The sequence below is a fragment of the Schistocerca nitens genome, chromosome 1, assembly GCF_023898315.1.
Source record: "Schistocerca nitens isolate TAMUIC-IGC-003100 chromosome 1, iqSchNite1.1, whole genome shotgun sequence".
Classification (NCBI taxonomy): Eukaryota; Metazoa; Arthropoda; class Insecta; order Orthoptera; family Acrididae; genus Schistocerca; species Schistocerca nitens.
Window position 1 is genome coordinate 765611527 of NC_064614.1, and position 72089 is coordinate 765683615.

General features: G+C 43.1%; 1 protein-coding gene across 1 annotated transcript; it reads right to left on the minus strand.

Moving 5' to 3' along the window:
- Positions 1-21720: 21720 nt before the first annotated feature.
- Positions 21721-32330, minus strand: LOC126200039 (odorant receptor 2a-like). The gene is made up of 4 exons (XM_049936677.1): positions 32254-32330; positions 28880-28993; positions 24082-24237; positions 21721-21780 (listed from the first exon to the last, which is right to left on the minus strand). Exons 1-4 carry the CDS (start codon positions 32326-32328, stop codon positions 21721-21723), a joined length of 405 nt encoding a protein of 134 aa, XP_049792634.1. The 5' UTR covers positions 32329-32330.
- Between the last annotated feature and the right edge of the window lie 39759 nt (positions 32331-72089).

A 72089-nucleotide genomic window follows, 5' to 3' on the forward strand; every position in this document is an offset into this window, starting at 1 on the left:
TAATGAGAAGTAGTAGAAATGAGAACAGGGAGAAACTTAATATCAGGATTGATGGTCACGAAGTCAATGAAGTTAAGGAATTCTGCTACCTAGGCAGTAAAATAACCTATGACGGACGGAGCAAGGAGGACATCAAAAGCAGACTCGCTATGGCAAAAAAGGCATTTCTGGCCAAGAGAAGTCTACTAATATCAAATACCGGACTTAATTTGAGGAAGAAATTTCTGAGGATGTACGTCTGGAGTACAGCATTGTATGGTAGTGAAACATGGACTGTGGGAAAACCGGGACAGAAGATAATCGAAGCATTTGAGATGTAGTGCTATAGACGAATGTTGAAAATTAGGTCGACTGATAAGGTAAGGAATGAGGAGGTTCTACGAAGAATCGGAGAGGAAAGGAATATGTGGAAAACACTGATAAGGAGAAGGGACAGGATGATAGGACATCTGCTAAAACATGAGGGAATGACTTCCATGGTAGTAGAGGGAGCTGTAGAGGGCAACAACTGTAGAGGAAGACAGAGATTGGAATACGTCAAGCAAATAATTGAGGACGTAGGTTGCAAGTGATAATCTGAGTCTGAGATGAAGAGGTTGTCACAGGAGAGGAATTCGTGGTGGGCCGCATCAAACCAGTCAGAAGACTGATGACAAAGAGAGAAAAAAAAAAGGAATACTACCGAATACCGCTGTATCACTTTGCACTGCCCCTTGACGCTATTGAACTTGCTCCGCCTCCTGACGAGATACGGCATGGTGGGTCCCATCTTCAGCTCAGCCATCCTGAGTCCCAGGTTCGACCATCGACACCCAGCAACTGTGGTGTCAGAAGTTGTCACGGTTACAAGGCTGGTACCGGATATCCACTCCCACATCTTTTGTCGAGCAAGAAGCATTGAGGTGTACCTGTGTAGAGGAGTAATTGAGGTGTTTAGTTGCGTTTGTGATGGGTGGTTGTACTCTTCTTGTCATGTCTCGTCGTTTGGGAAGTGTTCGTCCATATCAGTACAGGGAGGAAAATGCAGTAATGTCACCTGCACTCGAGCACAATGGGGATGGGTGAGTGACGTTTGATATATTGCTTGTATGTCATTCTATTGTGTTTTAAGGGACCAAGTGACAATTAGGATAGACTTTTTGAAGGTGCCTTTTGTAAAGCCTGAAGAGCTTGTAAATTTATCTGAGTTCAGGGGAAATGGGAGACATGACGACATAGCGCCTGAGCTACGTAATTTTTATAACCTGTCAGGTCATGGATTACCATATACAAAGTGGGTGCCAAAGAGTTGTTTTATATGTAACAGATTTGGACATTCGGCGCGCAATTGTACAGAATGTAGATGGGCGATGCTTCGCTGCAAAAACTAAGTTTTAGGAGTTGCAGAGTGGAATTAATACTAGCAGTAGACCCATAAGCAAGAATGGTGGAATCACGGCAAGCAGAGGAGGCTGCGGCAGTGACTACAGCGGTAGCTGTAGCCGCTCTAAATGAGCAAATTAGGGTACTGTAGGAGACAAGGATAAGAGACAAAGAAAAATACTACGAATTAGCAGGGAGATTTCAGGAATGGAAAGTAGGGGAAGGGACGTTGGGTAAAAGTAAATTACAGGTCGGGGAGTGTCATAGACAGTTTTACCTGACAATCGCGGCATTGATGAATCCCTTTTCGGGTAAAACAATGGAGGATATGTCAGTATTACTTAATGACATTATCACAATGGCTGAGTCCAATGGGTGATCAGATGTAATGTTGAGAGTGGCGACGTTACCCCTGATAGGAGATGCCAAGCCGTACGTACTGTACCATGAAACGTTGAACAAGGTGGGGACTTTTGCAGAGCTTGAGGCTGGGTTGCACGAGAGGTACCAAAAACAGAATAATACCAGGATTTTTCGGGAAAAATTAAGTGCCTCTGTTATGAGGAGAAATGAGACTGTGGAGGCTTTCTCAGATAGGATTCGAAAGCTGAATGCACAAACGTTCTAACTGCCACCAAATGGGGAGACGAATAGATTGCTGTTACAGGAAGCGGAGAAGAGGGCGTTAGATGTGTATTTGCGGAGAGTACCGCCGGAGATGTCACGTCGGGTAGGAATGGAGAATCTCAGTGATCTAGCGGCGGCTGTAAGGATTGCGACATACTTAGAGGAGGTAAATTATGCGACGAAGCCAAGGGTGGAGCATGCGTTCTGGCACCGGAAATTAAGTGCTTTGGTTGTGGCCTGGCAGGGCAAGTTAGGAGCCAGTGTCAGTGTCAGCTGCGGTGTTACTCATGTGGGGAAATGGGTCCCCGGGCAGTGAGCTGCAGGAGTAAAAGTAGGGGGGAACCTCGGCGATAGCAGCAGTTAAACGAGAACGGAACTGCCTCGCACCATACATCACAATAACTTAAACCAAAGCTGCAGTTCCCTGCCTAGCTGTTGCTTCATTCCAAACAAATCGTACGTGCAACACGCCGCTACAGCTCCGCGCCATGTTTACCGTTTCCGTCCCACTGGCTGCCGATTATTACCACACACTGCCAGCGGCCCAAGACTTCATCGCCAACCCCGCCTTTACTGAACTTTTAACGAAATTCCCCTTTCCTACGACTAAGACCAATACTAGGGCAGCACATTTCCCTCCTTTCAACAAGATTCGTCCCAAATCGAAATATAACCGACGTGGCCTATAGCTGCGTAAACATACCTTGTTCACAAAACTTACATTCTACAGACTAAAACTAACGAGAATATCAAAACGTTAACTCTACATATACACACTGTTTGCTCTGGGTACCAATGCCGTAGGCAACTAATGTGTTGGCACCTCCTCTATTGGTGCACGTTTCCACACTCTCCACAAAGCTATACTCAAGAAAAACAGAAAAACGGCACACACTGTGGCTGAAATGCTCACTCTCATTATTCTGTGAGTACGATGCTGTTGTAATATTCGAACATGTTCCAATACTTTATTGACCGTGATAGATCCTTCCTGTGCATCAATAAAGGAATGCAATGTTTCCAAAAACTCTGGGTTTAACGTGGAGTTTAAATATGTCATATTCTGCATTGGTAATATCTCCAGAACCCCTTACCACTACAAGTCACTACAACATTGTACTGCATCCTTTAAAAATTCCCGACAGTACACTCTGCCCATATCGAACTCTCTGAAAATAGTCTCCCCCATACAATGACAAAACGAACACAACAAACAAGAAAACCGCAACTATTATCTAACCCAACAAAACACAAAAAAAACCCAAATTATCCCTTGATACAAAAACACAAAATGTAAACATGCAATACAATATTACACATATAATAATTTACTCTCTCCGTGACGGTAACGCATACGGAACCTTGTGTGTCCGCTGTTGTCCCTCCATCGCAACCTTGTTCTTCCGTTTGCTTTGCCTAGCTTCCGCAATTGGGTCACTTCCTTGTAATTGAGGTAATCCGTCCACCATTCCTTTAAAATTCTTTACTCTATTTACGTGGATAACTGATGTTTTTGTTGGCAGCTGCACTATAACATTTACAGGCGAAGTCATCTCCACGGCCTGGTATGGTGCGTGATACTTCGTCAAGAAATTTTTCGTCTTTCCCTTAGGTGTATATGGATTCGTGATCAGTACCCATTGACCTACCCTGTAATGTGGTAAAGGTCCAACCGCTTATTCTGTTCTTCCCGCCTTTCCAACGTCTTCGTATTGGCCTTCTAAACCCTCTTCCAGACTTCCATATTGTCTGTGCAAATTTCCTCACTGCGTCCCGTTTAGCTCCCAATTTCGGACACATAACGTCAAATCTTTCTTCCATACACCACCTCGAACGGTGACATTTCGACCCCCGAATGTATTTTGGTGTTATAACTCGATTACACGTACGGAAGATAAACGTCCCAGTTAACATGGTTTCCATTCACATAATAACTTAGCATTTTTGAAATTGTCTTATGTGCTCGCTCCGCTCTCCCATTCGCCTGCGGATGAAATGGACTGTTCGTTGTTACTTTTGTGGTAGGAGGTTTCAGGTCTTGACAGATCATGCAGCTTTGAGATGGTTAGTGCGACTCAAGTATCCTTCTACTTGGTTAACACGGTGGGCTCTAAAATTAAGTGAGCTTCACTTCGAAGTAATGCATAAGCCAGGGAAGAAACACGGGAATGCAGATGCATTAAGTCGCAAGCTAGACGCATTAGAAATAATGGGTAAGAGTGTCGCGGAATGGCAGAGGGCACAAGCAGAGTATGGGGAGTGCCAAGGTTTTAGAACTCAACCACATTTCATTGTGGAGGGAAATTTGTTGTGTAGGGTTACCAGGTGTGGACCACGGGTACTGGTACCAAACAGTTTGAGAGAGGAAGTCTTAAAGCAGGCCCATGATCATGTGCTTTCAGGCGATGGGGGTCGAAAAGCAACGGGAAGACGAGTAGCAGAAGGAATTTGGTGGCGCACTCGGAGAAGGGATGTGGAACAATACGTGGCAAAGGGTGTACCGCGTGCGCAGCGAGCGGATGTGACGCGCGCAAGAATTCCATTGTAATGGTTACCAGAAGCTTCTAAACCTTTCGAGTTCATCGGGCTAGATATCTGCGGGACATATAACAAAACACCAGCAGGGAATCGTTACGTTTTAACTATAATGGATCACTTTTCGCGGTTTCTAGCGATGGTCGCAATACCAGACCAACAGGCAAGTACGATAGCACAAGCTTTAGTCAGTAACTGGTTATTGACGTTTTAAGGGCCTGATACAAGATTTTAGCTTGTCGAAAGGGTTGTTATTGGCCACATTGAGGGTTTTTGATGAAGATGATCTCGACAAGGAGGATTGTGCCAGGTCAGTCGAGAATCAGGTCGGACCTGTGCTGGTCTACGCTTATAGGGGCCAGTCTGGCAGCGATTTTGTAAATATTCTATGTAAACCCGTATTTTATTTCTATTTTCTGGGCTGTATTCCGCCTTCGGGGACACAACACCGGGGTGGGACGGAACGGCAGTCGGGTACTTGGAGATTGCACAGTCTGCCTGAAGGAGGGCAGTGACACCGGCCTGCAGCGGGTTGCAACCTTCCAGTCTTCTCGTGTTCTACAGGCCTCCGTGAACCATTCTGACACACCCAGTGTGCTGCCGAAAAACTTTGTCCCACACGAGCAGCAATGTCCAGGATATATGTATTACATTCTCTTATACAATTAATGAGCCCTCTTCCAAAGTGACTGATCTAACGGTACGGTTCGCACATAAGTCTGCAGGTATTCTGCACGTCTGATCAAGGAACAATGATCCAGTGTCTTCGGATTATAGCGAAAAACATAGCGGCAGGCACATTTTTTCGGTAGGTGGTATTGCTCAGCGATACCAACCTTGACCTTCAACCCACGGACTGACATAGTTCAAATACTAACCATTTTTGCCCATGTGGTCTAGCACACAGTTTTCTTCCTGTGCTCCGGCACTGTGGACTTAGTTTTCATGGACACCAACCTTCGCCATACTTTACCATCTGGCTAACCCTCACCTCTCCTAGGACTGGCTATGTGACCCCTTTTTATCACGCTTTCAACAATAAATGGACTTTCTCTAAATATTATCCTGATGAATTAACCACACCCACCGCCTTCACTTCTACCCTTCCGGTACAACTGTTGTCAGAAGTGGGATCCGTTCCCGTAGCGACTTTGCCACTACATCAAATTCTTTCTGGCAAGATGCCGTGCACTTCGCGCATGGAATGCGCCAACCAGCCGCCACGTTTGCTCTACACAGGCTGTGGAGGCTGTGGCTGCGCCAGTAAACACGCACAGGGCGCGTGCTTCAGCGAGGCAGCCCACACTAGTCAGCCACATGAGCCGGACGCCACCGTGCTGCCCATCATTGCCCGAGTTCGAGGGGCCTGGGCTGTGCGACCGGCCGGGCTGCCATCATCTGTTGCTGCGCCAGCCGCCGCTGGCACGCCACCGCAAACGCCCACCATCGCCAGCTGCTGTCGCTGATGCGCCAGGGGCCTACCGACATCGCGAACTGTCTGAGCCAGCGCCGCCCGAGGGTCCGGATGCCATTGGCGCCCGCTGGCGCCCACTAGCCACCGCCCACCACCGCCTCTCCACCAGGGCATTGCTCCAACTCCAGTACTATGTAAGTCGCCGCAATGCTTCCAAGATCAGCTTCATCCATCGTCCACCACTGGATTATGAAACTTTGTGGCTGTCCTTTTTTGTAACAATTATTTTTTTGGTAACTAGCATCCCTTAAAGTTTGTAAACATGTCGATGGGAACACGAGCGATGGAACGTGATATTCCCGCAGAAGCACCAACCTTGCAAGACCCACGCAAAACCATTAATGCTCAGATGCAACAATTGTTCACACAGAATCAAGAGCTACTTGAACTGTAAGCAATTTTCCTGCGGCTGATTTCATTCCCACATTTTCTGGGAAGTCTCACGAAAATGTGGTTGTGTTCCTACAGAATATCCACGATGTGGGTCTCACTTGCACCTGGCCAACTGAGCTAATGGTCAATGTAGCCAGATTGAAGCTGATGGGGGAAGCCTGAATGCTTATAGAAACAGTGGACGAATTCCGTGATACGCATGACTTTGAAGTTTTGGCTCGCAGAGTAACTATGCTTTATTCTGATACCAGAGATACCGGATATTACAGTGATCAATTATCAAACCTTAAGCAGAAGCCTAATGAGGATTTTGATACCTTAGCAGATCGCCTACAAGCTGTATCTTGTCGTACCTACAAGCTAGGCGAAAATGCCAGTCAAAATAGGATTTTGCGCTCTGAAGCGGAAGCGCATGCAGTTGATGTGTTTGTTCGCAGTACTGACCTCCGCATCAGAGGAGAAGTTAAAGCGGCCTCCTCCACCTCACTGTTTGAAGCTGTTCGTTTGGCAATAGTATGCAAAGATATATTGCACTTCTGTGCTGCTGCACCGTGTCCGCAGGACCCAGTACCGTTTCGAGCAAAACATGTATTTTGTCAGCGATGTGGGAGACCCAACCACATGCCAATGTGCTGTCGCGCGCCGTATCGAACTATTTGCAATACCAATAATGTTTGCCCCACAAAGTCACTATTTTCTCACCAAATGTGCGGCCACCGCCGCTAGGTCCAGGATGGCATGGAAACAGGTGGAAAAGTCCTGCATGCAGCAAGAGAATTATTTGACAGAAAACACCTTCGTCACTATACATTTATTTAAGTTGTGCATGTTAGTTATAAGTAGACAAAAGAATTGGCAACCGTTGGTAATAGAATTTATGTTCTCACATATTAATGGAAGTGATTGAAGTCTTTGTAATCATTTTGTCTTGTGCCAATTAACGTCTCCAGTAATGTTGTAGCAGTCGAAAACTGAAAACACAAATACTTACTGGTAATGGAATTACGGGGAAAATTTTCCTTGCCTATAGAAAACACAGAGATAAGAATTAGTTACTCTTGTATATGTTAAATGGTTTCACGCTTCCTTGTTGATTTAGGGAACAGTGAACTGACACAGCTGATGAAACTTTACCATAAAAACATGATAGGAATACACTTTCGCAGCTGCCAGTAGAACTCTGACAACATGCTATCATGTACCTGCCATTTGAAATACGCCCCATTACATTTCTGGTAAATGATCACACAACGATAATAACAAGAATATGATCACGTAACGATAATAACAAGAATAAGTACGTCCAAGTAAACAACAAATATGTTACACTAAAAGTGAAAGAAATCTTCCTTATGAGCTATTTTAACATTTTATAAGATGACAATGGGGAGTTAGGAAGGTAAGTTTTTATAATAATACGTGACACTGCATGCTAAATTCCATGGAAGGAGCTGCGTAAATACCGCCACTGTTGTCTACAGCTGTTGACATGTGACGAGTTCAGCTGCCGACGCGACCACCTTCAGTTCCCCCCCGCCCACCTTTCCGTCCCCCCCCCCCCCCCCCCCAGCCAGCCAACCGAGTAAGCGGCCATTGCAGTTCCCCCTTCCCCAGCCCGCCGCCTTCGTCTCTGGCGCGGGCAGCACCTGCAACTCCCCCTTCCGTTTTCCGTTTGGTGACATAGTCCGTTCTAACCACTTTCATCTTTCAACCGTCAACAGAACAACACATGAAGAGCCATGCAACACCCGCGAGGGCACCTACCTTACGTGACGTGGCTGGCACCCGTGCACCACCTCAGCTGTCTAAAGACGATCCTTCACATTTCGGTTTCGCAGACTAGACCATCCTACCTACTTTCATCTGTCAACTTTCAACAGAAAAACGCTTTTTGGAGTCTATTATCTTGGCGTATTCCAAAACAAAACTATTCAGTTCATGTGGACTAACACAGTTAGACTTTAATTTTGATGTCAAAGAAGAATTCGCGAGAACAGTGTTCTGTGCTCTCTGACGATAGCTAATCAGGCACCATCAGTCGCGAACTGCGTCTAGCCCGTAGCTAAACCGCCAGTAAGCCGAAATCTCCATTCAAAATTTGAGCCTTCTTTGATAGTTGCAACCGCTTCGGCTTCACGTCTCAGCTTCCGCATACAGCTCTGAATCCACGCTGGCCTTGGAAGTTATCTGCCACCCGCCTTTCTAAAGTAGTGCGAGATTCAGCCTTGCAGCCAGCTGCCACTCTGACGTAGCCTCCGACCAGATCGTTAGCAAATGGTTCCTGTTGAAACACCACTTATAACCTATCACACCACTATGGCTTACTCAGTATTCGCGCCGCTTTACCTACGTTTTTTATACCTGAAAGCTCATTCGTGATTCCCTTGTCAATTCATTTGCCTGCTTTATCTAATAAATCAAATGATCACCTCCTAACGTCGATTGATGACCTTTTAAAACATGAGCAAGGACAAATTTCTTATGATAGCCTGTTAGCACACTTAACTGAATGGCAAACAGCCACTAAACTATACACAACCATTATAGTACCCAGTGCCACGGTAACCCCAGTCGCTGCTCTTCTTATTTTTGTACTGATGTGAACCTAAAAAATAGAGAAATCAAGAACCTATCAGGCATGTGCCCTCCCTTAGTATTAAAAGAGTTACTATGTTATCTACCAATGAGAAAACTTGTGCAGTACAATGAAGTGTTCCCTTAGCGTTAACTCCCTTTTTAAATGTGTTTTAAACGTGAGGCCCTCCCCTCATATCCCACTGCGCTGAGTTCCAGTGCAGGGGCTTGGCCATGGCCACGCCTCTTTCCCTCTGGCAGCTTGCACACTGCCCGCTAAGGACAACGCACCACGCCGCCTCATGACACTTGCCCTGCGTGTAACTCCAGTGGTGACATGAACGTATTTGTTTTTTTATTTAAACTTACTCTACGAGAAAATACAATCATCTTAATCACCTATTTCAAATGATTATCTCTAAATGTATTTTCTTCTCACTTGTCACAAATGTAAACTGTTTTGATTTTTTATAATATTTGTTTTTGTAAACAAATAATATTGTTTACATGCATAAGTCGTTTTGTGACCCCTAGGTGGTCTTTAGAGTCTCTACACCCACCCATAGTTTAAGCCCCTGCCGTCTTCTGTGGGAGTTCTTAATATGGAAGTAATGTTTACGTTGTTTTGCAACCTAAAATGATCTACATCTAAATAACTTACTTTTTAAGCGAATTCACTTACGTTCTCCACTCCCATGGAAGGGGGAGGAGAGCAAAGGATGAGCCAGTTGGTAGGAAAATTTTAATTTATTTTGTTAGCTCCCAGAGATAACTTCATTTTTCCATCATGGCAAAGCCACAGCTGGCAGTTGTAAATTCTTTCATCACATTGTCTAGATACAGGATGTCACCACTGAGGAATGGCATCTTGACCACGCGGCTCCCTCGTGTGCTGACGAGGGTACACAATGCGGAGGCGATGCTCTCGAAAGTTCCATTGCCGCCCCTACGGGTTTCTCGGTGCTGACCAGTCAAGGCAGAGGGTGCCACATGGTGCACTGAATGTACCCAGCCACCCGTCGCCAGGCCCGCGCTCTTGTTTTCTTGCACTCCTGTGAGTCGGAAGCGCGCCCTGTAGCACTGTGGATCTTCCCGCTTCTCCCGGTGCTGCGGCATTGTGGACTTAGTTTTCGTGGACACCAACCTTCACCATTCTTCTGGCTCACCCTCACCTCCATAGGCCTGGCTATGTGACCCCTTTTTATCATGCTTTCGCCAATAAATGGCCTTTGTCTAAATATTATCCTGATGAATTAATCACGCCCACCGCCTTCCCATCCACCCATCCTGTACAAATTTTTGTGTAAGGTTGTCTATGAACTTGAGTTGTTAATTTTAGCTTTAAACATGGATACTTCTTTTATTACATCCTTCCTTACACCATAATTAAAAATTTCATTCAGTACAGATTCTAAATCACCATTCCTATGAAATAGTTGGATTCGTTTTCTAATGGAAGCCAGCACACCGCGGAGAAATATGTTTTCCTTCTCCAGCAGAATTAAACTAATGTTCTTTTTAATACTACATGACGTTATTGTCACGTATCAATAACGGATAATGTTTCATATTGTTGCAATTATCTTGCGGTTCTTTTCCTGTGAGTACTGGGCATATTTTCTACAGAGGAAAGCTTGTATTTTTCTCACTGGGTATTTGAACTCCCGCCATGATCATAGGCTCCTGTTTGAGGCCAGAAATCAGTGAGCATATCACAGTAGGAGAGAACAGACTCCCTAAGGTGAGCCGGCCGCGGTGGTCTCGCGGTTCTAGGCGCGCAGTCCGGAACCGTGCGACTGCTACGGTCGCAGGTTCGAATCCCGCCTCGGGCATGGATGTGTGTGATGTCCTTAGGTTAGTTAGGTTTAAGTAGTTCTAAGCTCTAGGGGACTGATGACCACAGCAGTTGAGTCCCATAGTACTCAGAGCCATTTGAACCATTTTAACCCTAAGGTGATGGGCAGTTATTGCAGAAGCGGAGCTGTTAACACACATTGTGCTTTCATGGGCAAAGCCGACGTCTGTCCTCATTGCGGGTGGAGGAGACAGTGCTACCTTGCAGAGGTGTATGGAGAATGAAATTTTTGCATTTCTCATGAGCATCACAGGACGAGTCTCTGTGACGCTAGCCAGTAAGTGTGAGGAAATCAGCTGCAGTCGCTTGAAAAACTTTCGTCTATCCGATCCTACGTCTCGCCACTGCAACGAACATCTACATCTACATAACTACTATGCATCTCACAGTTAAGTACTTGGCAGAGCGTTCATTAAACCAGCTTGAAGCTATTTCTCTTTTCTCTATCGTTCCACTCTCCAACAGCAGGTGGGAAAGAAGAACACAAGTCTTTCCATGAAAGCTCTGATTTGTCTTAGTTTATTACAATGATCGTTTCTCCCAGTGTAGATCAGCGCCAAAAAATGTATTCGCATTCGGAGGAGAAGGTTGATGATTGACGTTCTGAAAATTTCCAGGCACAACGAGAAACGCTGTTATTTTAATTATTGCCACCTTACTCGCGTAGCACATCGATGACACTCTCTCCCATATTTCATGATTTCTTCGAACTTTTTCGGTGTCTTCTGTCATTCCTATCTGAAGGGACCCCACATTGTGCAACAGTTTTCCAGACGAGGACAGACAAGCATAGTGTAAGCAGCACTTTTAGTAAAAAAGTTGCATCTTCTAAGTGTTGTGTCAATAAATTTCAGGTCTTTGTTTCACTTTCTCAACAACATTATCTATGTAATCGCTCCAACTTAAGTTATTCATAATTGTAATCCCAAAATGTTTAGCTGAAGTCACAGCTTTTAGATTTGTTTCACTTATTGTCTTACCGAAATATAACAGATTCCTTAAAGTACTCGCGAGGGTGACTTCAAACTATTTATTATGTAGAATCAAATGCCACTTTTTGCACCATACAGATATCGAGTCTAAATCATTTGGCTATTTGTTTTGATCGTTTGACGGCTTCATGAGACGGTAAATTACAGTAGTGTAAGATGGGCATGTCCCCTGATTTTTGTGTGTTATCGATGTGCACGTCAGAGAGAAGAGAGAGAGAGAGAGAGAGAGAGAGAAGTTGTGTTACTATTAAACAATTTTTGGTCTTGTGCCACAATCTTTGCCTCTGCGCATTGTGGTACGTGATGGAGGTATTCAGTAGTGCTGTGTTGACTTACTATTGTACCTGTTAGTTGAAGTAAGAATTATTGTAAAGGACAGAAAGGGTGAATATGATGTATATCGAAATGCTCAGTCCTGCGGCATGTATTAACATATCAACTGATTAAGCTGTTTTGTTTTTATAGAAATTCTCCGTTAACGTTATACCCTTTTAAAATGAATGTTCACTTTGTCAAGCGTAGTATTTTTCAGACCAACGTTATGTGTGAAGATCGTGCGAAGTTTTACTCTTTGTTTTCAAATACATACTTCACTCTAAAATCGTTGTCTAGGAGTATCATTTCATAGGAATAGTTACTCTCCCCATTACACTCATTGAAGAGGGTTTATCAGTAACTACGCATTACCAAGAGCCACCATGTAATATGCAACAGTTTCAATATTATTTGGAAATTTTACTTAAAAATAGAAATCTAGATTAGCCGCTGTCTACTTGCTGTTTGCGCTTGTGTTTTGGAGAAATCGGCAACGATGTTTCAGTGCGCGAAGTAAGCGGAAATTCTGACTATGGCCAGATAATAGTTTAACTTCAGTTGATTTAATATAAAAATAAGCTGTGTTCAGATCAGTTACAGTTCGATTCAAATTAGATTCTGTTTAGCATACTAGCTGAAATTTGATAGCAGTTTGTGGGTTCATAGTTTCGGTAATACACAGACATTTTATAGAGTGGGAGGTAAGTTTGGGCTGAATTTCATACAGTAACATGTAGTGGGGAACTTTCAGCTCCATCAGCAAGCAATTTAAGAGGGCTGCTTATTTTTTCTCTTAAATCGTTTGTACAGATTAGGAACAGCTGAGTGCCTGTGACTATTCCTTGCCGAGCGCCAGATCTTACTTCTGTTTTACTGGATGACTTTCCACCAATTACTACGAACTGTAACCTTCCTGAAAGGAAGTCAGGACTCCAGTCGGAAAACCGAGACGATACTCTTCAGGCGCGAAATTTGATTACAAGCCCCTGGTGAGGAACGTTATCTAAAAATATGGAAATAATTTGCGATAACCTGTCGATGTCACTCCATGGTTCGTGTGAATAAAGAGCTAATTCTATTTCAGGAAAATGATATTTTCTGAATCTTTATGACTATCAATAAATCGTTTTCTTTGATGTAATTCATAATGTCTCAACACCGTATGTCTGTATTTCAGCAGATGAGTTCTGCCTGCTTTCTTGAGTTTTGGTGGGACCAGTGCACCTTCCAGTCTTTAAGTACGGAACTTCCATCGAGATAGCGGTTGTGTATGATTGCTAAGAATGGAGCTATTTTATCATCATACTCTGAAAAGAACCTGTTTGGTATCCAATTTTGATCGAAGTACTTCCCATCCTTAAGTGATTTAAGTTACTTCGTTATTTTCAGGACATGAAATCTTAAGTTAAATTTGTTGGCACCGGTTCTTGATTATAATTCAAGAGTATTTACTTTATCTTCTCCAGTGAAGAAATTTCGGAAAACTGTGTTTAGCACCTCCGCTTTATTGGTGCTATTGTCGGTAATATAAACATTGTTATCATGCAGTGAAGGTATTGGTTGCGTTCTCGTCAGATTTCTAAATAGTGTTTCATTGTGGGAGCTATTAAAAGCGTCTCACCTGGAAGGCAATGATAAATATAGTACTTCAGTGCAAAATTGCCAGTCTTAGAGATTGCCTTTTTAAAAAAGTTACGTCCTTTTTCTTTGTTTCCACAAAGTGTTCTGACCTGTTTCGTGTACCATGTAGGACGTTACAAACACTTATTAATCTGTTTGGTGTGTATTTCTCACCTGCCATCGATACGATTTCTTTAAAGCCAAGCAACATCTGCTTTACAATTATATAGTCAGTGTGGAAGGAGAGTCTCTCTCATGAAGGTGTGAAGCGAACCTATATCTTTTCTTCTTAAAAAATAGAAGTATTGTGCGTACATTACGTTGAATTCTTATGGTACGATGTTCAGTCTTGCTGCCACGACCTTGTGATCACTAATCTGTGTATCTCTCACTTGCTTTGGATTATTTATTGTGAACCTTCCACACTTCGATTGGGATCCTGAACTAACTGTTGAAAAGTAATTTTCGGAGAAAACTTTCAGTGAGTGAGCCGTGGCTGGCACGCGTTATTGCCGTTTCTTCTTCGGCATTTTTTCACAGTCGAGTGGCGTCTTATTCCTCCCTGAGTTACTACCATAACGAGTTGCTGACTTGCCTCCATCAGTGGCAGCAGCAGCGCTTATTGGTACCAGTAAATCTGTACCATCTTTGCTGTGACCGCTATATTTCCGTGTGCGGGTATATGCGAGGCAGTCGGTCGGTTGCGACAGAGCAGCGAGAAAGTCTCTGTGGCACAGGGTCAGGCTGGGGCTGCTGGCAGCGTGCATGCGCGGTCATGTGAGGCACTAGCTGCGAGAGCTGCAAAGTTCGTCGCCCACCGAATCTGGATACTGGAGTTGAGTAATCAGTTAATCTGTTATCAAGCCTCAACTGCTATGACATCTCTTCGTTCATTGCCGGTTGTTGCTTCCTGGGCCGTTCCCGCAAGCATCAACGTATGGTGTCCTGAAGTCAGCAAAATTTTGCAGCCGTCTTTTTTCATGGTGTTTAACTATTGAATTCATTGGAAATTATTACTAGAGTGCACCAACGGTATCTTCTGCCTTGTGGCTGTTAACGTTCTGGTTACCTGCCCTCATCGTTAGCGTAGTTTTCCGGCAGTGTGTTTTCTTCGCCGTGTCGATGCTGTCCGGCACGGCATGTCGTTCGATAGCCTTGGTGTGGTTCATTTTTCTTTAGTGGTTATTGTGCCTTGACTGTATTAAGACACCCATTGTCAAGACGTAGAGCTGCTGGTATCTTCATCCTCGCTGATATTTTCAGTTGTCGTGCCGATGGTCGGGTGGAAGGGAATTGATTAGGTTGTTGTTTGGTTCTTCAGCTGTCCCTAGGTCGTGTTCTCATCCGATTATTTAGTATTATGCTTGGCTGCCTGTCTCACCTAAACTTATGTTAGAGTTTCCTCCCCAGGCCGACCCTTGGAACACTTCTGAGCACCACTGTTATGTTGTTTTGGATTGCGATTTTCTTTTAGTCTCAAGTACTGTGTGAGGTCTTCAGCCACGTATTAATTTAGTTTGTTTTAATGTTCAGATATGGCCTTCAGCTGAACCTTATGTGAGATATTTTAAGACAAAGCCTTCAGCCATCTCAAGTTTAAATTTGAAAAATGATTTGAAAATTTTAATATTTTCCTCTCTACCTTAATCTGGTTATCGAGATCTTAAGCCCTGAGTTGTTCTATGTTCAGATATGCCCTTCAGCCGAACCTTACGTGAAATATTTTAAGATAATGCCTTCAGCCATGTTAAATTGCAATTTGAAAAATCATTTGAAACTGAAAATTTTCCTCTCTATCTTAATTTGTTATCCAGGCCTTAAGCCTTCAGTTGTTGTATGTGCAGTATATGGCCTTCATGTGAACTTTATGTGAAATATTTTAAGTTAAGGCAATCAGGAGTCTTAAATTCAAATTTGAAAGGTCATTTGTTTAAAATCTTTTAACACAACACAAAGGGTGGCCTTTGAATTTGGAGTGGTACCGTAACTGGGAAGATTAGCCTGCTGATGAATGGCGTCTCATTATGATTAAAGATGAACTGCAATCCTGCACTACACCAGAAGTCCATCGTGGGCAAGTATGACGTGAGATAGCGTTATCAGCACATGACAAAGTCTGAAAGACGGCTTATTCCAGGTCTACATTTGGGGAGAGGTTCCCATGTTGCAATGATTTGGAGAAACACAATGGTGATACTCTTGGCAGTATTGTGTGGGGAGCCATCGGATATGATTTAAGGCCATGGTTGATAGTGTTTGAGGGATCTCGGATGACACAGCGTTGCATCTGGGACATCTTGCATCCTGATGTGTTACAGCTTATTTGAGAACATAGTGGTTTTATCTTTCAAAAGAAAATGCTCGTCCAAGACGGTACGTGTGTCTATGATACCTGTGCATGATGCTGAGGCACTCCTGTGGCCATCAAGATACCCACGTTTGTCACCGATTTTAATATGTATGGGAGCAGATCGGACATCACCTCGTCCTGCACTAGTACTCAGTTTACTTCAGGGGAGGATACACCACCCTTACCAGCCGAATCTCTACATATACATCCAGGCCAAAGGTGGAGAACCTAGTATAGAAAAGTGGTCTGATATTTCCAACTTCTTTGCTAACTTGACTAGTTTTTCCAATCAGTGACATAATATCACGTACAGTCTCAAACTGTGAAGTTTCGTTTCGTTTCGTTTCCCGCTCCCCATGTGGGTGCTTCACTTTCCTCCCTGTCAGTGTATCTGTATTCCGACAGTACCCTATAATGATTGAATGTCTCTTACAAAAACATTACTTTGGCTTTAATATCTCTAAATACACAATTTATGTTCAATTTTTATCTCCCATACATGTGCTTAAACTCCTAAGACGGACACATATGTATTGATGGATATATTTAGCAGAGCCACGTTTGTTTGCCCATACCTTTACGAAAGTGTGTGTTCTAACATAAACACTACATATTCAGTTTATTGTAATACTCATGAAATACTTATGATTGGAAAAAGCATATATTGTGTGGCAACTATTGCAATTAGGTTGTTTAATTTCTGTAATTTACATCTAAAAGCACTTCAAACAGTTCATCGACATATCGCAGAGCAAATTTTTCACAAGAAAAAATTAAAAACAATTTAATGTGTTCATAAAAAAATAGCATTCCCACGGATAATGAAAGTACAGTGGCGTTGTCTGCTTTTTTGTTTATTTATTTTTAATTACTTAATTACTTTTTAATCTAAACTGTTTGAAGAATGTTTCAATAAACGTTAAACGTTCTAGGAGATTGTATTCAATGCAATAAACGATTTATTTGTTTGATAAAAGTGGTCCAATGATTAAAGGCAAAACTGTGCCTCAGGTCTGAGGTTCAATCTAAGGTCAGTTCCATTTGTCGTTGTTGTTGCACATACCATTAAAATGCCAAGCTGCGTCATGGTTTTCAGTTCACTTTAGACTCTATGTTCCCATATATCTGAATGGATGTGCACAGAGGTCTAAGGAAGACAAAGATATATTAAGTCAAAAAGGACTGTGCCCACTAAGTCATTGTGGTAGTCAAGCCTACATTCGGCTTGATGGCGGCTCAGCTTAAGTAGACAACACAATTGTTTACCACTGCCGTTCTCTGCTTCAGTAGTTTACTTAGCTTTCACTAACAATGGCTTTAAAGTCTGTGAAACTTTCATCCACACGAAAAACGCAGATTCCATGGCCAGCGATGGGTACCGTATTTGTATTCGTCATACTCAGTAAACGCCTGACTATCTGATGCGACGATATGGTCATCTGCAGTTTGAAAAGTTTATTTTGCTTAGTATCGTGATCATTGTAACAGCAAATCGTTAACATCAAATACTACATAACATACCTGTATGACTAATTTCGGTGGTAGAAGTGTGACAATTGATATAGTGGTATTACCAAGTATGAACTAAGCTGACTGAGATCAATACTAAACCCCGTTTACTTGGTCCAAGATTAATGTCATACAGTACAGCCAATTTTTTATCTGGATCTATTTTCTAAATGAAGATGAAGATTCTTCTCCAGAGATACAATAGGCCTTTAAGGTCTGTATACAGTCATCGTTAACACGCTTTTCCGGTACCGCTTGCGTGATGTGACAACCTTAGCATGAAGGTGCTATTCATAGCACTACCAGTGTTAAATGCTACACTAGTAAGATGTCACAATGGCAGGTATACTTTTTATTGAATAGGGTTTGGAGTATTATGTATTGTAGTGCGGGGTGTTGTCGTCACTGTTTAAATTGTTATAGAAACTGATACAGGATGATGTATGGATACTTATAGTTTCTGGAATCTATTTCTATCTTTATTACGACAGTTTACTCAAGTCCATAGAAAAAACATTCTACCTCTTTATTTTTCTTGAGTATCCAAGCTTCTGGGTACAATGCAGCCGGCAACGAGTAGTATGTGGTGAAGATCTGTTAGAGATAGCGATTCACTAAGGACGATCCATTGGTCGTCCGACGTAGCTCGTACAATGTATCAGGCTTAACTAGAATATACATTTCTATATTTCCGCCATCAGACATTTTGTTGTTGAAATATCAGAACTTATTTAATACTTTTAACCTCTGATTTCCTAATCTAATTTCCAAACCTTACGTGACATAACTACACTTGTTTTACTATTAGTGGCATTCATTCTGTAACCTTCCATAGAAAATAGTCTATGAGAGTTTCCATCTCCTTTTCTGTCTGCGACGGAAGCACAGTGTGATGTCACATCTTACATTTCTTATTTCTTCTCCATGAGCTTTCTCCCCTCTTCCAAATTTTTATGTTGGTTCCTTTATTACTTGATTTGTGTACAAGTGGATATGGTGGTGGATTCGTTGCAATCTTTCTAAATCTCTTCCTAAGTATTGCCTCGTTTTCATGTCCTACAAGACTTGCAATGACAAACTAATATCTGTACAAGTTTCAGACACGTTTTCGATACCAGTATTATATCCAGGATAACTTCAGAATCTCAAAAAAGTGTATGCCAAGGATCCTACTCAAAAACTTTTCCTAAAACTAAAATTACGAGTACGATAAATATGGACTTCCCTTTCTTCAATTTGTCTTCTGTGACTTGTCATAGGATTAATGTCGACTCGTATTTTCGTATATTTACCTGGAATCCAAACTGATTTCCTCTACGTTCTGCTTATTACTGGTATGTCCTTTCGTTCTGAATAAGGTCCGTATTTAGCAAGGAGGGGTTATTAAGCTCATGGATGGTGTAGGGATTATAACATTCTTCTTGAACGTAGCTCCAGTCTCCTATGTGTTTAATACCAGAAAGAAAAGTTTTTCTTTGGTTGGTTCTCCTGAAGTTCTTAACAGTTCCAGAGGAAATGTTGTCTACTCCAGTTTCCAGGTGCCTTTCCGACATTAAACCTCCATTTGAAAATAATAATTATTCGTTGTTACCAGTGGCATAAACTTTAATGAACAAACCTTGTGGTGACGACCTGAAGCAGATCGTGACTAGTAGATTACCAGTGAATTTTAGCATAGGAATTGGATTCGTTTGATGACAATAACTAGAACAGGCTAAGACAAAGAAGAAACGGGGACACACAGTATAATTGCTACTCAGAATTTCTAGGAGGTGGGATAAGATCTCAGCGGCAGCTTATGTTATTATGAAACTTTACTTGCTTGTTTTGTTGCCATCAAACAACAAATACTAACCTATCATTGTGCAACACCATCTTAATTACTTCGTGATATCATTGACAATAATGGATAACAAATACTCCACACATGTAAGTATCAATAGCTGCCAGATGAGTAGCCAATTTAGCCCTTGGACACAAAATGAGTACGGCTTATGTTGATAGAACATGAGGTGATAAAAAAGATTTATAGACATAATCTGCATATGATATGGACTTTATGAGTGACGATGGAGGTTTCAGCGCTGTGCAGTTTCACGGCGTGCATGCAGTGACATTACTTGGTCTGAGCTCAACTCTTTTGACTAATAAAATAAATAATGATATTGGGCAGAATTTCGCCGGTCTAGTAACAAACTGTGGTACACCGGCGCATTGTAGTCCGACTACATGCTGTTATAACCCCAACAACCCGCCAGGCATGTAAACCTCCATTACGTTCAATAAGATACTCAGTGCAGCTTGTGAACGTTAGTCCTCAAAATAAGTGTTGGCAAGGATAAAGCTTCGACAGAATCAGTCAGAAGCAGTACGCATGTTGTTAGAAAAGGTAGCACAGTTAACAGTCAATAATACAGAATTGCGTGGGTTAGTAGAATCGGAGTCATTACGGTGGAATAAAGATTTCCCAGTCACAAGTTTAATTGCTCCTTTTTCTGGTAAGGAAAATTAGGATGTGCAGTCCTTTGTGGGAGACCTTGGAAATCTGGCTGAGATTGAAGTGTCTGGTCCAATTGGAAAACTCAGACAAGAAGCGGAAGCTGAAACTTATATAGAGTGCCCAGAAGCTCTTAAGGGGCCTACAACATTCGAATAATGTAAAGAATTGTTAGTGCAGAGATATACGAAATGAAATAGTGCCAGAAACTGTTGTACTGGACAAGAAGCCTAGTAATGGAATATGTTTGAGTAAAGAAGCAGAGCAAGGGGTCCTATAAAAAGGTGCAAGATTGGGTGCTAGGGTTAATGAAACCAACTGTTAGCATAAGTCTCAAGAGGCGAAACAGGGCCTGGAGTGTCAGTCCTCAGGAACTGTAGCGTAAAGGATAACCTAGTTTGTTCGACGTGAGGGACCAGGTCTTGATAAAAAGGAGTGCAGTGTGGTTTGTCGACCAAATTAAGTCAAAAAGTACATCAGAGCAGAAGTGAGATGCAACAGAGCCAGCCACAGAAAGAAAAAGTGTTATGCTTTGTGAAGCAAAACACTACTACGAGTAACAAGCCTTGCGAAGCAGAGCCAGCTTGATGGAGTAAAGCAACAGCTGACGTTGCAGTGCGCTCAGGAAGGACGGAAGTTTTCCTCAATTGCCACCAAGGAAGTGCTTCGAGCACATGGCTTAAGCCCTAAACAAACATAGACAGGAGCATGTAAATGCTGAGCCATTTCTGTATTAAAATATTCTCGTCTCAAAATAACAGCCTGCAGCACGAGCCTCTGACACCCAGAGTGACATCCCGGAATGCAGAACGGGGTCTGCTGTTCGACCACAGGACGGGGCAGCTTGCCCTAAGACAAGAGAGAGCAGCTGCTGCTGGGGCACAGAGCCCTTCGCTCATTGGAGGGATGTGACGGCTGCCTCCATGGTATCAGCTGCGCTGCCGCACTGTCATCATGGTTACAGCTAGAGACTTTGCTGACTATGGCTTTCGGCTGACTCGTACTGTACTGCCACCATTGACAATACACAAATAGCTGCGGACCATTACTCAGTCGGTCTTCTGATATTTTAAAGAACCTTCCTGTACGATATCTGGCAGTCATCAATTTACAACGAAAGTCTACTATACGGGATTGAATGAATGGACAACTATTGGTGACTGATAAGATATGTAAAAGTCCATACTTTTATAGTTCAGTATTATTTCTCTCAATGAATGATAAAAATTGTTCTGCTACAGGAAGTCAACAAGATATTTTCATAATTCACTAGGTGTAATGTACCACTTATTTCGGTTCGTATAAACCCATACGAATTATCTAATACTTTTTCAGGTTCATGTTTAATTTCTCGGCAATCTATTTTAATGATTTATTCTAAAGGCGAAATATATATAGCGAAATATAAAATAGCAGTCTTCTGAGTTTTGGTGAAGTGTTTTCGTGAATCAAAAAGCCTTTTATCATCATGAAGTTACTTCATTATTCTAAAGTGTGTGCTAGATTTGGTTCAACACATCTATCATGGAAATGAAACGATTTTCTAATCAGCAAAAGTATTATATCAGTAAATAAACTCTGGTCTGTGTTTGCTTTTACATTATGCGAAGTAACAAGTTACTCAGTGCTTTGAAAATGATAGAGCAAATTCAGCAGTCCATATGATCCATTCAGCACCTGCAGACATAAAAATATTTTAAACCACTTACAGATATTTACCTTACAATTAGACTCAAAGCTATTATTGTATATTTTGTTTTTATATTGAAACTAGAATTAGAAAAAGTACGAATAGTACTCTGACATAAAATACTTTGTTTTTGAAAATAAATAATTGTGGATCTCCTCAATGAATACAAATTTGAGTAAATTTTACGGATATGATTTCACAGAAGAGACGAATATCTTCTAGGGCGATTTTTAAAGTGCACAGATAAAATCCATCCCACTTTGTGAGAGAAATCTTCGAACGTTTACTGCAGCTCACTGTCCAACATGTCTACAGACTCAGTGAAATGGTGAATGATAAGATTGATATGAACGTAGATGATTCCGTCCAAGAGACCAAAGCAACTGTTAAGTGTCCCCATATCATGGTCCAAGTTCATTGTATTGAGATGATTGAGATGATGACACATCTTGACACAATGTTCAAAGTGACAACATTGTAACATGCACGATAAAATATGTTAAGTGCCGACAACATCAAAATGGTAGTAATCTCGGTTCAGGGAATAAAATTGATTTCTGCATTTGTTGTGAAGCGAAGGAAGCTTGACAAGCAGGTACCCGTTCAGACGAATAAGCAATAAGTTTTGAGGAATAGTCCGTGTGATGATAGGATGCAATGTGAATTTTAAAGGAAAAGAAATTTATCACATCAATAACAATTAGATGTAGACTATTACTAAAGGGTGTAACTGCACGATACACAGACAATATACAGATAGTAACGTACTAAAAGAAATTGCGCTAGTAGAAATAACTGATTCAACGTCAGAGGTAATCAAACATTTCTCTGCAGAATAAGTCGTATTGCGTAGTGAAGAAGTCGGCCATAACGTTAGTGCTACAGTGTTTTCGATGCATGTACTAGTATTACACCAAAGAAATTGTTATGTAGGTGTGGCAGCAGGAGTTTACAGGGAAGGTAGAAGATGATGACTAAGATAACTCGCTCCAGTGAGAACTTTACGGCGCGGTATGAGAAGATCGAGGATATTTTGGAGGGTTTTTTAAAAACAGTAACTGTTCCACAATCATGATATGTAAGTCTGCAAGTTTGGCATTGAAAGTAGTCCTATAGATTGTTAGCCACATCATTGTCCTCTTCTATTCCTGCTTAAATTGTCGACATTTCGTCCCCTCAGGTTACTGTGGTATTCCCGAAAAGCTGGACAGTGTCAAATATGAACGTGGCAGTCATTTATAAAAATAAATGTGGCACATTGTCTTCGACAATTTTCAGCTAACTAGGAACACTAGAAGATCCATAAAAGAGTGATCGCTACACTGGTCTTTGACAGTGTACAGTTAATAGGGAACAAATGAAGATCCTGAAGATCATGCCAGAAGAGGAGTCGAAACTTCGATTGTGTGAGACGAAACTGAAGAGGAACACGACGCAGTCTAAGAACCTAGAAAATTTTACCTCAACATCGACAAAAAAGTTAAGAGTAGCTGAAATGTTCTTTTACATATAACATAGAGTAAACAATGCCTACATTTTTTGCAATTTAAAATATAAATCAGTAATACATTTATCTGTTTTAATGTATGTGGTTCCCTGTTAAACTCTTCATGTAGTTGACAGTTCTACAAATCTAAACGTTGTTGGTTTGCCTCAACTACTCTGACTTACAGCAATAATTAATACGTCTAGTAGCAAAGGAGGGCCACGTTATAACTGACTACCAGTTTGGAAACGGAAAAAGTAGGTACCACAGTGCGTACCTTTTCATGCGAAATTTACAGATTTACACCTCAAAAGGGAAATATTTTCTCTGGTAAGAAATAGATCAAAATAGTCTGTGCGAGATTCATGGATCATGACAGTAGTTTCCTTATAAAACCAGAGATGAAATACCAATATGAACTTTCAAGTCATGTCAAGCGTTTAACGCTGTTAGAAAGACATGTTGGTAGTGACGTTAGAAATGGGATTTTTTTATGTTGGTCAACTCTCGGTTTGTCATGTTGTGTATATAGTCTTCCATAAACTTCACACTGTATTTAATAACATTAAGATAACGACAGTAAGACATCTCCATAGCCGCGGTCTCTGAATACCGACTATATTACCAGAAGAAAATAATTCTCACTATTGGACAGGGGACGTGTTGAGAATTTATGGTGTATACTTGTTGATCTCCTTGCTGTGTACTCTGTCCTAGGATACATTGTGTCACACTCAGGGCTAACTCATTGAATGGAGGCTCCAACGCTATATTTGGTGAACTGAGAGTCTTGTCAACTGACCTGCACAAACATTTGCTTAGACAACTTGCTCATCTTGCCCACAGTGATTTCCAAAGGCTTGCTAGTGGATATGAGGAAAACCAGGAAATCACGCTTGAATCGCTCATTGCAGTCGACCCATCCACAGCTGATGGCAGAGTCGGACAGTTTTTCACTCTGAAACACAAATCAATAACTGTCTTAAAGGCAAGTCTGGAAATATTCGTACTGTTAGCTAGCATTTACAGTTTCTTCCCTTTAATATTGCTATATCGTACTCCAATAAAGTCCAAATCCGAAAGCAGGGTCGTTAATGAAGTACAAGGCACGTTTACTATCAACAGCAACGTACTGCCAGAAAGTAACTCAACTCTTGGAGAGGGAGAGTGCTGCTACTTATACGAACATCAGGTATTCTAAAATATACAAAGATTACAAACACCAAGAATTACGAGTACGAGAACTTACCAGAAATGGTAAATACTAAATAGCAAACAATTGCTGGTGGTGGAGTTTTAACAAGTAACCGGCAGCACGCTATCCACTGACGCAACCCGTTACTCCATACTGCATACAGTACACATCGCCGTAATATTTTATTAGTTCATAATTACTTCTACACTACAGTTGTACACCGAGTGCTTATAATTAGTGCAGCTCCTCATGGAGGTCCAATGTAGGCTGTATTTATTGTAGAGCAGGGAAACTTGGTATTTATCCTAATGCGCTACAGCGGGACTGATTTACACTGAAAAGAAATTACTTCCAATTTTGGCCACTAGATGTTGAATTGGCTCTGTGAATGCAAGAACGAGGTACAGAAATGTTTTTACATAACGAAGTGCGAAAGGGGCGTGGGCACAATAGGTCAAAGAAGTGAGGAAATCATAATGATTTTGTTATTAAACATCTCGCATGGAAACAGTGGTGGCCACACAGCTGCGCTCCTCCGAAGCAGGAATCACATGCTGTACAAGGAGTGGTCATTAACGTGCTGACCTTACTGTACACCTTACAGGCCATTGGCTGTATTCTCTTCAAAGACTTAGCGACCGAGAATAAAGGTGCTTCTGAATCCACAGCACACAGCCACAAACGGGAATTACTCTCCGCATACAACACAGTGCTCGACAGTACCCCGAATTCGGCAGTTCTTTGTATTCGCTGCACCCCATTCTGTAAAATGTGCCTTGTCAGTCCATAGAATAATGCACGGGCATGAGGTTTCAGCTGCTGTACCGTCGAGACCTTGTACGGGTACGGGTGTGAAATAGATAGCAAAATTTTCCGTACTGTTGGCTTTGGGATGGACAATTCTCGTGACACTGCATTTGCACCAGTGCTATCCTGGGGCACGTGGTGCATGGTCAGTTGCTGCAACAGCAACGTCGTCAACAACTTTCACGGGGATAAGACGCCTTCCTCTAGCAGGAACCATACCCAGCTCACTCGTGTTTCAGAGTTTCCTTATTGTCTTCTTTAAACCATTCAAAGACATCGGATCTCTCCTCAGACATTACAGTCGGCGATACTCTCTCAGTGCAGCTCTGAATTTCCTGGCATTCAAATAAAACTGTTTTACTAATAGCATGGTCTCTTGTCTCGATCGTCACGCTGCTCATTCGCGTCACGGTTGTCAAATGACAGGGTCGATGTTGTAGCGTCATACAAACAGAGTATGCAAATGGGTGAAATGGCACTGAGCACTTTGGGACTTAACATCTGAGGTCATCAGTTGCCTATAACAAAGAACTACTGAAGCCTAACTAACCTAAGGACATCACACACATCCATGCCCGAGGCAGGATTCGAACCTGCGACCGTAGCAGTGGCACGGTTCCGGAGTGAAGAGCCTAGAGCCGCTCGGCTACAACGGCCGGCCAAACAGAGTACATCGCCAGATATCCACCCGGTAATTTTTGCACCTGGTAATTTTTTCCAGCGGAAATCGGTTTCCCATTAACACATTAGCATATCTAACAAGTTTCGCTGCCATACGCTAATTCCAGCCCGAACAGGACCTCCGTAAGTATCTGCACTTTAATTAGAACCACTGAGTCCTTCTTTACTTGTGGGCTATCTATACAGAAAATATCTTTGTTCGAAAAATTTCTAGAAAGTTACGCAGCCTTTAATCAACTATTCACAGAACTACCAGATAAATAGTCGTTATTTATAGAAAAATTCATCTGCATCTATGTTTGTATTTATAGTTGCGCAAAGTACTCAAAAAGAGGACGGTCAAGAGTAGTGTAGGCAGTCTCTTTAGTAGAACTGTTTCATTTTCTGAGAGTTATGCCAGTAAAAAGCAGCCTTTGGTTTGCCTTCCCCCACTTTTTCCATGAGTTGATTAATATAAGGAAGTAGATGGAAACCCACATAGATGGATGTGGAATTTTTTAAAGAGGACGGTGAAGAGTAGTGTAGGCAGTCTCTTTAGTAGAACTGTTTCATTTTCTGAGTGTTATGCCAGTAAAATGCAGCCTTTGGTTTGCCTTCCCCCACTTTTTCCATGAGTTGATTAATATAAGGAAGTAGATGGAAACCCACATAGATGGATGTGGAATTTTTTAAAGAGGACGGTGAAGAGTAGTGTAGGCAGTCTCTTTGGTAGAACTGTTTCATTTTCTGAGTGTTATGCCAGTAAAATGCAGCCTTTGGTTTGCCTTCCCCTACTTTTTCCATGAGTTGATTAATATAAGGAAGTAGATGGAAACCCACGTAGATGGATATGGAATTTTTTAAATGTGAGATTGGTGAAAACTGCATTCTGATCCGAGCTTGGGATCACGAGATATGTGTTTCTGGATTGTGCATAATGATTAGAAATGATGGTACCTGGCATCAGCCATGAGATTCCGTTGTCGCGCAGTAGGGAGAAAGAGTGGAAAAAACGCGAGCCATCGTGGCGAGAGTTCCCGACTGCAGTGCCGGGGTGTCTGGAGAGTTCGCGCAAGAATAGCAGCTGGGGCATAATAATAGATATTACGTAGTGTGTAGGGGGGGATACCCTCCCAGTTACGACCATGTGGAACAGTCCAAGGCATTGAAGCATAGAAAAGAAGAATAATCCATCATAACATTATGTATTGCCGTAGTTAGTAGGTAGGGGAAATTATTTCACGTGGAATTCTGAGAGTGACTCCTCTGGTATAATTGAGTTAGGGCATTATATTATGAGAAGGACTGATATTCCTAAAGTGTAATGTATGACGTCACTGCAGCCAGGAAAGTTAATAGTAGCGATGACGAGCCACTGTTCAAAAAAATCGTGCCGGCTGCTATACCAGGTCGTACGTGCATCGAATCGCAGCACCACTTCAGTGGCAAAGTAAGTTTCGTTTCTTCATCTGTCGAGCTACCAACACCTAATCAAGTAGAGTCACCTGGGCAGTTGGTTTCAATAAAGTATATTTTGACTGTGACATTCTTCACGGACTTACAGAATGACAGACAACGAGCAAAGCTTACGTGGTGTACTATGTCGTCACTCCACCACACGCCAGCAAGTGGGGCGATATGGATTATCTAGTTGTTTACTATCTCAGTATTGTGACCTTGTTGTCACTGATGACCCTCTTGTTCACGACAGAGGGTTTAAATCTGTTCGTGTCATGGAGAATATCATATTACTTGTTGCCAATAGATTCAAAACTAGTATTTCGTTGCGGTTTTACGTCCCACGTGGCACAAAACATATTTCGCATACCTCACAGTATAGCAGTGTTGTAGAAGTTTGCAATTGTAAATTCACACGCGCATAATTGTTTCGTTTGTGGTGTCATGGTGATTGTGGCTTAATGATCAGAGCTAGTTTCGATCCTGTGAGTTATGTGAATACCTGTTACCGCACTAGAACTTTGAGTAAGTGCTATAATGAATTTGCACCTACCACCTTGGAGGTCACTGGGTCACAACAATATACTGCGATTTTAACATACTTGTGTGCTCATCATTTGCTGTTTTATCGACCTTGCTCAGATTGGTGCTGTGTTTGGACAAATCGGCACCGGTTTTCACTTCTTGGGGAGCAGTTTATTCACAAATGCAATACAGATAAAGGCCGGTAAGGTAAACAGGTCGAGTATGACCTGATGGATTTCGAGGATGCAGTACCAGAAGGTAGATCTATGTTCCACCCCTGTCACCCACTGCTGCTAAGCGTCTACTTCCTAGCAAAGGCAGTTTGTTCTACATGAGCATTTAACATGTTTCCAAGTTCCTAATTTTTTTCTTTTGGAATCACGCATTTCATGAACGATGACGGAGGAAAACAAACTTCCAGCAACAGCTCATACGCATTTTATGAACCGCTATGGTGGTCTTCTCTGTCATATCACAGAGAACTCTTAATACTATAGTAAAACTAAGTATAATTGTAAGATTACTATTCCTAAGAACTTGATCAACTGTGGCATTATCTATTTCAGGGCCGAAGGCTCTCATTAATGCATCTAACACAAATCATATTTGCTGTTGACATAGGTGCGACGAAATGTGTATCAGGTGTTTGAGAATTGTTCCTCTTTTATAAGATCCAAGCATCACATTCTGCTGCATAGTTATCATTAGTAAGACTGACACCTTTTAATCATTTGCAGACTGATCAGTAGCACTTTTGTTGAGTAATAATTGCTTCTTTTCTAAGTAAGTTTCATGTTTCTTAAGTCATCACATATTCGCGTTTTGTTGTTTCTGTTATGAAGCAAAAACATCTATTTCACGTAATGTGTTTGAGCCAATATAGCTATGTATGTTAATGCAACCTGTAGCGGCCCTTGCTTCGGTTTAATACATAAGTAATTAAATGTAAGCTTACCTGATCAGTTAAGATCTGACCGAAGATACAGTAGATGCCTGTTTCGAACAAGAGAGGTGGTATCACGGACAGTGTCTTCAGCGCCTTTGTCACGTTCCCGTCTCTCTGCAACAGCTACACGGTTCATAATATTTATGTATCTCCCCAGGAACGTATTCATATACTAAAAATACAGAAAATAAAAGAGATAGTATATTGTGCAAATAAATAATTGTTGCAATTCAAGTGAATCAGTCCTGACTTCCACAAATATAGTATGCTGGAATAAAATTCCATATGAGTCCTCAGATAACAAACCCTGTTGTCACATAGGTGAGGCTGAAAAATTTCGAGGGAAAGGGCACGGAGGAAAGATAAATTTATCAAGAAAGTCTGAGCGTCAGTAAATTGAAAAGAAATTTGTTCGCTCCAGTTGATAGATAAAAGGGAATTGTTATGTTAAGCGTAATTATGCGTGATCAAAATTGTTTCATTAAATTTCTGAGACTGGTTTCAAAAGTGAAAACTTCGATCCAATACTGTAGACCTACAAGCCCCAAGGAATTAACAGGAATTTCGTTAACAGGTAGCTGCATTGTTAAATTGCATTACATGAATCGTATAGGAATAATGGCAAGAAAAAACATATCTAAAGAAGAGAAATTTGTTAACATCCAGTAGAAATTTTATTTGAGTGTTAGATAGTGTTTTATGAAGGTACTTTTCTGTAGTGTGCCTTGTACGTAAGTGAAATGTGAACGATTAGCAGTTCAGAAAAAACGGAATAGAGGTTTCTGAAATGTGGTGTACACGAGAATGCTGACAATGAGACGGGTTGATGCCGTCACTGATGAGGAATCGGTAAATAGAACTCCGGAGGAAAGAAATTTGTGATAAACTTGTCTAAAGGAAGGAATGGGTTGGTCGGACACATTCTGAGACACCAAGAAATCAAGAAACACTATTAGAATTAAATGTTTGTGAAGGGGGAGGGGGGGGGAGAACTGTAGTGGGAGTCCAAGAGAGAAATATAGTAAGAAGGTATGAACGGGTGTCGGACCCAGCAGACACTTGGAGATTTAGAGGTTTTCATTGGATAGAGTGGTGTGGAGCACTGTGCAGAACCAGTCATCAGACGAAGAACACAACAAGACAACAGTTATTCACTGTAGGAAACTGTTCAAGGTTTACATTTTGTTTCACTGGAATGCAGTGAAATGACAAGATTACATTGTTCTACAGTGCTAATGTTGATACTAAAATAATGTAAAACACTTTTTGCAGTTAATGTGAAAAAACGTAAAGCAGTGAATTACGCCTTAGACCATGGTCTTACACAGATAAAACGAATGTCAAAGTTATATCTCTCGTAATACTATGGGAACAACAAGATGATATGTTTTACTTTTTTCAGATTCTGATAAGGTGAAAATCATTTCCTTCCTATTCTACACTAATGTAACTTTTGTATGGATGAATCATCGTTCACACAATCAAATGCCTTAGTAAGTTACAAAATATAGCCAATGGCAGTAATCTCTGTTGTAGGACCTAATGATAACTTAATCAGCTATCAGAAACAGAGTTTAGGTTGACATTTTGGAAATATGAGAGTAGTTTTCTGCACTAAATGTTTACAAGGTGTGATGTATATAAACCTGTAGAAATTTTTAGAAAGTTTCGGATAATAATGCTATGAATCAGTAAATTATTAGTAATTTTTAATTACTTTTTAAGTGAATTGACAGTAATACATTTAATTATGTTAGGCAAAGAACCACTGTGAGTAAATTCATCACGTGAGTAACTGAATAGAGTATAAAATTAAGTTTCGTTATTTTACTATGTATTGCCTCTTATGAATAACAATAAAAACGATAAACGTTATTGATGTGGCGCTTACGTTGACGTACAACAACATGATCAGTGCGAAGTTCGACGACAGAGTAACTTGATCGCCGGAATGAGCTTTTAGATAACCTCAACTACCAACCAATGATACTTGCAGCTACAGTGCCGTCCAAAACCAATTCATTTCAGCAAAGTAAGATTCGGTGGCAACCACATATGTAGAAAACAACTGAAAATAGTTTTGCGCTTTCTAGATAAATTTCACAAACGAATACTTTGTTTTTTCCTTTAACTCTCTACAACTCGTCCAGCTCTCATGTGTTCAGAATGAAGGAGGTTAAACAAATTCATTACGATGGCTACACAATGTTTAGTTCAGGCTACAATGCGACAGTAAAAATCTTAATACAGAACAATGATCGATGTTTCCATGTATTATGCGTTTTCTCTCACCTCACAGTGAACTAAAGAAGAGTTGCTTGTGCTGGCTCCTGTCAGGTATCAGGAATTCGAATTGTATTGCTAGGATTCACTCTTGGCTATCAAACATTTGCGCATGAATTCCATTACTCAACGTTACGCTGAAGCAAATCCCCTAGTGGTCGTCGTCCCTTAATTAATTCCAACCGGTGAGTAACACGTTCTTAAATCATTCTCTATCGAATGTGGTTACTTCAGCAGGATGTATTGACATTACACGACTGTGATTTGCATCATAGGAAACAAATTTTACGTAGTTTTCACGACTGGTGAAAACAGCACATTTAGGCTCCCAACGACAATTGCCTTTACAAAACCTAAGTGCTTCATTTATACTGAATAAGTCACCTCAAATGATGTGGTGGAAGGCATCTTGTGTTGCAGTTTCACTTCCCTTTTCTTCCCGTTCCGGCTGGAAATGGGGCGCGAAACTTCGTACGGCTAACTTTGAGATTGAATCTCTCTAATTTAACCTTTAGGGTCTTTTATAAAGATATACTTGAGAGTAAACAATCTATCGATTAACTGTTTTTGGAAAGTACGCTAACAGAATTTTAAAAATAGATCACAACGAAATGCACATAGATTCCCATGTAGTGTCTGCCAGTGGTGTTGGGTAAGCATTTCGTGGCGTTTCCACGCTACGTAAACGAACCAGTAACAGGGAGTGGTGTTTTTTGGGATATTCTGTATTTCTTCTACCAATGCTCTGTGGTAACGGTCCTACACTGACGACCGATAAATATCGATCGAATGAAGGTTTTATAAGCTTCCTCACTTTTAAGTCCTTGCCAAACTGCGGGAGATCGAATGAAAAATCGACTAGCCATTTTATATACTCCGCTTGCACACTACCTGATGTTACACTCGACGAATTATATCTTTTAACTAAAACAGAATTCTTGAAACAGGTTAATTCATCTCGTTATTTTGTGTCCTTTCGTTGCACAATAGCTAGCAGTCGACACCTGACGGAGATGTAGCGGAAAAGCATCGCTTAACTATAATAACGGCCACTGATGACCGAGAAATAACTAGTAACAAAAACTATGAAAGTAGCTCACCACAGCACTGACGAATATGCAGGCACACAGATCAACCATATTGACGAAAAGGAGGATGGAAATTGACTCACTCATTATGTTCTGCAAGAGGAGTACAGACCTGTAACAATATGTGAAATAGCTTCATTCTGTATTAATACAAACACAGCAGTTACACTTCCGCTTCCGTCGGATACATTGAAATTTACACACTGTGAAATAAAAATAAGAGCTTGGTATTTAGTTTCTATACATACGTGATGTGAAAGTGTGCCATAAACAATGAACGTCCTACTACTAAAGGCTACAACTATGATGGCTGTAATAGCATGTGTGCATTTTATTGACTGTTGTTTCTTCCAAACACCTCACCACTGCTCACAAGTTATGTTAATTAATACCATGACGTATTTCAGACCAAACTGAATGTTGCAATCGGACGTGAAAAAGTGCGTGATCTATAATTTCACCCACAGTTATAAGGAACATATATTTCTTATGTGAAATTTATTGAAAAATTTAGCATTTAGCAGAGCAGGCGAGGTAAACATAATTCGGTTTTTACGTTTTGCACTTAAGAGGACAGGGTGATCATTACACTTCAGACGAAAGTTCTTACGCTTGCCGAGTACTAGTGATCTGCCAGTCAAGTTAACTGCTAATGTGAACCCTGACTATATTCCATACATGCGATTTGTAAAGGGTACAATTCAACTGCACATAAGCGTAGATTAACGTTCATAATTTTGCAGGACTTATCTTTGTATACATAACTGTAGCTGAGAACTGATTATCCAGATATTACGGAGAATATAGATGGCTGTATACTACTCAAGCGTCATACTCGTGTTATACCCATTAAAGCTATCTGATTTTGGGTAATGTGCTGTGAGCCACATACCAACGTACTGAACACGCTATGGATTCAAATTTGTTAATTAACATCAGCAATATAGCAATGTACTATCTAGTCCACTTCGAGGTTTATATACAGGGTGTCACCTAACGTTACCGTTTGATATATTTCGTAAACCACATCAAATACTGACGAGCCGATTTCACAGACGGAAAGTGAGGAGAGGGGCTAGTGTAATTGTTTAATACAAACCATACAAAAATGCAAGGAAGTATGTTTTTTAACACAAACTTACGTTTTTTGAAATGGAACCCCGTTAGTTTTGTATGTGCTAACAAAACTAATGTGGTTCCACTTAAAAAAACGTAGGTTTGTGTTAAAAAACATACTTCCGAGCATTTTTGTATGGTTTGTATTAAACAATTACACTAGCCCCTCTCTTCGCGTTCTGTCTGTGGAATCGATTCGTCAGTATTTGATGTGGTTTACGAAATACACTCCTGGAAATGGAAAAAAGAACACATTGACACCGGTGTGTCAGACCCACCATACTTGCTCCGGACACTGCGAGAGGGCTGTACAAGCAATGATCACACGCACGGCACAGCGGACACACCAGGAACCGCGGTGTTGGCCGTCGAATGGCGCTAGCTGCGCAGCATTTGTGCACCGCCGCCGTCAGTGTCAGCCAGTTTGCCGTGGCATACGGAGCTCCATCGCAGTCTTTAACACTGGTAGCATGCCGCGACAGCGTGGACGTGAACCGTATGTGCAGTTGACGGACTTTGAGCGAGGGCGTATAGTGGGCATGCGGGAGGCCGGGTGGACGTACCGCCGAATTGCTCAACACGTGGGGCGTGAGGTCTCCACAGTACATCGATGTTGTCGCCAGTGGTCGGCGGAAGGTGCACGTGCCCGTCGACCTGGGACCGGACCGCAGCGACGCACGGATGCACGCCAAGACCGTAGGATCCTACGCAGTGCCGGAGGGGACCGCACCGCCACTTCCCAGCAAATTAGGGACACTGTTGCTCCTGGGGTATCGGCGAGGACCATTCGCAACCGTCTCCATGAAGCTGGGCTACGGTCCCGCACACCGTTAGGCCGTCTTCCGCTCACGCCCCAACATCGTGCAGCCCGCCTCCAGTGGTGTCGCGACAGGCGTGAATGGAGGGACGAATGGAGACGTGTCTTCTTCAGCGATGAGAGTCGCTTCTGCCTTGGTGCCAATGATGGTCGTATGCGTGTTTGGCGCCGTGCAGGTGAGCGCCACAATCAGGACTGCATACGACCGAGGCACACAGGGCCAACACCCGGCATCATGGTGTGGGGAGCGATCTCCTACACTGGCCGTACACCACTGGTGATCGTCGAGGGGACACTGAATAGTGCACGGTACATCCAAACCGTCATCGAACCCATCGTTCTACCATTCCTAGACCGGCAAGGGAACTTGCTGTTCCAACAGGACAATGCACGTCCGCATGTATCCCGTGCCACCCAACGTGCTCTAGAAGGTGTAAGTCAACTACCCTGGCCAGCAAGATCTCCGGATCTGTCCCCCATTGAGCATGTTTGGGACTGGATGAAGCGTCGTCTCACGCGGTCTGCACGTCCAGCACGAACGCTGGTCCAACTGAGGCGCCAGGTGGAAATGGCATGGCAAGCCGTTCCACAGGACTACATCCAGCATCTCTACGATCGTCTCCATGGGAGAATAGCAGCCTGCATTGCTGCGAAAGGTGGATATACACTGTACTAGTGCCGACATTGTGCATGCTCTGTTGCCTGTGTCTATGTGCCTGTGGTTCTGTCAGTGTGATCATGTGATGTATCTGACCCCAGGAATGTGTCAATAAAGTTTCCCCTTCCTGGGACAATGAATTCACGGTGTTCTTATTTCAATTTCCAGGAGTGTACATCCAGCGGTAACGTTAGGTGACTTACCCTGTATACATACGGTGCACGTATATTTGGGTCTACCCATGACATCACAAGTCATGCCCCATTCCGTGACATCGTCATGTCAATGCCCTCTCCAAATCCACGCCCTCAGACAAGTGAGAGGGACCACACACACACACACACACACACACACACACACACACACACACACACGCACGTTTATATCTCCCAGTCATAGCCTCCAATCAACCTTAATTGTGTAAATTAACCCCATGCACGAAAGTATAAGAATGAAGTGTATGGTTTTTACAAAAAAATAAAAATATTAACAGTACTGGTGTAACTTACATTTTTTTTTACATGTAAAATGTCTGTATTACTTTTCAGTATGCAGTAGTTTCAGCTTTAAAACGTCTGTATTACTTATCAAGCTTCATCAGCACAATGTTTAAGTCAATGTTATTTCACTGTCTAAGGAAAAACATGTAAGTATATTGCCAACACTTGTGTAACTAACATTATTTCCAAATTCAGCATATATGTTGAAACATAATTATGTGATACTTGTGATGTATCTTCCAGGTTAAAGTGCGCTGCAAAATGAACAAATTTCGACCGATTTACCACACCCCTGTACGAGGCACAATACAGCGCCAAATTAATTTTTTTCCTCTTCTAAATTATTTCTGTTATTATTCTACGACTGTATACAACATATGTTAGATAACATAACTGGAAGAGTGCTATTACTGTACTACTTACAGGTTAAGCTACACCTGGCACCTGAAACATGACAGTGGCCCCTCAAGTTCTGTTCCACAATGCCTTTTGAAACTGAAAATGTTTGTATTATTGTTTTGTAACGGTACAAAATACACATGGCCAAAAGTAACATGCTAAGCGTGCAATGTAGTATTAGTTGACACTAACTGGTGGTACAAGAACGAACTTACCAAGAACCAATGTAGGGGGCAGACGAAAATACATAAAAAACAAAATGAATATAAAGGTCTTGTGTGTGCTTATGTATTTTTGGTAAATAACACAGATATTTTAGGTGTAGAAACGCTGTAATTTACACCGGCAGAGAAAATAACGGTAAGTAATTTTGATAACTAACACAGTCGTTTAAGTGCTTTAGAGTATGACGTCAGTTTACGCAATTCAGAATATTTGGATTATTTTCAACATGGTCGAGATGCGGGCTCTGGAGCTACATACTGATTGCTTGCTTTGCTTTAATACCTGCTGAAATACTAGGCTGAGATTTGGAGTCTGTGTGTGTGTGCGTGTGTGTGTGTGTGTGTGTGTGTGTGTGTGTGAGTGCGCTATATATATATATATATATATATATATATATATATATATATATATATGTAAACACACACACACACACACACACACACACAAACATCCACACAGTAATGTCTGCATCTGTTTCTCTGCGCAGTAATCAGTAAAATTCCGCCTCATTTCTAAATTTCGATCCTCACTACTTTCTTCTCTTTCTCTCTCTCTCTCTCTCTCTCTCTCTCTCTCTATATATATATATATATATATATATATATATATATATATATATAGAGAGAGAGAGAGAGAGAGAGAGAGAGAGAGAAAGAGAAGAAAGTAGTGAGGATCGAAATTTAGAAATGAGGCGGAATTTTACTGATTACTGCGCAGAGAAACAGATGCAGACATTACTGTGTGGATGTTTGTGTGTGTGTGTGTGTGTGTGTGTGTGTGTGTGTGTGTGTCAGGATTCGACGGACTCGGACAAGTCTAGACATGACATGGCTATGTATGTTCCGCTGACAAAGCATCCCAAATACGACAGTCAGCTTTCGACAAACATATGCACGTGCTACACAACTGTCGATGACAATGATATCATCCTTGATGTAGGAAATTCTCTGATTGCCTCCTTCTTTACGATAGCTGGTAAAGTACTGGCTGTGCTTAGGAGATTTAATCTATGTGTGTGTAGGCTTAAACACTCTCTTTTTAGTCTATTTCAGAGTAACGGGTGTGGCTTAAGGAGGGGAGCAACATGATGACATGATAGCAATGTGAATTGTGACGTCATGTGTGTGGTAGGTACATACGTTAACTATGGACATACATTGAATAGTGTGGCAGGTAGTACACTGCTACAATAGTAACACCACTCAGAAATTCTTTATGTTAATATTCCATTGGCTAAATTAAAAAAAAAATATTGTATAGCCCACGAAACAGCGAACATAGTTTTATGTGAGGACAGTTTGGATTGTAAAGTAGGGGTATAATCGCGCTTTTTTGCTAGTAATCTCACTACCATTTCTGTCTTTACAAGAAATTAAGTCATCTTCTTTCAAGTTCAGTTATCTGAATTGATTATATTAGCGCCAAAATGTATATGTTTCGAATGAAGATGTGTTTATCAAGAAATTAAGACTCTGATGTAAACGGCAGAGTATCGGTCACAGTTGTTACGCGAGTAACAGGGCTAAGTCATCCAAGAGCCCACAGGCAGTATTTCTAGAGGAGTATCTGTAATGTACGCATTGATGAGAAGTGTAATTTTCAATTTCCGGGTCGTACTCTAGATTTATAATCACCCTACACGGAAGAGAATATGCTTTCTCAATACTTTCTGCACCTAAAGAGTAATTGGATATAAATTATTGTTGCGATGCATCAGACTCTCTGGTGATGAGTCAGTCTCTGTTTATGTTGGTGTTGAAAGTAATAAAACTGGCGAAACTTCCGTCATAGGATAGAAGATTACACCAAAAAAACTTGACAAGTGCAGCACTTTATATATCAGTGAAATCAGTTACATTGCCTGGTCATCTCTGAACTCTATGAGCTCCCTCCACATCTTCTGAATGAAGGTTCTCTGCACATTAACGGTTATGTTAAATTTTAAAACACTTAAGATATACATCTTGCTGCAGTTGGTACTCTTGTTATTGTATTCCGTGTTTGGGAGATTAGTTTGTATTTTTAAAATGGCACTTAATGCAAAACACAATATTTTTTTCATTTTTTATTCTTTTCCCAAAACAAGCAAAAACAATGCGTTTTGTAGAATGCGGGACTTTAGAACGCTGAGATGAAATATGTCTTCCAAACTGGTACTCGTATGTGGAGATCATCGCTTCTCAGAAAACCGTGTATCCGCTGTCCCACCCGAACACAGTGCCTAGACCTAAATGTTTGCTTATTATTCTTATTTAGTGTACGATACTTTTAACCACGGACAAATACAAACCTCGCTTACACGAAGGCATCCTAATTAAAGATTAACAAAGTTTACGATAAAGAAGTTTCCGAATTTCAAATATGTTTATAATTCAGCAAGGACATCTAGAACTGACTTTAGTACTAAACAGTTACTTTGGTTATTCACGTTCCTTATACAAGAGTCTTGGAATCTCTGCTATAGACGTCTTTACTGCATCCGCCGTGTTACTACCTATATGCATGCTTAATGCTGTTGAACTCTTCTCTGCCTGAGGTATCTATGAAACTAGCCTTCCCACTGCTATACTGAGGTACCAGGTTCCTTCAAAACGAAGTAGTATGGAGGTTGTTAAGTCTCACGATCCGTAGGAGTGAAGACCGTCTTTGGCCTTGACATTTACTGAAGTGTTGGCAGAAGTGCCAACACCGTGTTGCTAGAGGAGGCCGAAATGCATGCGTTTAATTACACGCAGACTGGCGTGAGGTCTGGAACAGGACAATGTCTTGAGAATTGCAAATAAAGTACGTAGATGATGTAATACTTAACATTAATCCATATTTGGTGTACAGCGCTCTTGACGGTACATGTTTTATAATTTCAATATTAATTGAATACGGCGCCTTGCTAGGTCGTAGCAAATGACGTAGCTGAAGGCTATGCTAACTATCTTCTCGGCAAATGAGAGCGTGATTGTCAGTGAACCATTCCTATGAACGTCGGCTGTACAACTGGGGCGAGTGCTAGTAAGTCTCTCTAGACCTGCCGTGTGGTGGCGCTCGGTCTGCAATCACTGACAGTGGCGACACGCGGGTCCGACGTATACTAGCGGACCGCGGCCGATTTAAAGGCTACCACCTAGCAAGTGTGGTGTCTGGCGGTGACACCACATTTACACTGTAAAGGTGTTTAACAAGGTAAGTCGTAGGCAGCCGCAACCTCTGTCGATTTAAGTAAATTAATTTTGGGTCTTAAACTATGTCATTATAAAACACTTCATGGCAAATACTTATTTCGGTTTTAAGGTCAACAATTCACGATGCCACTGAAGAGTTCGACGTAAGGGTTCCTATGGAGGGAAGAGAACCAATAACGTTGACACTACGTACCCTCCGCCATGACTGTGCAACGGTTAGCGAAGAATATGCACTATCTCATCGAAAGTACGAAGACATCTGTTAGTAGACATTAATATGAGGTGTGTTCACCTGTTACCCTTATGGGGACTCTGCCGAGGACAGTTATAATGAGGTGTCTAAACACGTGTCCAGGAACAGCAGCTCATTCTTCCTTAAGAGCCAAAGCACAGAAAATAGTGATTTTGAACTCCGGGTTCTGGAATGAAGTCGACGTTCTAACTCTCCCTATGCTGAACCGTCAGTTTTACGTCGGGACTCTGAGCAGGATTGATTATTTTAGGAATAATATTGTCCACAAACCACTGATTCACAGATGCTGCTTTATCAAACTGATATAGTCATCATCTCCGCATTGTTTCCCTAATATAGGGAGTACAAACTGCTGCAAACATTGTTAATGTCCTACCGCATTCAACTTTCCCTTCTACGTAATAAAGAAGACACATTCCAACCATGAAAAGCACGCCACCTCTACTGTTGACATTATACATGGTAGGAGGTAGCATTATTCAAGCCTTCGCCAAATCCAGATTGCCACAGGGTGTAGCGTGGTTAATGGCTCCAAACCTCTTCTATCCAGTCATCGACTGCCCAGTGCCATCGTTTTTTACACCAACTCACAAGCAGTTTGGCAATGAATACTGATATGTGTGGTGTATGACGAGCAGACATGCAGTCTGCTAGGTCTTGGTTTAGCTGCAATTGTTCCTTTGCGTTTCCCTTTTGCAGTCACATCACCGACAGTAGGGCTTTAGAGGGTTGAAATGTCCCACATGGATTTGTTTCTCAAGTGACATGCAATGACTACTCCATGTTACGTGCCATGACTACTCCATGTCACATGCCATGAGCTCTCTTCACGCATACATTCTGCATTTACGACTTCTCTTCTGACATTGCAATACACGACGCTTGATGAAAACTGACGGGTCCGCCGCTTGTGACTTCAGGGTCAGCGGGGAGTCACTAACGTCGCCGCAGATTCCACAGATCCTAAAATGCTGAGATTTAGCACATTATTGCGTGTATTTACGACTTTTCTGTAGTAATAGCTCTGCTACGTTCTTATGATATTGTATGTGCTTAGGGTTCTCACCTAGACTGAAGATCAGTTCAGCTGACGACTCGCCTATCTTCCACTGTCTTGTTCTGCACAACTTTTGTGCCGCTCACTTAACAGCAGTCAACAATTCGTTGCTCTTACCTGGCTGGATGGATTCTGTTTTTATGCACCTCGTGTAGTTATCAGTTAGTGATCCTGTCGTAATGATGAAGTGGTGTCCTGGATTGCTGAAACAGAGCTTGTTGCCGAATGGTCGTCATACCATCGTATTGGTACCTGACGGGCGGCGTGATACTGAAGTAACTGCATGCAGCAATCTACGCCGGTTACCCCGTATTCAGACGGAGACCTGAACTTATTTCTATGGAAGATACTCATCTAGGTTTCCGTGGGTCCGGAGGTAGTGACTGATGGCAATATCATTTCTGTTAACTACGTGGATGATATCATGAACCACCTGCCTCTATGCGTTACATCTTCCAGCAGTATAACCGCCCGTGTCACAACACCAGAATCGTGTTACAGTGGTTTTAAGGAGCAAGACAGTGAATTAACACTGATGCATCAGCCACAAACTTCACCTGCTTTGAACACGCTGTAGCACAATTGGCATGCTGTTGGGTGCCAACGGCACGTCCACAACCGGGAGGCCATAATTTACCCGAATTTCGTGACGTGTGTAGAAACATGTAGGGCCACATAACTCCTGAAATTTATGAGCCAGGCAGAATCGCTGTGGCTTGCATCCCAGTGACGCATCGACATGCTATTAAGCACGTGGGCGTTTACTTTTGGTTCATTTGATGTTGCATTTTTCGCATAGATGGAATACTTCTGAGCTCAAACGTTCAGTTCGAGGATGAGAGACTTAAGGTTTATGATACCATGTGAAAAGCTCCATATATCTGGGAACGTTAGTGTACTATGTCCTGATGCATAATGAAGTGAGGTACAGTCTGAAAGATTTCGGGCACGTTGCTATGTTCCTAAGAGCACAGTGTGCAAATCAACATAAACAGACCAGTCGATGAACGGGCGGTGACAGTATCCCATTGTTTTCCTTTCAAAATCATTTAGCAAGATCATAGATTTGTTGCACATAGTTGTAATTATGAGTTTAGCGAATTAAGTTAAGCATTGAAACTGTGTGTACGGTTACATCAGATATCACAAACAACAACTGAATAACAGAACACTGCAATTTATCAATTAGCGATAGCTTGCACGTTGTCCCGCGGTTACGCAGCGTCGGCCATGGTTAACCGGAATTGGCATGTTAATTGTAAGGGGTGGCCGAATGCCCTTCCTGCCGCCACCTCTTACCCCCTAGGACGGAATTAGTGTATCCCCAGCTGTCTGCATCTAGTATAAATCGTGAAATAGTGTGAATGTGTTCTAAATGTCTGTGAGTCGTGTAACTGAGGCGGGACGTGGGGACCAGCCCAGTATTCACCTAGTAGGATGTGGAAAACCGCCTAAAAACCACATACAGGTTGGCCGGCACACCGGCCGTCTCCGTTAATCCGCCAAGCGGATTCGATCCTGGGCCGGCCGAAGTGGCCATGCGGTTCTAGGCGCTGCAGTCTGGAGCAGCGAGACCGCTACGGTCGCAGGTTCGAATCCTGCCTCGGGCATGGATGTGCGTGATGTCCTTAGGTTAGTTAGGTTTAACTAGTTCTACGTTCTAGAGGACTAATGACCTCAGCATTTGAGTCCGATAGTGCTCAGAGCCATTTGAACCATTTGATTCGATCTGGGGCCGGCGCGCCTACTCGAGTCCGGGAAGCAGTGCGTTAGCGCTCTCGGCTATCCCGGCGGGTTACTGAAGCAACCCACTATCGTCCATAAATTAAAAGGTAGGAGACTGCAGTAGGCTGGGCATATGGCCAGAACGGAAATCAACCGAATTCCTAGGAATGTATTTGAGGGCACTCTCCAAGCAACAAGTCCATTGGATGCCTGCCTTGGTGCTGTACTGGTAGAGTCTATTGGCAGCGGGAAGTCAGAGGCCGCGTTGGCACCTTGCTCCTTTCTCCACCTCATCTGTCGACAGGAGACGTTTCGTATGACACTTCAGCGACTGTTGTTTCCAGGACCGTGTGTCCACCCCCGCCGAGGGGCTGGGGTCATAACTTACGGTCGTGAGACCGATGTCTGGAATTGATGCCCCTGGTAAGAAGACAGTTGTGGTGGTGGAGAGCTCCTCGACCTTCAAGGGCGTCTTTTGTTGTCGACGACTGTGCTCGTGTTTGCGTGAGGCTGCAGCATGGGCGCGGCATGTATATGCATTAGCCACTCACTTAAGCAGTCTCGCGGTCATCGACCCTGTCTGTGTCTGTTCCACGTGTGACACCTGGGCAAGGTGGCACTGTAGGCAGTCAGCTCCGACTGGACTTTCCTGTCCATAACCGGAGCATGCCCTCTGTTGTCCGTCATAAATAGTACGACGGCTTGCGTTTGCGTAGTTCGGTAAGTCCATGTCAGACGCCATTAAGAACGTGATTTTAGTTCTTTTCCGTCTAGTTTAAGACCGTTGCGTATGGCCGTATCTCATCAGTGAGTCTGGGAGTTCGATTGGCAGTTCGAATATGCGCACCGTGTTCACACACATACTAGCGTGGTCCAAGGCTACCGTGCTGAGCACAAGCCGTTGGTGGAACGTCGACTAGACTGACACACGCTTCTTCATGCATCGTCTTGAAGGAGACTGTACTGGAAATTATAGACCGGTGGATGCCTATCAGCTCGTGGAGGTGGACATGCATGTCGTCCCTCAAAATCCGATTTCATAAGCATTCGGACGCGCGTAGAATTTTTCGAACATGAGTTCCACGATCGCCTGGTGGTAAGAGAACGCCGTGTCTAGTCAGAGCTCTAAATCGGAATAACGATCGCAATACCGCACAGAAGGGAATAAACAAACACGTGTGCGGAGCTCTGCTCGACGCAGCGTGAGTCCGAGCCGTGTAGCGGCTGAAGGCCGGCAGCGGGCAACGGCCAGACCCACACTTCCACATGTCGTCAATAATGTGTCAACCACCTGCACCATATGTCGTCAACAATGTGTCAACCACTTGCACTCGTTCACCCGTCATGTATATTCCCGTAGAGCAGAAACATTTTGTTTGAATGTCTGTTGGCGGTGTCGGCGGATAAATACGATATTGTAGTGACTGTCTGTTCCGAGTTACGATGTAACGTTCCTTCGGGAGTGCGAGCATGTCCGAAGGAAAACAGTCACTGCCATGGCGTATTTATTCGCCGACGCCAGGCAAACGACTTTCAAGTAAAATGTCTTCCCTATACAGAAACATACATAATGGATTTATGAGTACCTTTTGCATACACATGGTTGAGTGCGTACAGAAGTTAAGGTCTGTCCGTCAGTCGTGCACGGGTAGCCAAATGGTAAGGCGACCGCTAGCGACAAGCAGGAAATCCGGTTTCGAGTACCTACCCAGCACACGTTTTCGTTGAACCTTCCCCCCTGCGGGTTCGGGGGTTAGAATAGGCCCGCGGTATTCCTGCCTGTCGTAAGAGGCGACTAAAAGGAGTCTCAAACGTTTCGGCCTTCTGTGATGGTCCCCTCTTGGGTTTGACCTCCTTTTTTCCAAATTTCCGTTGTTAGTGCGTGCCAATTGGGGAAGGACACCTTACGTGGTGTTTTTCTATTGGTCCATCATGCACCACCATCTTGCATGTTACCTCTTGTCGTGTGGCGGGATTTACGCCCACCGTCTCCTGGGTTGCCTCCTTCTCGCCTTGTGCGCAATTCCATTCTTAGCACCCACAACAACTGTGGACCCTTTAGACACCTAAAATCCAGCACGGTAGCCAGTCCGTTGTGGTGGGGTCGTCATGTACCCTCTTGGTGGTAGCCCCCTGACCATGCAGGGATCGCACTACAGATGCCAGAGCTGTTTCCTCCCCATGCATGCCAAGGAGTATGTGCCCAACTTGCCTGGGGCACGGGGACTCCGGGCAATGGGATATCGGCCAGGTACCCATCGCTTTGGCTGGGTGGCGCCCTTGGGGAGAGCCCTCGTTCGGAGTAGGTGGCATCTGGGCGGATGTGGCGCAATGAAGCGCAATAAATCACACCAAGCTGGTGGTCGCACGGCCACCAGCGTCTCTAAGCGAGGTAGAGTAGAATTTGATGCTGCGCAGTATGACCCTCAGACGTTCCCCTCGTTGGCTGCGCCATGGGAGGGCCGTAGATCTAGTGCCAAGCGGGAGCCTTACGTACCGCAATACCTTGTCTGCAGCAGGACTGATGGTGACTCCTTTCTTATGACGAAGCCTCCGTTTTTTGTGGAACACCTGGAGGATAAGTTTGGGGAAGTGGCGGGGTTGTCTAAAATGAGGAATGGGTCCATCCTCCTCAAGACGTCCTCCCCAGCCCAGTCACGAGCGTTGCTCTTGTGTGATAAGCTGGGTGACGTCCCTGTAACCGTCACTCCCCACAGTAGCTTAAATATGGTCCAGGGGATTATTTACCATCGTGACTTACTGTTACAATCCGATGACGAGCTGAGAGCCGACTTAGAACGACGTGGAGTGCATTTTGTCCGTCGTGTCCATCGAGGACCCAAAACTAACAGGGTGGCCACTGGTGCCTTTATCTTGGCCTTCGAGGGTGATGTCTTACCCGAGAAGGTCAAGGTGATGGTTTACCGTTGCGACGTCAAACCATACGTCCCTCCCCCGATGTGGTGCTTCCAGTGCTGGAAGTTTGGGCATATGTCCTCCCGTTGCCCATCCAGCGCTACATGTCGAGATTGCGGACGCCCCTCTCATCCCGATTCTCCATGTGCGCCTCCGCCTGTATGTGTCAACTGTGGGGAGCACCACTCTCCATGCTCGCCGGATTGCCCCGTTCTTCATAAGGAGTGGAAGATCATGGAATTTAAGACCCTGGACCGGCTTACTTATCGAGAGGCAAAAGTGAAATATGAAAGGTTGTATCCTGCTTCCATTCGAACATCTTATGCTGCAGCCATGTTATCGTCGCCCACGCGAGCGACGGTTGTCGCCTCATCTGTGCCGCCTTCAGTGGGCCCTCGGGGCCGTGCATCTCTGTCTGCCCCCCTTGTGCCTGGGGGCAAGCCTTCCTCTGTTGCCCCCTTAGCAGTTGGGGGCAAACCCTCTTCTGTCGCTCCCCCCACGCTTACTTCGGGAGTGACATCTCCTCCAAAACCGGGGGGCTCGATCCCTCCCCCTCCTCCTCCACCGGCGTTGCCTCTGCCGGTTCCTCTCCAGCGGAAGGGGTCCCTCGGGGCTCTCCCTTCCTCCGTTTCTTGTCCTACCCAGCCGGATGTCAGCCAGTGGCTGAAGGTTCCGCCACCTGCTGGTCGTAGGGCTTCTGCGTCGTCGTCAGCCTCTGATGCTCCTTCAGAGAAGCTCTCCCAGCCCTCTCACCCTAAGGGCCGACGCGAGAAGAAGGAACGGAATGTGTCCAAGAAGAAGGATGTTCCGGCGGTTTCAGTACCGCCTGCTGTATATAGTCCTGGCTCCGGGGATGAGGTGGAGATCCTCGCCTCTGCCGCAGATCTCGCCCTCACGGAACCCTTGGGGGCCTTTCCTATGGACGCAGCTGACTCTCCCCCGGTGGCGGCAGTTGACTCTGAGGCGCCGTCTGCCTCATAGTCGCCTTCACGCCCTCCCAGTCCCTTCCTGCTTCCATTCTCCAGTGGAACTGCGGTGGTTGTTTCCGCCACCTGCCTGAGCTCCGGATGCTTCTGAGTGAGACCCCTGTTCTCTGCATTGCTCTGCAGGAAACTTGGTTTCCTGCAATGTGGACCCCCGCCCTTCGCGGTTATCAGGGATACTATAAGAACCGTGTTGCCTGTCACCGAGCATCAGGTGGAGTTTGCCTCTTTGTTCACCACTCTGTCTGTAGCTCGCCAGTACCCCTTCAGACGCCTTTAGAGGCTGTCGCTGCCAGGGTTCAGCTCTCGCCGGCTATTACAGTTTGCTCTGTTTACGTTCCTCCGGATGGGGAGCTCCCCCGGCATGTCTTGGCTGCACTGCTGGCTCAACTCCCGCCACCTTTGCTGCTTCTGGGCGATTTCAATGCTCACAACCCTCTATGGGGTGGGACTGTCTCCGATGACCGTGGTCGGGCCGTGGAGCATGTGTTGGCTCAGCTCGACCTTAGCCTCTTGAATACCGGTGCTCCCACGCATTTTAGTGTGGCCCATGGCTCTTTCTCGGCCATCAATCTCTCTCTTTGCAGCCCCGGACTTGTCCCATCCCTCCACTGGAGAGTGCATCCTGACCTGTGTGGTAGTGACCATTTTCCCATCTATTTGTCACTGCCCCAGTGTCATTCTTCTGGGCGCCTGCCCTGCTGGGCTCTCCGCAGGGTTGACTGGCCGGCTTTTACTTCTGCTGCAACCATTGAGTCTCCCCCACAGGGTGACATTGACGGGGTGGTCCGTGTCATAACCACATCCATCATTTCGGCGGCCGAGGCTGCCATCCCTCGCTCTTCTGGACTCCCTCAGATGAAGGCTGTACCTTGGTGGTCGCCACAGATTGCTGAGGCTATTCGTGACCGTAGGCGGGCTCTCCAGCGTCATAGGCGGCACCCGTCTCTGGAGACCCTCATCGCCTTTAAGAGGCTCCGTGCCTTGGCCCATCGTCTCATTGCACAGCGTAAGCAGGAGTGCTGGGAGAGGTATGTCTCATCCTTGGGCTCCCATGTCTCCCCCTCGCTCGTGTGGTCCCGGATCCGGCGGATTTATGGATACCAGACCCCTATAGGTGTTCCTGGGCTCTCCTTGGACGGCGCTGTCTGCACGGACGCTGCCGTCATTGCTGAACAGCTTGCCGCGCACTTTGCTAAGAGCTCTGCGACTGCATCTTATCCCCCCGCCTTTCGCTCTCTAAAGGAGCGAGCCGAGCGGACGCCGTTATCCTTCCACACGCGTCGATCTGAAAAATACAATGCTCCTTTCAGCGAGAAGGAATTCCTCGCTGCCCTCGCCGATTGCCCTGATACAGCACCAGGACCGGACTGCATCCACGCGCAGATGCTGAAGCATCTCTCCAGGGACTGCCAGAGACACATTCTCGCGGTATTTAACCGCATTTGGAGCGAAGGCGTGTTCCCGTCGCAATGGCGGGAGGGTGTTATTGTCCCCATCTTGAAGCTCGGTGCGGACCCACCGGCGGTGGACAGCTATCGTCCCATTACCCTCACCAACGTTTTGTGCAAATTGCTCGAACGTCTGGTGGGGCGGCGTTTGTGTTGGGTCCTTGAATCGTGCGGTCTCCTCGCTCCATCCCAGGGTCGCTTCCGTCGGGACCGGTCTGCAGCGGACAATTTGGTGCGGCTGGAATCTGCTATCCGTACGGCCTTTGCCCGACGTCAGCATCTCGTTGCTGTATTTTTTGATCTGCGGAAGGCGTATGACACCACATGGAGGCATCACATTCTTGCCACGCTGCATGCGTGGGGTCTTCGTGGTCGGCTCCCGCCTTTTCTGCAAACCTTTCTATTGCACCGCTCTTTCCGGGTGCAAGTCGGGGCCGCCTCTAGTTCATCTTATACACAGGAAAATGGGGTCCCGCAGGGCTCGGTGTTGAGCGTGTCCTTATTTCTAGTGGCCATTAATGGTCTGGCTGCAGCCGTGGGGTCGTCGGTGTCTCCTTCTTTGTATGCCGACGACTTCTGCATCTCATTTAGCTCCACTACTACGGAGTCGCTGAACGCAGGCTGCAGGTAGCCGTTCGGAAGGCAGCATCATGGGCTCTGACTCACGGTTTTCAGTTCTCTGCAGCCAAGACTCGAGTTATGCATTTCTGCAGGCGTCGGACGGTCCACCCTCCTCCTGACCTTTACCTCGACGGCCACCTGCTTGAAGTGGTGGACACTTGCCGCTTCTTGGGACTCGTGTTTGATGCTCGGCTCACATGGGTTCCTCATATTACTCAGCTGAAGCAAAAATGCTGGCGGCACCTCAACGCCCTCCGCTGCCTTAGCCACACGTCTTGGGGTGCAGATCGCTGCACGCTGCTGCGATTGTACAGAGCCCTTGTGCAGTCTCGGCTTGATTATGGGAGCCTGGCCTATGGGTCTGCATCACCCTCAGTGTTGAAGTTGTTAGACCCCATACACACTGTGGGGTCCGGCTTGCAACTGGCGCTTTTCGTACCAGCCCCGTGGATAGTCTACTGGTGGAGGTCGGGGTTCCCCCGCTGCGGATTCGCCGCCATAGACTGCTCGCCGACTATGCTGTCCACGTTCATTGCTCGCCAGGCCATCCCAATCGTCGCCTGCTTTTCCCTGCCATGGTCCTCCATCTGCCCGAACGGCGACCTAGGTCTGGGCTCTCCGTCGCTGTCCGCGTTCAGTCCCTGCTGTCGGAATTGGGTTCATTCCCTCTTCCGCCTCCCTTCCGGGTCCGTGCACCTACGCCTCCCTGGTGTTTGTCCCGGCCGTCCGTCCGTCTGGACTTGGCACAGGGACCCAAGGACTCGGTTCCGCCTGTGGCCCTCCGTCGCCGTTTTCTTGCGCTCCTCGCCTCATTTCCGGGCTGTGAGCCTGTCTACACCGATGGTTCCCTGGTTGATGGTCGCACTGCCTACGCTTTTGCTCATGCTGCCCATGTTGAACAGCGCTCCTTGCCAGCTGGCTGTAGTGTTTTTACTGCAGAGCTGGTGGCCATCTTGCGCGCTCTTGAGCATATGCGTTCCTGCTCAGGTACGTCCATAGTCATCTGCAGTGACTCCCTGAGCAGCCTCCAGGCCATCGACCGCTGCTATCCCTCTTCTTCTCTGGTGTCCTCTATTCGGGAGTCTGTTTCCACCATTACCCGCTCTGGTCGTTCGGTGGTTTTTGTTTGGACGCCAGGTCATGTTGGCATCCCGGGGAACGAACGTGTAGACAGGCTGGCCAAAGGGGCGATAGACGCCCAAGCTTTGGACATCGGCCTTATGTCTCGCGACCAGCAGGTGTTGCGCCGTAAGGTGCTTGGGATGTGGGCTGCTGAGTGGCGTGGCATGACAGCCCCGAATAAACTGCGGGCTGTCAAGGAGACGACCGATGTGTGGCGTTCCTCCCTGCGGGCTTCTCGCAGGGACTCGGTGGTCCTGTGTCGGCTGCGCATCGACCATACATACCTGACGCACGGCCATCTGTTGCGTCAGGAGGATCCCCCCCTGTGTCGGTGTGGGTCCCGGCTGACGGTCGGCCACATTTTGCTGGAGTGTCCTCGACTGCGCACACTCCGGCAATCTTTTAATCTCCCGGGCACTTTGGCTTTGGTTTTATCCGACGATGCCTCCATGGCTGACAATGTTTTACATTTTATCCGTGGTAGTCCTTTTTATGGTTTGATTTAGGGAGGTCCTGCACCTTTCCCTTTCTGTGTCTTTTGTCCTCCTGTCTCTCAATATTTGTTGCTGTTTTGTTGTGTCGTCGGATGGTTGACTCTTTCCCTTTTTTTGTTCTTGTGGTCAGTCAACCAGTCTCCGGCCATTTTCTTTTCTTCTGTTTCTTTCTGTTTGGTGTTCGTCTGTACTCTTCTTTACTGTAGTGTTCGTTGGCTAATTTGTGTTTTTTAGTGCCTGGGGGGGGGAGTCTCCTTCCCCTTGGGGTTTTATCTGCTCCGCGCCTTTGTCTCGCCTGTTTTTGGAATTGGGGACTGATGACCTTAGCTGTTTAGTCCCCCTTAAACATCCCAACAACCACCACCGTTGAACCTTTGTGGCAGATTAAAACTGTGTGCCGGACCGAGACTCGAACTCGGTACCTTTGCTTTTCGCGGGCAAGTGCTCTATTATCTGAGCTACCCAAGCACGCCCCGTCCTCACAGCTTTACTTCTGCCAGTACCTCGTCTCCTACCTTCTGGAAACATGTTATCATTGTCTTCATTCAATTATAAAGCTGATGGTTGTCCATATTCACTGAAATATCGTATCAAACTACAATGGCCAGGGCGGGAATTTGAAAAAAAGTTAGTTCAATTATTCGTCAATTCTGTGCTTCCGCAACAAAAATGTGAAAACGTAGAAGTCGGTATGGGTCGCATGAAAAATAGCGATTAGACTGACACTTTGGATTATGGCATTGAGATAAACATTGGGGTGGAGAAAATTAGACATTCTACGGCCGGAGTAACCGAGCGGTTCTAGGCGCTACAGTCTGGATCCGCGCGAACGCCACGGTCGCAGGTTCGAATCCTGCCTCGGGTATGGTTGTGTGTGTTGTCCTAAGGTTAGTTACGTTTAAGTAGTTCTAAGTTCTAGGGGACTGATGACCCCAGTAGTTATGTCCCATAGTTCTCAGAGCCTTTTGAACCATTTGAAATAAGATGTTGACAAAGTTTTCAGTCCTTCTGAAGTCCCTTATGTGTGTTTACAATTTACAGATTTAGTGATGAATATACTGAAGTTTCAGTCAACGACCGATAACGATACGACTCATGACGATAACTGAAATTTGCTCTGCAGATCAATAGAGCATCCTTATCCTGACGGATGATTTATAACAGCTGTATCAGATATAGTTTTCTAACTTTATAGCATAATTCCGAGATTAAGTGCAAAAGTGGAATCTGAATATGTGAATGAATGAAATAAAAATATTTATTTGAAGTATCCACAAATTCATTATTGCTTACCTGATAATTACCTGATGATGCTGAATGTTCTTCACTAACAGTAGACACATCTCTTCATCTGACACGTCCTCTGACGTAGTGATGTTAGTCGAATGCCCTTTCAAAGAAAAGGTCAGTTCTGTTTTTTCTTTAATGTTAATTCTCCACTCTTGATCTTCGTATTGTTCATCTTTCACTTTTACTTTCTGCAGATGTTCGATGTTCTCATTCAGAACTTGGAGCTCAGCAGCAACCATAAGCATCATATGGACGAAGAAACTGTCTATGCAAAACGAAGACTGAGCGGCTACTAGCACGCTGAAAGATTGAACACCATACAATATTTCGTATGTGGGTGACAGATAAAAGTTTCCTGGAAACCAGATGGGCATAGGGAACAGGCGGTGTGATTCGGGCGAACCATCGTAGGAACTGATGAAAGCATTAGCAAGTAGCGGCGAGGAGACCAAGAAAACGATTGCTAACCAAAACGCTACCTGCAAAAACCCATTTCGTGTATGTATTTGTCTGAAAAAGGTACAATGTAACATGTGATAGAAACAAATATTATACATCAGCTCTGATGTGAAACAGGTGGAGCTAAGACTTGAGACATACCTGGTATCGATATTATTTATCCTATATTGTAAAATTTTGAAACGTGCTCCAGCTCTTACAGACATCTGATTAGAGCGGTCAGTGACAGTGTTGCTGCATCGCTCCGCAGCGGTGTTCGCCACGACCTGATAGCAGGCACATAGAAAGAGAAGGTGAGGATGTTTGCTCAACACGGCGGAGGCAGAGAGGGGGAATCTTGCTCACCTGGTCTTGTTCCTTACGCTGCCTGATGTGCAAGAGTGCTGGGGGGGGGGGGGGGGGGGGCATGCATTACAGTGAACTGGTTCCACCGCCTACATATCGGGTTGTTGTGCACCTTGAGGACCAGTGTTATGGAGTAGTTTCGTCCAGCAGCGTGTAACGTAGATTGCATTGAATATTTCTCACAGGAAAGATTTAAACGTGGCTGAAGGTTTCTGTGGCATATTCACTGGTGATTTAGGGCCATCTCCTCTGTGCAGCATGGGCGGTGTTGGATATGTCCAGCCTTCGTGTGTTGATGTGAGTCAGTACATGTTCTTGTGTCGGAGACACGTTTTCATTGTACTGTCGCTGGCAGCGCTTTGGGAATATTGGAAGTTTTTCTGTTGAACATCGCTTTACGTGGTACTTCTTATGGTGAAACCAGTTTGTATTCTCGTTAATTTCAAGAAGCTTGTTAACGTAAAGTACGAGCCAAATAGGCATTGATGTTACATAAATATTTGTTCATTCGAATTATTACGGCAAGTGTACGGCCACGCACAGCTTAACTAGTAAATATTGTTGGCACACACTTCATGTTTTAATGTACATTAGTGACTAATTATTTTGTACTCAAGTGTATGACACGCATGTAACTTGCATTTCTGCATGTTTTACTCAAGTGTCTCATTGGCGCTAGTACTTTTTGTAATTTGTAAGGCACGAGCACCACTTGTACGGAGCTGGGACTGTTTGGTGTGTTGATTGCTATATAGCAGCTGATAATGCATTGTTATTTATTTTGAAACCTATCTATTAATCTTAGTAGTAGCCAAGTATTTAAGATTATGATTAAAATGAATTACTTTCATTAACTTTTAAAACTAACTTGTTAATTGTAATTTCTTAGTTCAAGCTGTATACTTAATAATCAAGAGCCCAAAATTATTTTTTTATTTAATTTCAACTGTTTGTTGGTTCAGATTGCTGTGATTAGACTGTGTTAAATTAACTTGAATTTCTCTTTTAAAGGATTGTGCCAAATCTCCTTCGCACTCTGCGGAGACCTCTGGAGAATAAAAGCAATTATTGTATTTATGTCAACCAGTACTATTACTGCTCAGTTCCATGCAGTTGCCACCATGATAGGTATTCTTCACCTTAACAAATTTCGTTGACTGAAAAGCTCCACATGTTACACAGCATATAAAACAATAGCATTTTTCTTAGATCTTACTGGTTCATTTGCTTCGCATTTGTGAGTCATACCTGCATGTATTGATACAATCGGTGTGACTGCTTTTCGTAAGAGCTCCGGACGACCTCGTTAATTTTGTCGTTACGGTAGAGCCTCCTGGTGTCTGACAGCAGCTCGAGCAGTTGTTTCATTGTGTCGCCTTTGTAAATGAAGAACGCTGCCTGTAAACAGATAAAACTTTTCTTCGAAAAGTTGCCTCCGAAATTCAGGTGCGTTTTATACTCGAAATTAATGTAAAACTGTCCAGTGTTTGATCTAAAATCCATGTCAGGATTAAAAATGGTCACATATGCGATCCCGCGGGAAACCTATCTCTGTCTGGCAACATTCGATTCAACTGGCAGCAGCAATGCACCGATGAGATGAACGTGAGTTGCGGGGATTCATAAGCTTGCTAACAGCCCGCCCCACCATCGCAAACCCAGAATACTGTCTATACTACGATGTGTCGTTGTAGCCTAGGATGGCAGTAAACTGCCGACCGATCTGGCCGAGCGGTTCTAGGCGCTTCAGTTTGGAACCGCGCGACCGCTACGGTCGCAGGTTCGAATCCTGCCTTGGGCATGAATGTATGTGATGTCCTTAGGTTAGTTAGGTTTAAGTACTTCTAAGTTCTAGGGGACTGATGACCTCAGATGTTAAGTCCCATAGTGCTCAGAGCCATGTGAGCCATGGCATTCAACTCGAACTAAAGGTGATTTGTGTTATCGGTAACAGTACAACATTTTTGTTAGTCGCTAGCTTCGTAATCGAAAAAACTAAAAGGTACTCATATGATGTAGGCTGTAAGTTGGAAGTAATTTCATATTCAGAAGAACCTGGAAACAGAGCCGCTGAGCGGCATTTCGGCCCACCACCAACAGACTAAACCATTCATAATTGACAGTCTATTAAAGAAAATAGCACTGGAATTAATACAAAAAATGATTCAAATACAAGCTCGTAAGCTAGCACAAAAGAGAAACTTAACTGACTTTAAGGGTGGAGTTGGTTGGTGCTACAGGTTTCCCGATGTGAGGTCCCATGGACTTAGCATACGAACCAAAACAAAAATATCTTAGAGAATGCCGTAAGAGTATGAAGAGAAAATATTATCTTTCAACTGCTACATTATTCAACAACATTTGAAGTGCCGAGTAGCAGAACTGTTGCCATGAAAGGTGCTAAAACTGCAACTAAAAAGGCAAGTGAACATGAAAAAAGGCACTACACTGTTGTCCTTTCATGTTGTGCTGACGGTACTAAACTTGATCCAATGTCCATTTTCAACGGCAAAACAATGCCAAAACCTTCTTTAATATCGCCAGGTGGTGTTGTGCACCTTCTTGACAAGGGCTGAGTGGACGAGGCTGGTATGAAATTACGTATTATCAGAATTTCGGAGAGAAGGGAGCTTTAAAACGACCTACATTCAACAAGTGTGTCGGTGGATAAAGAAGTCGTGGTCTACAGTGAAATAAGACATTATTGTTACATCTTTCAAGAAGCGTGTCATAAGCCACGTTCTCGATGGTACCGAAGACTATCTTATGTATCAAGAGGACAACGATGACGACGAAGAGGAAGAAGAAGAATAAATTTTGGATGACGATTTTCAGGGACTTCAGATGTTGGTTCGGTTTTATAGACTAAGAATTTCTTTTAGTCAACTTTGCAGTCTAATAATAAAAAAGGTAAAAATAATATTTTTTAAGAAGTTACATAAAATGAAGGTGCTTCTTATAGTCAGTAGCACCTTATAATTTGTAAAATACTGTAATGGTTACCGCATAGCACCTCAGAAGGAAATGGTTATCAGCCTGATGAATGACGAGGCGAATAGCTGGCAAAGATGGCTCTGAGCACTATGGGACTTAACATCTGTGGTCATCAGTCCCCTAGAACTTAGAACTACTTAAACCTAACTAACCTAAGGACATTTTGGAGTAGAATGAGTTGTTCACGAGAAATGATTTTAAATTGGTTTTAAACCTTGCTTCACTACTTGTCAGACATTTTATGTCACTGGGCTAATGGTCAAAATTTTTTATTGCAGCATATTGAACTTCTCTCTGAGCCACGGAAGCCCTTAACAATGGGTAAATAAGGCCATCTATAACTGTGGTGTTGGAGGTATTGACGTCACTGTTCTCAGATTATGAAGGACTGCTTGTGATGAATTTCATTAACGAAAATATGTACTGTTATGGCACAGTTAAAATGCCTAGATCCCTGAAACGGTGTCTACATTACGTCCATGGATGAACATATTCCTACAGCTCGCTTCTGTCCAATCTATTAATTCCTTCTAAGTGGTGAGTTACCAAAGAAACTTAGTACATACAACACTATTGAGTGGAAGTATGCAAAATACATTGGGAGGTTGATTCGCTTGTTTTCCAACATTAGCAGTTATATGAATAGTGTAGCGGCACCACCGTTTAGGATAGGGAAATTTAGTTTTGTGCAATATTCTGAGCACAAGTTACAGCCAGGTGCGGGCCAGATTGCAGTGAGTTATGCTTACCAACAGTTGAGAAGTAGAATAGAGGCCAGATGGCCGTCATATTGCTGAAAGAGTATACGTTGCTGTTTTTCATGTCGCAAATCACGGGCAGAAGGGGCCCACTGGCCAACCTAGTGTGTTATGAGTATGTGATGTGAAGCAGTGTGTATGGCAAAACAGAGGCGCACAGCCGCATATAAATAGGTGCGGCTTTCTGAAGAGATTCATTCAAGCCTGGCATCTCTCCTGGATGGCGGGGCATGTCACACCACCAGCTACACACAGCAGCAGCCAGCGTTCCAGTCCACAGCGGGTCACTGGTTCAACCCTCTGAGGCCAGCGCGGGGCCTTAGCCAGCCAGCGGCAGGCCACTCCACGGCTTGCTACTGTGGGCAGTCGTCCTGGCTTCCAACACACGCTGGGGGCATCCCGAGGTGAGGGCCGCATATTCAGACTCCGGATCACGGGTGCTTGTTGTCGCGGCGACCTTAGCCATGCTCGCGAGTAGCACGCAGCTGGCCGCCTGCACCTCACACCGAGTGGCGCTGGATCGTTAGGGACGCAGACCACTGAGTCGACTGCCGTCATCCTGACAATGCCGCAACTGCGCTGGAATATGAGGTCGACACACAGTAGTGCGTGCACGGGTCACTGAGGCAGCCATAATCTGGCAAACCGTTTTGCAGACGCAGTGACGCAGATCGAGAGGAAAGGGGGCACTGTAGTTGGAAACAATAAATCATTTGGAAAGCTTGGATGAGTCTTAATACGGTGCTTTCTACCTCTTCCCACTACATTTGGTTATCCTGATACATTCGGTGGCAGAAGTTGCCACTACAATAGCATGTGATTTGACGGTCAGCTGCCATGTGAAACGTTATTCCACATTATTCGCTGAATGCGAATTTTATGACGCCTGCAATGGGTATCATCCAACTGTGACATGGATCGATCCAGGGAGCGTCCGCAGACAGTCAAAACAGTGAAGGCGATCTGTAGGGTTAAGTGGAAAATCCGTGTTCGAATCACGGTCCAGAAAAAATTTTCATATATCACGATTGGGTAACAGATGTCATCAAATTCGCACTCAGCGAATAATTAGGAATAATATTTCCTCGAGTTGCTGATGGTGGAAAAAAATGGTTCAAATGGCTCTGAGCACTATGGGACTCAACTGCTGAGGTCATAAGTCCCCTAGAACTTAGAACTACTTAAACCTAACTAACCTAAGGACATCACACACATCCATGCCCGAGGCAGGATTCGAACCTGCGACCGTAGCGGTCGCGCGGTTCCAGACTGTAGCGCCAGAACCGCTCGGCCACCAGCGGCCGGCACTGATGGTGGAAATATGTAAAAATGAAACATAATGACATCTGTATGAACAAACCTGACCTGTAGTTTTTCTAAACTCATCACTAATGACTTCCTCCTTTATTAAAAATGTCGAGTCATCCAGTCTGCTCACATAATGAGTCACCATAACCTACAATCTCCATAACTGTGTGCCGGAGACTACTTCACTTTCTAAAACTCACATAATTTGCTCCATCTCAGACCTGACTGTTCGGTTGTAGTTTCCTTATATCTGTTCAGGTGCTCCCTCAACGTGAACCGTAATGTCTGATCCATTACTGAGCGAAGCTGCTAGGTTGACTCTGCCCATAGTACCTGCAGGGACCTGCCTGCGAATAACAACTTCTTATGACAGCTCGATTTTTCTCAGTCAACAAAAATCTGAAAGGTCACTCACTGCTGACAAAAGCAACACAATGACTAATGACTCAAAACCACAATAACGCTACCCTGATACTAGCACCAGAACGAGCACCAAACCAACACAACTCCCAAACATGGTCGGCTACCAGAAAGGTGACTTTCTGGCCTCCAATTGCTGAATTCTCTTGACGAATGAAGGTCGACACTATCTGCTGTTGCAGCCAAATGTTGCCATGCAGTAACAGCAAGCAACACTTCATGTTGATGGTCGCCTCCACGCTACTTGCTCTGACTCCAGATGCTTCTCAACCATGTATTCGTAAGTTAGTAGAATAGAGATTCACACGCTCGCTCAAAGTCATATTAAGCTTCGACAAATGCTCATAGCATCCACGTGCCACGTGACGGACATTAGTTGTATGGCCATCATGCCGTTATCAGCGCTTAAGTCGGCCCGACGGAGTGTGCGTTTGGCCTCTACTGAGACTCTTAGGAGAGTTGCTTAGCTAAACAGACACACAAATCATATCGCGTTCGAATTGGTATCGAAGCACCACATGGGTCAGCCCATAATACGTTTCTTTAGTTCACCGACAAGTTTTCGAAATTAATGTTTTCTAATCACCACGCCGCAAAAGCAGGGAAGCTTTTGTTTTCTTAAATGTGTGTTGGTTACCCTCTCAAATCACTGATCGTCGTTTTTCACAGTTATGAGTCAAAGTCTCTTTTTGGCGAACAGAAAGTGAAAATCTCCAGTGTCCTGCGACAAGATATGCCAGCGAACGTAAATGTCTTCCTCAAAAACAACTGGACTAAAGGACCAGAATGGTTACACAAAATTAACTGGGGCAGTAAACAACATGGTTACAATATTTTGAGACTGTTTTGTCTGTAATGGCCATATGAAGGGCCCTCCTAGTAACCTTGCCCACGCAATAAAGAAACAATATTCTTTCTTTCCCAATTCTGACAATCATATATTTTACTTTGTTAGTTTCGTCGTTACCAATGGTTACATATACGGAGCTCACGTTTCTCTCTGACCGATCAGCCACGATCACCAAGCAACTATCGGGCCATATCCCTTCTGTGCCAACTCTTTAAAATGCATGAAAAGTTGATCCTCTGTCAGACCAATAACATCAAGTCAATCCCGCAGCAAGATGGCTTCAGGCCGTGTAATACCGTACTCTCCCTACATTTGTAAAAAAAATTTACTGTCTGATGGAGTCTCCTTTTGTACAATTACCATATTCAATTTTTCTTTCATTGACGATATAACAGCCTGTGGTACAGCTCTAACGACAGCGCTGAATGAAACAAGGCATAAAAAATGGGTCGAAAGCCTGAGAAAATGGAAACGTCTCATAGCAGTAAAATTGCAGGTGATCTGCTCATAAAGTTGAATAAGGATCCAAAATAAAGCAAAGAAACGGCTAGAGTAACACCTAATCAAACTGAGCTCCAAGTACTGCTGAATGGCAAGCCCAACAACAAATGTGAGAAAAGCAAGTTACAACGTGATAACTACGCAGAATACACAACTTCTCCTTTCATCATCAGAGGCCTCCCTGACACTATAATCTGTACGAAAAACAGAAAGGCGCCCGATGGTGATTATGAGTGTGTGGGAAAGGTAAATCATTTCGGAATGACTTCCAAACATTTGGTCATAAGCACACTGCTTTTTAGCAGATGAGTACGCATGTCCTGTCTGGTCTAGATCGGCATATGCAGAGAAGACCGACATAAGCCTTAATGAATCATGTAGGCTGGCCACAGGATACATGAAGCCCATTCCACTGTGAAAGCCCTAAGAAGTTTCAGAATTCAGCAGCCCCATGTCTCGTATGGTAGCACATGAATGCAACGAGCAGCTGTAAAAGACAGTTGATGAGCGTCGTACATTATACGCTAGCCTGTATGGATTAAACAGACTAAAATCAAGATGTCGGATCCTTAATTGCGTATTGGATGAACACCATACCTCCTACTCTATTTCAGAACATAGAATTGATCTACAGATCATGGAAAATGCTAAACCGTATGAGAACTGATGTAGCCCCTAAAAAAGTCTATCTGATAAAAGAAGGCGTATTAGAACCTGATGATAATAGCTGCGACTGTGGAGAAATACTAATCAAGGAAATTGTCCAGCACGTTGCTCCCTAAAGTACCACTGCCTAAGCAAGCCTGAAACTTTTGACTTAGCCCAGTATTGAGCCGAAAAATTGCCAACTTCGGACACGAAACAGTAAAGTAGTGTAAGTAATCTGGCTTAATATGTTTAGATTTTATTGTACGTCAGGCTAACCATGCTTGACTTCTAAGACAGTGTGACGTAGACAAGTACGCTAACTCTGCGTTTAACTGGCTGTACTACGAAAATTATCTTTTTATTCTGTCGCCTAAATATCCGATAGTTGCTTTATTCTTTTTTTGTTTTAAGTGTATTATTTCCGAAATGTATTGCAGATACTTGAGACTTTCTTACAGCACACAGCAGAAAGTGCGTAGTAGTGACCAATATAAAATAATAGGACGGTTTAATGATAACAATAACAGCCAGCTAGCAATCTGATACCATTCTAGAGTGTTAACTGAATCTTCCGTCGGTTCTTGGTAGAACAACATTATAATAAATGGAGAGCGCTAGTTTGCTTTACTTCTACAGTAATACCTTGGTCAAATATCCGGGGGCGATCGACATAACGAAACAGCCCATTGGCTGGGCGCCGAATGGAAGCTCCGGCACCCAGTAGAGATTGGTACTCGGCCTCCGAGTGCTCCATCTCAGCGGACGCGGCTTGACGTCTTGCTACCGTCCAGAGAGACGAGCCTGCAAAATTGTTCATGATTACTCCAATTTCTGTGGTGCTCGAGTTCTTTCAGGTTAAATGCTGATGACCAAAGTGCGTGCCATTCACTTTTGTAAAGGAAGCAGTGCCATAGATCATTAAATTTGGGGTTCACACTCGGACTGGGGAAGGATAGGGCGGGATACTGGTCGCTCAATTTCAAAGAAACCGTACTGGCATTTCGCTTAACCGATGCAGGTAAAACGTGGGGAAAACTTAATCTGGATATCCTTGTTAAAATGCAGATGCCCAAGTAATTTAGAACTATGGCCACTCGGTGGATCTCTTATGATAATGGGAAGATGTTTCAGAAGAATAAAGGAAGCACTGCGACAGCAAAATAAAATAAGGAACCTGGTTCGTGAAACGGCCCAGATGAAATGGAATGCTTACAAAGTGGGACGCGCATCTCTCTGCCATCAACCAACACGAACAGTCTGAGTTCACATCAAGATACACAACACGCTTCAGCTTATCACCTCCGAGATTTACTTAAGCCGCACTCCGTATAATTTTTCTTTATCCACTGTCCACAACCGTTACGAATTTACTAAATGAAACCACAGTTCCTAAAAAACGCCTCCTACCTTCCAAACTTCACAGACGTTCTCTTACCTAACAGATTCGCAGGAGAACTTCTTTGACGTTTTGAAGGTAGGAGGCAAGGTACTGGCGGATGTAAAGCTGTGAGGACTGGTCGTGAGTCGTGCTTGGATAGCTCAGTCAGTACTGCACTTGCCAGCGAAATGCGAAGTTCCCGATTTCGAGTGTCTTCCGGACACACAGAGTTAATCTGCCAGGATGTTTCACCATCAGTTCCAATTAGCAAACCGGAGGTACATATGTCCAACAGTTCTCATAAGTGGTTACATGGTCGGCAGTTCGCAGCGACCAAGTACAGAAACCCAGACAGGTAGCAATCTCGAAGACGGAAGTCATCTTGGCGAGTTGTAGCAGTGCATCACAGGTTCAGCCTCATATCTGGTCTAACACAACGAAAGGATGTCAATGGTTAAAAGATTATTTATTATTACTCGTCTGAGACAACGACGTAATGCTCGGCCGACGATGACCGAATGTGACCGTATCTCCTGGGGTCGTCAGCAATCTCCAATACCCCTCTACTTCGCCAGAACAGCTTTCATGGTTTCAGCTTGTTGCTATTCCTCCGTATCAGCAGGCTGATAAGTGTTCTAGTGAAACTCTTACTATCTCTTCCGACCTCAAAGGCCTAAGGCAATTTTTCTGAGTTTATGATTCAAGTCTGTCACTTGCACGAGGTGTGGCAATATCTTCCTCGTTTATTCTGCTTTCCACAAGATCGGCGTTCTGCTCGTTCGTTGTTTTGATTGCGTCTCGGGTGTTGGCTTGATGCTGCCTTGAAAGGGCTTTGAGCAAATTTTGCATTTGCCCATAATACATTTCTGCTGCGTAAAGTTCCCTTCTTCTTTAAGAAAATGTACCCGAATATTTCTTAGTTTTCTTCTGAAACAGTCTCCTGAAATGCATGTTGTATATGTAACTACACACTGTACGCGTTTCTGTTACTAAAACGATTGAAAAGCTTATTCACAGCGATCTTTGGTTTTAATCCTATATTGTCTGTGTTGAGTCTTCATTTTTTGATACAGCTTTAAAATCTTACTCTACGTTATACTTTTTTATTCCTTTTGTCATTATTTATTCACATGCAGGTATTTGATGGATTGGCGATTCATGTTCATGAGTGGTTTTATGTCTCAAACAAAGTGAAAGCATAAACTGATAGCTGAACCGTGGCAGCACTGGTGGTGGAAACGCTGACGGTAGTGATATTATACAGTTTTTCTCTAAAGTTCTGAATATGATGGAACATCTGTTCTGTCGAAATTCGCCCGTTTTCTGGAGCTATTTTTGGTGGTAAGTTGCTATGGGACCAAACTGCTGAGGTCATCGGTCCCTAGGCTTACACACTACTTAATCAGACTTAAACTAACTTACACTACGGACAACATCACACACCCTTGCCCGACGGAGGACTCGAACCCCCGACCGGGGAGCCGCGTGAACCGTGGCAAGGCGCCTCACGCCCCGCGGATATCGTTCGCGGTTTGAGACTCTATCAGTTCGTCTAGCAAGTGCAGTATGTGGCGGCTTAAGATGGTGTTGAGCAAAGTTACGGTATGTGAGGGTAACATATCTAACGGTTTTTTTTCGGTAATACAACGTTTGTTGCGGGAAGTGGACTATGGTTGTACCGGTAATAGTAGCCGGAAGACGAAACTGGACTCCTGTTACATCACAAGTTGTACCATTTATTAATATACCACTGCTTCGCTGATCTACTTTCGTAATGCCCATGGGTTTTCCATTTTGCGATGACAACTTTCGGTGAGCAAACTGTGTAAAACCAATGTACCTACTATGTCTGAATGTGTTTTTTAGGCTAGAACTCCTCTTTCACACTGCGTAATAACAACTGTAATTCATGTGCCTATACGTTAACCTGTTCCGCTCTGGCAGGGCAATTCGTGTTGCTTTCCCTCACACATTCTTGTAACTCTACTAATGACGTGAGGAACTAAGCTTCTGTTTGCTATGAGATTAATAATTCTTCCTGTGCTTTCACGTGGAGCGAATAGATTACAGTACCACATTTTTTCGGATAAAGATGGACGATAAAACACTGGTATTATTCAAACTTTTCCAGTATTGGACACTGAATGCAGTGTGGCTCTGTCTGAACTAACTTCAACGTTTGCTGTGTGGTACAATTAGGCCAGGTTTCTTTGAGTTAGAATTACTAAGTGTTTCAGTTCTGCGGAAAATCCTTTTTGTGCCCAGCGTAATCATGTTAGGAATTTTGTTGGCGGCAGCAGTGTAGAACTCAGAGGTGTCCGTGCAATGCATGGTAAACTGCTTTCGCAGTGTTATAGCCTCTAACCTTGGTCCTTCAAGCAGTTGACCGAGTCTGAATTCTTTCCAAGTTATTATTCATTGTCCGCACGATACCTTTTGTATAATACGTCGATCGCATACTCAATTCTCCCACCATTATCGTGTTATCAAGCACATTCTGTTCACTGTTCGTCAACTACGTAGTGTACCGCTCTACTGTAGTTCTAGTGGTATCCGCTATTTTCTGCGTTTCATCTATTGCATTATTGCAGTGTTGTATACCTACACTCTCTGCAGTGCCAACCATGGTTTTTAGTAACTTCATTTCTGAATCCAACCATCCTCTTTTCTTCCTAATTAACGTCTGTGGTACTATTTTTGTCAACTGGTTTAGTTGTACTCTCATCATATGAAACTCCTCGCTTGTAAAATTTGTTTTGTATTTCCTCAAATATGTTCTCTTTCTGGGCTTCTTCATGTAACGCCATGAAAATCTGCTGTAACCTGCGCACTTCATTTTTCTGTTTCCCGAATGTCGGAGGTTAGTCTTAACGTCCACCGACGACTGGTCGATAGCATATCCAGTTGTCTGGAGAACAATATCCCAGAACTGAGTGGCTGGTTAAAAACTGTATTCGGTAAGCCTCCCTTGACGAAGTGAAGCTTGATCTTCTCTACAATAAACTTCATGTACGTCCTTAATGGTACGCCAGCTAAGAGAAATGAAGGGTTTATCAGTTTCTTCGTTTTCTGAAAGTTGTACGTGTAAATAAAAAGGAAATTAACTCTACCCTGGTCAATACAAACTCCTGAAACCTTTAGTTCATAACACGACGGTAAGTACATAGCAACACTTAAAGGGACATGCTCGTGAAAGTGACCAAAAATTTGAAAAAAAAAATTCTTCGTGTATAGAAAAGTGCATTTCATGTTGATTTCAAAAATGTAGAGTATATGGGCATTATCATTTTCTGTTCGTTCTAAAATTGAGGTTGAACGTAATGTTGCACAGGGGCCACACCCATCTGTCAGTCTGAATTGCGTCAGAATATGTGACGCATTATTTTGGTCTCCCGTTTCTTCAGTCGTTAGTTACGAATCGTTAACACAGGTGTATTCTAGAAGGCACTGACTCCCAGAACCGAAGTGCAGACATGTCTAGAGGGCTATGGTTCAAATGTAAACAAAGATCTGAAAGTATATAATTTCGGAATTTCATACGCATGTGGTTTTGTAGTTATTGTGTTCTGTTTTGTTTCTGTCTGTGTGTTCCCGGTGTTACAAATGTCGAGAGTAAAAAAAAAAAAAAATTTGACGCAAACGAAAGTTTCGCGGCAACCAGTTCCAAACACAACTGAATAATATACATCAGTGGCTTCAAAGTCGCCTGCAGAAACTGTGGCTACAGGCAGTGCTTCAAGACGCAAACTTTCGCTTTCTGAATGTAATAAAGACAAGCCTAGTAGTATTGTGAGCAGCAGTAATGACGGAAATGTTATTGTGAACCTAAAGATGCAGTCAGGCCTTTTGAAGTGCTGTGAACTGTATGTACTGCAGTAGTGAAGATAGTACTGACGTTTCTGAGGACATTTCAGCAGGGAAGGGTCTTTCAAGTCGGTTAGTGATTGCCTGTAACTCATGTAAGATGCACAGTAATACTATGACATCGCCAGTAACTGATACTCGAGATTATAGTATAAATATTCAGATTGCATATGCAATGCGATGTATTGGAAGGGGGAGGAGAGCTGCCCACAGTTTTTGTACAGTGATGGATTTGCCTCCACCTCCACTGAGGTTTGACAGATACAATTAATTTGTACATAATGCTTTATGTGGTGTAAGTGAACATAAAATGAAAATAACAGTAGAAGAAGCAGTAGCCTTGTCTGTGAATACAGACACTGTAGCAGCATTTGATGGACCTTGGCAGAACAAAGGTCATATTCTCTGAGCGGGGCTCCAGCTGTCACATTTATTGAAACTGGCAACATATTAAGTTATGAATGTCTAACGAAGCACTGCCAGGATTGTTCAAGTAAATTTATTGGTACCCCTGTTTGTGTAAAGAATTTTGATGGCCCAAGTGGAAAGATAGAAACGAAAGGAGGTCTAAAGATTTTTAGAAGATCAGAGGTCAGTCGTGGTGTGAGGTAAGTGGGCTACCTTGTGGGTGGAGACTGTAAAGGACACACTACTGTTGTTAATGACAGATCATATGGGGACACTCTGTTAGAAAAGCTTGACTGTGTTGTGAATATACAAAAAAGCTTGGCTGAGAGTATTATGTAAAGACTTCACTCTTTGACTCAATATTATGGACTAGCAATTAGGAGAAATGTAGGAGATTTGGAGAACATGAGATGAGCTTTCTGGGCAACTTGGTTTCACAGAGTGTCAACACATGAAACCCCACAGCATGGTTTGTGTCCAAAAGGGGAAGATTCGTGGTGCAGGTACTGGTTGAACAATGCTGCAGGCATACAATGTACCCAGAAGCATTCCTTACCACTTGGTGTAATGGAGGCAATTAGGCTTATATACAGAGATCTGGCAAATAAAAATCTACTTAGGAAATGTATGCATGGCCCCTCTCAGAATGTAAATGAAAGCTTCAACAGTTGTATATGGGAGAGAATATCCAAAACTATATTTGTTGGGCTGATAGTGCTAAACATTGGTGTAGTGGATGCAATAATAACATTCAATGATGGTGCAATTTCAAGGATCAATGTTATGAAGAAATTGAACATCAAGACGGGAAGGAATATGGCTTCAGGTGTAACTGCTATTGATAAGCGGCGGGTAGCCGAAGCAGAGACAGCTGCAGAAGCTGCTAAAAAGGAGTCAAGGATGAAGAGAAAGAGTATGGAGGGTAAGGGTACAGGAGGACAACAGGAGTATGCAGCTGGAATGTTTCTAAACGAGCATAGTGGTAAGTTAATAAACCTGTAAATCTTCTTTTGCGATTTACCGAAAACTTGAATTTTTATCATCCAGGTACACTTTTCTCCTAAATGACTGAAGCTAAACTGACAAAAATTGTTACAGATACTTAAAATGACCTCCTCTATCTCCCCTGCCTACTATTTCCTGAAAACATGATGATGATGTCGATGGTATTTGAGCTACATTTTTAAATATTTTTGTTATAGTAAAATAAATTGCTTGTCTTTTTCACAGATCATCGTCAGGGAAGGAAACTGGAGACATGCAACTCTTATGTGAATGTTGTCTGTACTCTGACTGTTTTCCCAAGCTGTGCAGTTTGTGGTTCCAAAGAAAATGGTACCGCAATGTAGTAGTGTTCCGTTTTTATACTATTATAAATAATGTTGTCAATACCAAAATATAATAAAAATCTCAATGATTTTATGAGAAGTACTTTGACTAATGACCCTCATTGTGTGTAAGAGTTTTGAGCTACCTCTCATTTATAGATGTTACTCTATAAGGGTGAGGATAATGCTAAAAATGCAGCCTGTTCAGGGACATGTCACCTTAAATATAACGAATGTACAGAAAAAGCTAACATTACATGAAAAAATCTGTTCATAACTTTTCATTTCTCGATCTGAGTGAGAAAGGTTATTGTGTTTTTGGAATATTGTGTATCTCTTGATCGTCGTTACATATCAATTTCTTAGAGTCTTCGGACGCTTTCTCGAGACTGGTGGAACAAATGGAACTTGTGGTAAAGAACTGACAGTCTCTTTGAGTGGTTTAACCGTGCTTGTGTGAACAACAGATGTTTTTGCTGACAACTGCGGGTTAACATTTATCGATGAGTCATTTCAATTACTTTGTATGGTTTTGAGGGTTGGGCATCAACAGTTTAGGTACATGATAAAATATTTAAGACTTTTTTTTAAAAACCCGTTAGCTGCATTAGCTGTTAGCAGTTCCGTTATTACAGAACCATACTCAACCGGTTTCGCGATGATTTAAATGCATCCTCGTGTGCATACATGTCATTAATTTAACATTCGTTCGTTAATATTGGTTCTTTAAAATAAATGGTCCCCTACCGTTTGGATGGCGTTCGAATTGCCAGAATCGCCTAAATTCGATCATTACAAGATGAAAGATCACGAATTCAAATGGGTAGCAGATACAGGCAGTGTACATGAGCTTTGGGACTTGGTAAAAGAATTTTGCTTTTGCCTTTTGGTGTGAATAAGTGAATATTACCCACTGGCCAACTCTGTACTGCGGAAGTTACCCTATAAATTGTGCTTTCTGTTCCTGATGTTGTAATGCTTTGTACTGGCTTGTTTTACTGTGTGTCAAACTTCATGTAAAGGTTATGCGGATTCTGTTACAGACTTACTGACAGTTCCAAGTTTGCATTTTATCATGTCACAACGAGATGGAATTTTTCTTCAGTATGCCACATCGTGTTGTGAAAGGTTGGTACTGACGTGAACTTTAGGACTGTACGTCGAAATTGTGAATGCTAGGTATGTCCCAATTATAGTGTTCGCTGTTAACATAGTGACTTAACATTTTGGAAATCTGAACTCTTTCTGTTCGTTCATTCGCTTCTGGTCGGAATCGACTTGTTCTTAACTTGCGAATGCGAGACAAATGACACAAATGTTTCATTTAAAACAGATGTGAAATTTGCGACTTTGTTTTTTATTAAGGCATTGGTACCCTGAACTTAAGGATTTACCAATTTACTAAAGCTTGTGCTACTATGTTCGCTACTATGTTGGCCTGAGATTGATACCATTTCAGTGTGTCAGGAAAAGTAATTTATTATTCTTAATTTCTACTCTTTACCCACAATAGTTCTATTATGAAACCCATTTGAAAAGTTCACAGCCAAATTGTGAAAATGATAATTTATGCTATCAAAAAGTGTTATTTTTAACATAATTTTCTCTAGGATCAGTAAATTCTATCCAGCGGTGTTCCAATGCCACTCTCCCGTCTTCGTAGTGTTCCTTAAGAAGTGCTCCAAAAGTCCCATCTACAGCCTTAATAGCCTCTTGATTGGATGAAAAACTCTCCTCAGCGCGGAATTTATTCAGTTTTGAGAATATATAGAATTCCACGGGAGCCAAATCTGGGGACAGCGTGAATCTTAAAGAACATCATAGCGCAAAAACCTCAGTTTTCTCTTTGCCAAGACACTTTTGAGGACAGCTGCTTTTTCTGATGGAAGATGATCTTTTTCTTTCTATTTTAAGCCAGATCTCTTTTCACAAATGATAGTGTCCACTTCCGTTAGAAATTGGGAGTAGTATTCTGATGTTATGGTTTTACGTTTTTTACGACAGTCAGTCAACATAATCTATTCACATCCCAAGTCACTGACGCCATGATCTTCCCAGTGAATGGCACCGTTCTTGCCTTTTTTGCAATTGTAGAACAGGCTTCTATCCATTGCATAGACTGCTGTTTGGATTTGGGTGTGTAGCTGTGACTCTATGTTTCATGCATTGTCACGCAAAATGTCGTTTCTGTTTTTCTTCAAAAGTACCAAGTACCTTTTGGAAATCTGTTTGTGATCCCCAGTGAGCACACGTGATATCATTTTTGTGCAGAGATATTTTATATTCAATTCCGGGTGCAAGATGTAATCTATTCATTCCTTTGATATCCCAAGAGCATTATCAATTTCAATCAACTTTTTATGTCAATTACCCAAACTCACATCAAGCATTTTATCGATGATTTCCAATGTACTTACACTTTTTGGACATCCTCCACATGGATATTCTTGGATGTCTGCACAGTCATGTTTCAACATGGCTACCCATTTCATCACGGTCGAAACTGAAGGTGAAGAGCCGCCATACTCATTTACAATCTGCAAATGAATTTCGGTCGGCTCTTCTACACAGAATTTAATCATTGCTGAACACTCGATTTTCTTCCATTTACACTACAACAGTCATCACAACTATTTTGACTGACTGCCTACCGTCAAACCAACTGCTGCCTGGAATGACTTGCAGTCTTCCATGGCATCTACTAACATGTGTACTAACATAAGGGTGAAAAATCCTGCGAGAAGTTCTGCGACCTCTGGGTGACGCTGAGAACTTTTCAGTCAGCCCTCGTAAATGGTTCTAAGATGTTGAATCCAAGCATATCAAAAGGTTTGTTCACTTTTTGGTAAACCTTCACAATCGAATTTTTTGGTGGTTAAGATCACCCGTTTGCGAAGAAGGTAGTCAAATATTTACATGTTCTTTCTCGTGATGTTCCTAGTTTGCCGTCAGTACGTTTCTACAACTCTGTTGCCGTGCGGGCTTAGCCGAGTGGTCTCAGGCGCTGCAGTCATGGACAGTGTGGCTGGTCCCATCGGAGGTTCGAGTCCTCCCTCGTCCATGGGTGTGTGTGTTTGTCCTTAGGATAATTTAGGTTAAGTAGTGTGTAAGCTTAGGGACTGATGACCTTAGCAGTTAAGTCCCATAAGATTTCACACACATTTTTTACAACTCTGTTATCTATAGTTCTCTGACCACCATGACCAGCTAACATGTGGTCACACACTCATTGCAAAACTATGTCCCTGCATGTTGCTGGTCTATACTATGTCTATCCACAGAGTACGCCATCATGCATCATGAACTGTGGTTGCAGTTTAAATGCCTAACACTCTATGTTACTTGCTTGTGGCTTCTACCATTTAGCTATAGTTACGTTACCTATTGTTTACAATGCTGCTGTTTTTCTGCTCAGTGTTTCCATATTTGTATGCTTTTTTTGGTTTATGAACTACTTCATAAGGGAGTTCATTCAGTTTTAGTGCCCACTTCCTTAATCACAAAATGGATTCTTTAATCCTAATTACCATTTTAGCGATGTGTGATCTGTTACTGCTTTAAACATTTGGCCAAGCACATAACAGCGAAAATTTCGTCTTCTGTTGTGAAATACTTCTATTCTGCCCTGTTGAATTCAGTCACACCCTGTTCTTTACGATCTAAATTTTGACTGAAAATAAACTCCAATGCACTATTACTAACATCACACAAAACGATGAATTTTGTTTCGAAATTGGGGAATATCGGTACTGGATGTCATGTAAGTTTTTTTTACCATGCCTCAAATAGTGTCTGGTAATCCGTTTTCCATTCGATTTTTCCTCATTTTATGAACTTTTGCAGGTTAACAAAATGTATATTGAATGAGCTATAACAACTGCATTTGTGTAGAAATACCTGAAGTTGTTTGTTTATGATTTTGCGAAGTTACAGATTAGCGAAAGTAATTGGGGTCAGTTTCTACACTTTTGTACTAATTACATTGCCAACGTATTTAACATTAATTAGTACAAAATAGCATTTATCCACATGGAGTGTCAGATGTGCTGTCAGTAGTCTGTTAAATACTTCTTCAGAATGATTCATGTGTTCTTCCATATCTCTTAAAATATAATGATGTTCTACACCACAAAGTTGTTAGATTTCAGACCAATAAGTACTTTCTGCAACAGCCTCTGAAATATAGTCGGTGAATTTTTAAGTCTGAATGGCATTTTGAAGTACCGGTAATGAACTGATGTCATGAAGGCAGATTTCAGTCCACCTGTTGAAACCACTTCTATTTGGTAAGACCTGCTTCTTAGATTCATTGTTTGTAATCATAACACAATCTGTACTTTTTGGTATCCTGGGGAGATTTCCTTGGGACGATGACAACATTTGCACACCATAGACTATCACTATATTCTGTTATTCCCTGTACCAATTGCTGGTCAATAAATTCTCCCATCACTAAAAGCAAATGCTTGGGAACATGATATGATTCCCTACACACTGGAGCATTGTTACCTGTGGGTATATGATGTGTATCAGGCATCATTGATAAATGACTGTTTGTATTAAACAAATGTAGCAGTAATAACGCTTCCATCACTTGTCGTTCACTTCCTTGCACATGATTTGCTTTCATATATAATGCAGATGCACTGATTGTTTTCATGCAGCTCTGGTTATCGCATGATCTATCAATGTCTTCTTCATCCAGAAGATAAAACCTGCTAATAAAGAAGCCATTCAGCAGACAGCCATTGTCCACGCCAAAATTACCTAGGCTAACAAGAACTATAAATTCTCCACTCACCTATCTAGTCACAAGAGCACACAGATTAATATTTTTTGTATCTAAAAAGTGTCCCTGAACAATTGAACAAATGAATAAAAAGTTAATGCTCAGATAAGTGGAATATACGATACTCACACAATGTTTCATCATATTATTATGTTAAAAACTTCCAAGATGCGAATAGTTTTACAATTATCTTTATTTCATGATTTTAACTGTGGTGACAAACAGGTCATTCATTGAACAATAATGGAAGAGATATTGAAAGTCAATAACAAAGCAATACTGCAGTCTATACTCAGTGTCAAAAGATATGAAGACAGGTCTAAATTAGAAATGAAATGCATATGTGTTTGAACAGATGATAGATACCTGATTTGTGCCGATCTGGAAGCATGGTAACCAGTTATCCGCTATTTGGATATTAGGATGAACATTGCTCAGTGTGTGTCATAATGTGTGGGTCTCAGTGAAGGAGTGGAAGTCAGGTGCGGACGTTTGGGAAAGTTTGGGGGAAATTCGTTCATCGTCGTTCATGAATGAAGTGAGCAAATGATGTAGTGAATGACTAATTTAACTGTTTGATATGTAGCAATACTTTCACCTTCGTTATTTCAGGTTACTAGTGAATACAACATGTTAATTGTAAGCAAAATTAAGAGAAATGTAAGTTGGAAATATTTTCATAAAACAGAGAAAGCATTAAGTTCGTCAATTATCTGTTGTGCCAGGTTGAAATTTCTTGTGGCAGAGAAACATAATTGTGTCAACCTTGTGTTTTACTGTTTGGTTTTGATTTGTTTCGTTATGCTGATTACCAAGATGTTTGTTCATAAACATGATGATCAATATACCTAAGTTGATACCTATGTATCGAATACTCAGTTTAAAAGTATAAACTTTTTTATAAACAACCAGTTTCTACAGACTTTACTGTCGTCTTCAAAAAATTAATGTTATAAAATGTGTTCATTTTGAGTTGGACCTCACGTCAAGTTGTC

What these genes read in the sequence shown, in the direction of transcription:
- LOC126200039 (XM_049936677.1), bottom strand. Translation starts at nt 32,328, where the DNA reads ATGAGTGAGTCAATTTCCATCCTCCTTTTCGTCAATATGGTTGATCTG. An exon ending in GCATATTCGTCAGTGCTGTG is followed by an intron (nt 28,994 to 32,253) that starts GTGAGCTACTTT and finishes TGAACCGTGTAG; the next exon opens with CTGTTGCAGAGAGACGGGAA. An exon ending in CTAAGCAAATGTTTGTGCAG is followed by an intron (nt 21,781 to 24,081) that starts GTCAGTTGACAA and finishes TTATGTCTGCAG; the next exon opens with GTGCTGAATGGATCATATGG.